The 56562-nt window shown below is 41.5% G+C and overlaps 1 pseudogene; it reads left to right on the top strand.

Moving 5' to 3' along the window:
* The first annotated feature begins 39277 nt into the window (after positions 1-39277).
* LOC129037478 (argininosuccinate synthase-like) lies at positions 39278-40522 on the top strand (annotated as a pseudogene).
* The last annotated feature ends 16040 nt before the right edge of the window (positions 40523-56562 follow it).

The following is a 56562-nucleotide window of genomic DNA, read 5'->3' on the forward strand; positions in this document are numbered from 1 at the left end:
CATGAAACTAATTCTGTAAAGTGCCACTCTTTAAACAACTCCAGGAGAAACCCTCGGTCTTCCTGTTTCACATGTTGAGAGGAATTTCCTAAGACAAAAACATGAGATTCAGCTTAGGAAAGGATATCCTTGAGTTTCATCCTTAATCTCTAAGCTGGTTTATCAATTTTTTCTCACATCACTTCATTATATTTTATATCCCTGGTGTCTTCTCAGGGAATTCCCGCTGGAGTTCCCTGGCTCCTCTCTTCATTCCTGAGGGCAGTGCTGGAGTTAGAGGGTGACAATTAATTACTTCCCTGCTTTTCTGCTCCAAGCCCCAAAGCAGTTGACAGTTATACAAGGGAGGCTGGGACTGTAAGCTGGGGCCAAGAATGTCTGCTCTATTGCTGATAAAGCTAGATGAACAGCCCCAGTCTGCACCTAGGATTTCTCACACAGCCCTATTTAACATTTCCCAACCAAATTGCAGGCTCTCCCTTTGCCAAGACAAAGTCCAGTCCCAGAAAACTTCCAGAGACAGAGAAACCTTGCTTCTTGGAAAGTGAGAATGGAAGGGGTTGAACTAAACGTGTCCATTTCTCCATCCCAAACTCACCAATCAGAGAAGCAGGACGAGCAGAAAGGACGTCATCTTCCCAACACACAAAGAGGTGGCGGCAAAATGTCCCGCTGTAGGGCCAAGATGGGAACTCCAGGAGCGAGACTTACCACCAGGAGGTGGCCATCTTGCTCAATGCTCCTCAGAAAGCAGGTGGCTGAGCAAATCCTGATTGGCCCTCAGAGATCCAGCAAAGAAACAGCCAGCCAATCAGGCTCTCCCCTCAGTGCCACGGCTAAGCCCCTGTGAGGTCGCCCTGAGAGCACCATGAGTCCACTGTCCAGCCTGACAGTGGTTATCAGATGTGATGGACTTGGGGAGGGTTCCTATTTGCAGTAGAAATGTGGAGTGTTTTAAAAGAAATATATTTATCTGGCACTTACACCCAGCCACTGGCATTCTGTGTGGGCCAGTGAGACCTTGAAAAGCTGCTGTAATTGAAAGAAGAAGTGCTAGGTGCCAAGCAGTTTTCCAGTAAAATGACTTAACAAGGCGTGGGTTTGTGGTGGGGGGGAGAAATGCATGGGGAGGGGACAGAGGGCAGAATACAATAATGACCAGAAGAAGGGACAGACTTTTAAGAAGTCACTGGAAAAGATTGTCTAGCCTAATTCCAGGGTAACAATATGAGTCCAAGGCCCTCTCTGCTTTGCTAAATGGAACTGTGGCTGAGGGGAGGAAGGGAGGGAGGGAGACGGGTGCCCACAGAGTGGGGAGGGCTTGAGGTTCAGAGTGGATACATTGCTGACATTAAGCCAAGACCCAGCTAATTGCCTATGATTGTTTTCTCTTTTCACATTTACTCATCTAAGCTGGGGATGTCTCCCAGGCACCACAGATATAATTAGAGTTGGGTTTCTGTCTCTCTCAGACTTGGGCTCCTCTTTAAAAAGTTAGCAGAAATATAGAAATCTTTGGTTTTAAAAATATTCAAATGATTTTCTAGAAGCATCCTCAAAGTCAATAGATGTAAGTTTCATAGCAACTTATTTTCTAAAAATGAAAACAGAAAGTGGAAAGTCAGTACCATGAGGGGTGCAGAAAAATGGAAGCTAAATAACTGTTCTATATAATTAATTGCAGAAGGTATGGCTGTTTTCATTACCAAGTAGCCCTGAAGCCCCTTTAAGCTAATTAATGCAGCTAGAAGCAGTCAGAGATGTAGTAAGGGAAGTGAGATCTGCCTGATCCATTGCTATAAACAGGCCCTGTGTTAGGACTTATGTGTTTGTTTTCTTTTCTTTTATTCCTCTGAACAAAAATACTTAAACTGTAAGTGGGGACTTTTCACAGCACAAAACTTGCATCATATGTTTAAAAGCTGTGGCAAAGTCATCTTTCGGCAGAAGTTGTGTAGCCTTAAACAAATCATGCCCTGGTGTGCGTCCTTCAGTAGAGGGATGGTTCTCAGGTTTACCATATGGTGCATGCAGTCAGTCTCATGACTCATTTTGGACTTGGCACTGGGAAGGGTTCAGAAAGGTGCAGAACATGCAAATGGCTTTGAGGATGAGTGCTCACTCCCCAGTAAGGGGATATCCCCACCTGCATACAAATAGTCCAGGCCACTGTTTTCCAAACATAGCAAACCTACAATGCTGACCCCTCTAGAAACTTCTGGATGCTCAGCAGTTCACCTCCTGGTTTAGTCCAAAACATTATGTCCAAAACATAATCTCTTTTTCAAGGACATTTAAGAAAATGCATTTTAAGCTTCACATTGGTTCTTGATTTGTAATGACTTTCTCAAATATGTTTGAGAGGAGATGAAAGGAATTTTAAACTAGGTAGATTTCACAAAGTGAATTGGCTTCATCTGTGTACTCATGAAACAGAACCATGAGCTTGAAAAGATCCTAAATGTCAACCAAAACACCACTGCAGATATGGAAGATCTACGGCAGATATGGAAACCCACATGGGCATACAACCTATTCTGGAACAGGCCTGAAATAGCTCAACTTCACGGAGTGCTTCAAAGCACTGCTGCAATTTTCTAAAAGTCTTTTGGATAAGTAACAATGCTAAAGAAAAATAGAATTTTCCATGAACAGAAAAATAATGTTCAAGTTTATGTCAGAGCAGGAATCAGCTTTTCTTTTCTGTGAATAACATTTGGGCCTGAAGCAAATAAATGTACCATTTGAGTCCTGGTTTACACACACACACACACACACACACACATGGGGGAGGGTTTCTTACCCTGAGTATGAATCCCACTGGCTTGTCTTCAGAATGCAAACTGTAGGTCTAAGAAGTCATATGGTTTAATTTCAAGAACCTACTCAGGGTTGGGCTGGGATGTAATGTACGTGTTTCCCTAATCCTGTTTGGTTTTGCTAATATATATAATGATATCTTTAAGCTTGTGCCTAAGCTATGCCCACTGCTGGGGGTCCAGTGAACAGCTAGGGCAGCCTAACCAAGCCAACATGCATAAGAACTGTGGACCCTATTGGATGAGTGAAGGGATCAAGGATCAGGAAGAGTTTGCCTCAGTCAGAAAAATCCTAATTGTGGAATGGGAAGGAGGAATGCTGGACCACCCACTGCTTTTATTTTATAACATTCCCCAACTGGACTCAGGTCTCACTTCTGGAGAAAATTGGCTAATGGTTAAACACTGAAAGAGCTCTATGTGGTGGGCATTTGTTGTTTTGTTTGCCTGGAACAGCACCGTCCTCTTTTTGGTAGGATTCTGATGGGGCTGCCAACCATAGTTCCTCATGCTTCGGCCACAGTGAATGGTCCAGTGATGGGCATATGACCCAACCGTAGTCAATAGGCTCTTTCCTAAGATATTCCCTTTAAGAGCCCTCTGAGTTTTGTGGTTCTGAAGCTTTGAGGATGTAGGCCCAGGACTGGTGTTAGTGTTGAAGCTTCCAGCTTCATAGGGGCAAGTCTAAGGGAATAAGTTTAACACAGAGAAACAGAGACAAAAAAAAAAAAAAAAAAAAGAAAGAAAGAAAATGAAGAGAGAAGGAGTGAGTTCTCTAACACTTGAGATTCTGAATCCAGCGGTTGCTGAGATGCTCTACCCACTGCCTTTTCCCTACTTTGGTTATATCAATCAATAAATAGCCTTCCCTTTGGTTAATTTAGGTTTCTAAATTTAAAATTAGGTTTCTCTGCTCCTCTATAAAATGTTGAGAACACAAACTGTGCTGTTTGGGAGCTTCTCTAACAGAGGATTCACAAAAACCTCCTTGCCTCGGACTATTGTAAAACTTATGCTTTTCTGAGAATAAAAGAGGGTGCTATTAACAATTAACAATTATATCAGGACAACGGGCATAAGCTAGAAATATATGGCCACCCTTAGTGAAGGATCAAACTTGGCTTGTTGTTGTGGTTGGTGCCCAGCAGAATAGTGGCAAAGACTGTAATACCTGGTGGGGAACTGAGGTATCTGGTAAGAGATGGTGAACTCAGCTGGAGTGGACCATTCATGAGCTTGGAGGAACACTGAAGAAAACTCTTGGTCTGGCTGGGCACCGTGCCTCATGTCTGTAATCCTAGGACTTTGAGAGGCCAGGGCAGGAGGATTGCTTGAGCCCAAGAGTTCAAGACTAGCACGGGCAATGTGGAAAAAAAAAAACAAAAAAACAAAAGCCAGGCCTGGTGGCATGCGCCTATACTTTTAGCTACTCAGGAGGCTGAGATGGGAAGACCACTTAAGCCCACGAGGCAGAGGTTGCAGTGAGCTAAGATCATGCCACTGCACTCCAACCTGGGGGACAGAGTGAGACCCTGTCTCAAAAAAATAAATGAAAATAAAATAATATAAAACCCATGACAGCATTTGTGTGAAGTTTGAGGTCCCCTATTATTCTGGTGTTATGAGCATGACATGACTGTTTGTGCCCACAGCTGACAAGACCTGGGGACTTTCAAGTTACAAACAGTAAACACAGAAAACTATGGCTCATTTTCTTTTGAAAGCTCAGCATGTGGACCATGCTTCTCTGAAAAAGTATCTCTGATGCCCAGGGTAAGCCCCCAGCACCCACATTTATAGATTGTGACAATTGCCCTTCGTTTATAGTTCATTAGGCCACTGTAGACCCTGATTCAGGTTCCTTCTCCCAAGAACTAGGACTAATTAATAGCTAATTAATCTTCACGTGACTGGGAAGACAATATGTTAATCTAGGAGCCTTGGGGCAATCACATTCTGCAATGTGACCAGAGAACCAGAGAAAGCTGGTCTGCAGAGAGAGAGGAAAGGAAAAGCAGATGTTCTGAGAGCAGCAGAAACGAGAGGCTGACTTCACTCCTGGGTTGCTGACAAGCTGTTCCTGCTCTTGGGCTCCATGAGATACCCCTTATCCTTATACCACCCCCTACATTTTGCTTAAGCTAGCTCAGATTGATTTATATTTCTTCATCCAAAAGTATCTGAACTAATACCAGGAACTATCTTCTTGATGATGTTAGAGCTCATCTATTTCCTCCACAGTTTATGGGCCAATTTCTCCTCTGTATGTAACTTTCAAATCAAATATTGATTTGTTCCTTCTCTAATTAGACCAACACATTAAAGGAAAAATAGCCCCCAAAAAATTTAAAAAAAAGTCAACAGGGCCTCCATACTTTGAAGTCACATGGGATCCGCATGGACTTAAACAAGAGACAAAAAGATAAATTCAGGGATGCCTCCCTTCCATACAGTATTTCATAACATGGTACCAGCCTGTAAAATAAGACATCAAGAATGATTTGGCTAACTTGCTCATTCAATTTTTCCTAAAATAGACAAGTGCTGAAATACAAAGATTCATGAGATTTTAGCTGAAACATATACAAAGCTGATCTTAGGAAAAATTGGGAAATAATGGAATTTGTTAATGTTTCCCCCAACTCCACTTTTTGTGTTTTTCTCCCATTTAAGCCTTCACATTTCCCTACCCACTTGCCCCAGAAGGAAGCCATCTGACAAACTAAATTATAGTGAAGGGTTAGTGGCAATTTGTTACTCCTAGTAGGTGTATTTGCATTTTTTAAAAAAACTAGAAAGGGCAATTCAAAACCAAAGAAATGATTATCTAATGTTGGCTTTTTGCTCCAATGCAAATTGGAAAGGAACTGTTTTGTGGCATGTCTAATTGCTCTGAAAACGTCTCTACTTGCATATAAAGCCAGCAGTGACTTTGATAAATAAGGTGAACACAAAATAGAATGAAAAGAATTGGTAGCTAATCTTAAGGAATTGCACCTTTTATTTCCTTTTTGGAGGCCCAAATTCCAAGCCAGAAGCTGGGAATGGAATGAATGATTGGAAAGCAAACCATAGACTGGGGTGGACAAGAACCTTTGGTGCGTGTGTGTGTGTGTGTGTGTGTGTGTGTGTGTGTGTTGGAGTTGGCTAAAGGGGCATCTGAGTTGGGGCCAGGGGGAGCAGAGGAGACACACATCTCATCAAAGGCATAAGCTCCTAGACCAGAAAACCATGTCACCAAGAGCCAGTTAGGAAAAAGAAACCAGTCCCACAATTGCCCTGCAAGTCTTGACTCTTTCTTCTGTAGCATAAAAGACATGGGTTCTTCTGTAAAAAGATCAGAGCCCTTCAGCCTGGGTGGGCAGCCAGCAAACCGCTGTCCCTCCTCCACTGCCAGGCTGTCTCACAGAAGTGACCAAGAGGCATTTAACGAGCCATCGCCACCACAGGGAAGAGAGCCAGAGATGCCGGCCTGCCTTTAATGTAGGCATGAGGATGGGAGCCCTGACCAGTTCCAGGAAAATGACACTGACTAAAGAGCAGTGGAACCTCACCCCACATGAAGGGAAGTGCTAGAGGCTCCAGAAAGGCCCATGTGGGGATGGAGAGTGTTTGAGCTGAGTGCTTGCATTTGCCTGTTATGGTAAGGACCCAGTGAAGCATCAGATTAGAAGCGAAAAGTCCATGTTTTACTTACACTTGGGACCAGGGTAAGGCCTGCTGTTTGTTCCCTGCTCTGTGGGATTGACCTTGGAGAAAGGTTACATGCTACAACTAATTGCTGTGGGTGGCTGATGTGGAAAGAATGTAGGGATTTCAAAAATGAATCCAAGAGTGGGAGCCTAAGCCCTGAAGTTTATGCCCAGGGCACTTCAAAATCACTCTCAGACAATGTAAAATTGTGCAGTTGCTATGGAAAACAGCATGGAGATTCCTCACAATATTAAAAATAGAATTATCCTATGATCCAGCAATCTCACTTCCAGTGTATATCCAAAAGAATCAAAAGCAGGATCTCAAAGAGAAGTTTACACATCCATGTTCATTACAGCATTATTCACAATAGCCAAGAGGTGAAAACAACCTAAATCTCCATAGACAGATGAATGAATGAACCAAATGTGGTATATACACACAATGAAATAGTTTTTAGCCTTACGAACAAAAGAAATCCTGTCACATGTTACAACATGGACAAAACTTGATGACATTATGCTAAGGGAAATAGGCCAATCACAAGAAGACAAATCCTGTGTGATTACATTTATATGGAATATCTAAAGTAGTTAAACTCGTAGAAACAGAAAGTAGAATGGTAATTGTCAGGGGCTGCAGGGAGAGGGAAATGGGCGGTAGTTCAGAGAATATAGAGTTTCAGTTTTGCAAGATGAAAAAGTTCTAGAGGTCCAATGTGCAACAATGTGATTATAGTTGACACTGAACTATGCTTAAAAATAGTTAAGATGGTAAATTTTATGTATGTATTTTTACCACAATTAAAAACAAAAGCAAAAATCCAAACAGGTGATCTATGAGGAGCAAAGAAAGTTTTCTTTTTCGGTGAGGAGAGCTGGAGTGGGACCACCTGGAAGTATTTTCCCCAGGAGTAGGGAGGGTGGAAAGGGTCAGCAGGTGTCAACCTGATGTGGGAAATGTGGCACATTTAGCAAAACCAGGGCTGACTCTGGGGTGGTTTTTGTTTCAGGAGCAGCCCCAGAAGGCGCCCCATTCTTGGGCCTCCTCCTTCACTCACTGGGAAGTAAACAGAGATGGGAGGCTCCCTGTTCTGGGAAAAAGCTAATCAAATGATCCAACTGCTCCTCGTCTGCAACCCCGAGAGAGGTACCAGGAAATACAGTTTTGGCTGAGAGAAGGGTAGCCATGAATAAGGGAGGCTGTCATGGAAAACTGCTCCCCCACCTCCCAGCTCTATCCAGGCCTTAGCCTCTGCACGCTGCCCCAGAGCAGGTATCAGCCAGGGGCTGGCGCTAAACCAGCTCCTGGAGCAGTCATCCAGCCTCCCGCCTCTGTGCTTTGGAAAAGAAACTGTCTTCTATCCCCATCCCATTATTTAGTGTTTGGGAAGGACCCAAAGTTAGCTAGGAGGCTGTGGCTGTGAATCGCTCACTGCAAAGGTGGGTTGTAGTGTTAAGAGAACAGTTATGAAGCTTGTAAATCCAAACCCCCATGAATAGTTTTCTGGAGTATTCCCCAGTGTCACTCTTGGCTGAGACTAGGGGAGGAACAGGGGCTGCAGAGAGATACGCTTCTCTCTCACTGGGAAGCAGTGTTCCTGTGACCCTGTTTCAATCTTTGGTAATGAACCATTTCAGAACAACTGAAGTCATTGGAGTCACTAATAATTACATAAATTTTATTTTCTTTTTTCACTTAAAATGCTTAAGTCTTCATCCACAAGGGCCCATTTTTAGTAACACACTGAATCCTGCCAACATCCTGGGGCTGATTTGGTCTTTACACTTCTAGGAATGTCCAAGGACGCTGGGGGTTCGGGCTGCCAAGATGGATGTGAACATGCGTGACCAGCAAGGAGCTTCTAAGGTCTGAAGATTGAGAAGGTCAAGGGTCAATCTCTCCTAAGCTCCAAAGAGTGAGTGGTCTCCTCTCGGGTCCTTTCCTCTGAGTTCTTCTCCAACCTTTTGAAAACAAGATCCCCATTTCACCTCAGCCACAAGGTGATCCAGTGCCAGGATTGGTTTTAGACACTTTAACCAGTCCCCAGGGCCACATCAATGCACTGTCCAAGAAGGCAAGCATTTGGAATGCCAAAACACCCCAGAGATGGCAACAGGATTCTGTGATGATGTGGTTTATGGAGTCTTATTTTTTAAAATCCGGCATACTTACAACGAAAGATGCTGTGGAAAAATCACTGGACTTACCCCAACTCCTTTGCTATTTATTGCCTTGGATGGCACCAAGGTTATATCAGAACACAGCTGTAAAGAAGCCGGAAGAGGCTTCGGAACAACTAAAACACATTTTCCCCCAAAGTGAATCTTTAGTTAACCCTTTATACAACATAAGCAATGTACCTCTTGCATAGTATTCTTTAAATATTGAGGCAAGATTAGCAAACAATAGCAATTTCATGCCCTGAATTGAGGCTACACTCATGTTTTGTAGTGCCTGCCATTCTCACAATAGTAGTCTCTGATAGCCAAACTCTACTTTTTGTTGCACTGCAGGTCTTAAGACTCAGACCCTTCTTTCTCTCCCATGGCTAAGGGCCCACCATGCAGAGGTGAGGATAATTTTCCTTTTGGCCTCCATTCTCTGCAGGAAGCCAGCTGAGGGAGTCACGTTGCCCTGAGTCTTGTTTTACTGTGGCTGACTTTACTGTGTGTTTGTATTCCAGGACCTCAATATTTGCAGCTCCTAAACTGTCATCTCAAATCCATTACAGTTATGGGTGAAGCTAATAAAACTGCTCAAGAATCAAGACAGTTGACTGCAGCAGGACAAAACCTGGCATGCATTTCACAGGCAAGATTGTTCAATTAAAACTTTTATTCCAGCTGACCACAGGTCAACACCTGGTTAGACTCTTTCAAGGCTCTCCTGAGAAGTTTGTAGAGCTCCCAAGGCCAGTGGATCATGGCTCAGTCAATGATATCAGATGTAAGACTGCTCTTGCTGCCATGAATCTAGCTGTCATTTAACAAGATGGTCTAAACTAGGCCAATTATTTGCTCAATTTTGCACAGCCATGTTTAAGGATACAAGAAATCTGCTCTCAGATCTCTGGGGAACATTCAATTCAAAGATTGCAGACATCAAAAGTCCTTGAAAAGCCATATGGGAACTTTTGTGTGCTTACAAGCTTGCTCTTGAAGGTCACACACACACTTGCAAAATGACAAGCAGATACCATAGACTTCTGGGAAAATTCATTACCACACTATAGCCTGACAAAAAGTCACAGGCTTTTTAAGGTCATATATCACCTACCAAGGCAATCCCAGCACTTATTCCCCAACCACAGGGCCAATTGCTTTCAGGGGGAATAAAGTCAACATCTCCATAATGATGGTCTAGTGATATGCTAGTTAACAAAGAAGTAAAATAAGCAACAGTAACAAAAATAGCCACCATTTGTTAAGTACTTGGCATATATGATTGAACTTTTAACTTACACTATGCAATTGATCTTCATAATAATTCTATGAGGCAAGTATTAAAATTTTTACCTTATAGATAAAATCAATGCTGACAGAAGTAACTTTTCCCAAGACATAAAGCTTTTAAGAGGCATGGCTCATGACCCCAGGACTGATATAGCATTTGGCACAGTTAACCGATGGGTTGATTGTCAGATGGATTGACAAACAGCTCAGATCTCTGAAAAGAAAAGATGATACTTCATCTTTTCAATAGTGGCAAAAGTATTATATGGAACCATATGAAATTGCAATTTTACAGGTGAAAAAAGTCAACTGTGGGTACTTTTGTATATTTTAATTTAATAAATCTATTATAGAAGTTGTGACTATTCAGAAACGTGGTTGGTTTTCAAACAGATGTATTAAAATTCACACATCTAAATCAATGCTTTAAAAACCTGTCATCACACTTTATTGAGAATATCATTTATTTTTATAGTTCTAAAATATTTAGTTCCTACATATTTATTCAAAATCAGCTGGTCTTTGGAAGTCCTCATGACAAGGCATTTGTCACAAGATGTTTCGTATGCTTGGAAGGGCGGTATCATATAATGGCTAAGAACAACTTTCTAGATATTTATCTTAGGCAAATTACTTAACTTCTCTATTCCTTCCTTATCTGCAAGAGCAGGATCATAATTGTGTCAATCTTATAGGCTGCTCATAGGAATTAAGTGAGGAAATAGTGCTTAGAACAACGTTCAGGACATACTAAGAGTTCTGTTAGCTGTTTTTATTACTACCATAGGATTTAGTCTATATGGAATGCACAGATGTTGGAACAGCAATAGAGTGCATGAGTAGCCAGTAATATAAACTTTATTGGTCTGTTTTCACGCTGCTGATAAAGACATACTCAAGGCCAGGTAATTTATAAAGAAAAAGAGGTTTAGTGGACTCACAGTTCCACACGGCTGGGGAGGCCTCAGAATCATGGCAAAAGGCATGTCTTACGTGGTGGCAGGCAAGAAAGAATGAGGGCCAAGTGAAAGGGGAAACCCCATATAAAACCATCAGATCTCGTGAGACTTATTCACGTGATAATGATGTGTCAATGTATGTTCATCAACTGTAACAAACGTACCAGTCTGGTGGAAGATATTGATAATGAGAGAGGCTATGCATGTGTAGGGATAGGATATGTGATAAATCTATGTACCTTCCTATCAATTTTGCTGTAAGCCTAAAAGTGTTCTAAAATAGAAAGCCTATTAATAAAAGACAATCCCTAAAAAACTGAAAATAAGTGAGAACAAATGACCCCAACTGTCCACAAAACTGGTAGCATAGCATAGCTAAATGTAGAAAAACTATTTCAATATGAAATAATTTTAGCGTATATCCTTAGTGGAATGTATACTGAGGAAAAAAAGAATTACTGTCCGGGTACAGTGGCTCACGCCTGTAATCCTAGCACTTTGGGAGGCTGAGGCGAGTGGATCATAAGGCCAGGAGATAGAGACCATCCTGGTAACACAGTGAAACCCTGTCTGTACTAAAAATACAAAAAAATATTTAGCCAGGCGTGGTGGCAGGTGCCTGTAGTCCCAGCTACTCGGGAGGCTGAGGCAGGAGAATGGCATGAACCTGGGAGGCAGAGCTTGTAGTGAGCCGAGATTGCGCCACTGCACTCCAGCCTGGGCAACAGAGCAAGACTCCATCAAAAAAAAAAAAAAAAGAATTACAAAGATAATTTTTAAAATATTAAACTATTTTTAGTAACCATATTGTTGGTAGTAGCATTGGTTTCGTTATTTTTAGACAGTGCTGTATATGTTATGAAATAAAATAAAAGAGTAATTGTACATAATTTTTTTTAGAGAGAGAGATGGGGTCTTGCTACATTGCCTAGGGTAGCCTTGAATTCCTGGTCTTCAGCAATCCTCCTGCCTCAGCCTCCCGAGTAGTTGAGAGTATAGGCACATATCACTGTGCCCAGCAGAAAAAGAGTAATTATATTGTATCATTGAGAACCAGGACTTGCTAATGCAAGATAAGGTAAATAGGTGATGGTTTGATGGGGTTAAGTCTTAAAGTCTTCAATTTGAATTTGAAGTGTGAGTTATACATTTATAATGTATTTTTTCTGTAAGAAATAAAATCATTCCCAACTTCTGTCCTTTGCAAAGGCCTGGAAGTGATGACTAATCCAGTAACAATGAGCACTCCCAGTGCTCAGATTATGGTCCCTAAATATCATTTCCAACCTAAAAGGGTCAATTCTGGGTCTGCAACAGGAAATATAAAAAATGAGTCTGTAACATTTTGTCTTAACAGAAAGCAAAAAATCTATCAAAGATTACTGGGGTTGCTATGGGTTGAATTGTGTTCCCCCAAAATATGTGTTCAAAATCTAACCCCTTATACATGTGAAGGTGACCTTATTTGAAAATAAAGTCTTTAAAGATGTAATCAAGTTAAAATGAGGTGAGATTGGACTAGGGTGGGCCCAAATCCAGTGACTGGTATCTTAAGAAGAAGAGGGAAATATGGACACAGACACAGAGAGGGAGAGAATGCCATGTGATGATGGAGACAGAGACTGGAGTGATATCCACAAGGCAAGGAACATCAAGGATTGTGGCAATGGCCAGGTGCTAGGAGAGAGGCATGGAACAGATTCTCTCCCAGAGTCTCCCAAAATAACCAATCTTACCAATGTCTTGATTTCAAACTTCCAGCCTCCAGAGCTGTGAGGCAATACATTCTGTGGTAAGCCACCCAGTTTGTGGAATTTGTTACAGCAGCCCTAGGAAACTAACATAGAAATTATGTCAAGAAGACTCAGAAGCCAACTGGAAGGGGCTGTCACTAGCCAAATATGGAACAATTTGAGCATCAAACATGATAATTCCAATAAAGTGAAACAAATAGGCATGTTTAAATCCAGAGAATTATTTTTTGTTGTTGTTGTTTTCTTTTTTTTTGAGACGGAGTCTCACTCTGTTGCCCAGGCTGGAATGCAGTGGCACAATCTCAGCTCACTGCAAGCTCCGCCACCCAGGTTCAAGTGATTCTTCTGCCTCAGCCTCCTGAGTAGCTGGGATTACAGGTGCCCACCACCATGCCCAGCTAATTTTTTGTATTTTTAGTAGAGACAGGATTTCACTGTGTTGGCCAGGTTGGTCTCGAATGCCTGACCTCGTGATCCACCTACCTCGGCCTCCCAAAGTGCTAGGATTATAGGCATGAGGCACCACACCCAGCCTATGTTGTTATTTAAAATTTTGTTTGTTTGTTTGTTTGTTTTTGAGACAGAGTCTCGCTCTGTCACCAATGCTGGAGTGCAATGGTGCATTCTCCACTCACTGCAAACTCTGCCTCCCAGTTTCAAGTGATTCTTCTGCCTCAGCCTCCTGAGTACGTGGGATTACAGGTGTGCCCCACCATGCCTGGCTAATTTTTGTATTTTTTAGTAGAGACAGGGTTTCTCCATGTTGGTCATGCTGGTCTTGAACTCCTGACCTCGTGATCCACCTGCTTCGACCTCCCAAAGTACTGGGATTACAGGTGTGAGCCACCGTGCCCAGCCTATTTAAAAAATTTTAAAACCTAATTGGATAACTGTGGAGTATACTAGAGAACTAACTCAATATTTTGATAAAATATAAGGGAAAGAATCAGCATTTATTCTGACTTATGTAAACTGTATGACTGGGTAACCAAAAAGTAGGTGAGGGGAACTTTATGGAAGTGTTCCAGCTAATATGTGATAGAATGTTGCCATTTTGGCCGGGCATGGTGGCTCAAGCCTGTAATCCCAGCACTTTGGGAGGCCGAGGCGGGCGGATCACGAGGTCAGGAGTCCGAGACCAACCTGGCCAACATGGCAAAACCCTGTCTCTACTAAAAATACAAAAATTAGCCAGGCTTGGTGGCGGGTGCCTGTAATCCCAGCTGCTCAGGCAGCTGAGGCAGAAGAATCGCTTGAACCCAGGAGGCAGAGGTTGCAGTGAGCCAAGATCATGCCATTGCACTCCAGCCTGGGCAATAAGAACAAGACTCTGTCTCAAAAAAAAAAAAAGAAAAAAAGAACGTTGCCATTTTGCAACTCGTAATTAATTAATGGGTCCAGACAACAGTCACTGATGGCTGCTACTGAAAAGCCCTGGGCTATCTGATGGAAGCATCCAACACCACGATGCACTCTTAGGGGGAAAAAAAATCAAACCTAATTTGATCAAGTCTCTAGATTCAACCACCAATTTGTAGAGAACACAAGGGACAAATGACATTATTAAAAATATTATGGGTATGCAAAAACAAAAAAGAAAAGCAAAAAATACTGTGAGTATGCAATCAGCAATATGCAGGACAAAATCTCACAAGAAAAAATGATTTGATTTTTTAGACAAATAAATTGTAAAGAGGAAAAAAAAACCACAAAAGGGAACCCCTAGATTAAAGGAGGCTTGAGAGACATTAACCTATTGTAATGTGTGGAACTTAACTTGAATCCTGATTCTAATAAAGAAACCAAAGAAAAAATATTTATGAGATGTTTAGAGTAATTGACTGGATATAAAGGAATTATTGGTAATTTTTTATGTGTGATAATTCATTTTTTAAAAAAAATCATTTCTTTTTAGTGATCAAAACTTAAAAAAAATATGTGGTCTGGGGTTTCCTTTAAAATAATTCACCAGGATGAGGCAAGGTGGGTGGGGTATAGATAAAATTAGATTGGCCCTGTCTTTGTAATTGCTGAAGATGAATACATAGGAGTTTATTATAACTTTTCTTCTACTGTTGAATATTTTAAATATTTTTTATACTACAAAGTTCAGAGGGGAAAAAACTTCACCAAAAGAACTGGGTCCGGCCAGGCACAGTGGTTCACGCCTGTGATCCCAGCGCTTTGGGAAGCCGAGGCTGGTGGATCACGAGGTCAGGAGTTTGAGACCTGCCTGGCCAGCGTGGGGAAACCCCTTCTCTACTAAAAATACAAAAAGAAAAAAAAATTAGCCAGGCATGGTGGCACGCGCCTGTAATCCCAGCTACTTGGGAGGCTGAGGCAAGATAATTGCTTGAAACCAGCAGGCGGAGCTTGCAGTGAGCTGAGATCACACCACTGCACTCTAGCCTGGGCAACAGAGCGAGACTCCATCTCAAAAAAACAAAAAAGAAAAAAAAAAGAACGGGGTCCTCTGAATGCTAAAAACTCATAATTCAAAATGTTAGTGGAGATCAAAGGCCCGGCAGAGAGGGAGGCCCTGACTACCACCTCCTGGAGGCTGTTTTCTCCCTGTGAGCCGACTGTGAGTCCTGCCCTAACTCATAGGGCTGCAGTGAAGAGTAAGTAAAGGTTGAAAGCATGTCACAAACACAAAATGCTAAGTGTTTAACAATGGCCATTGGAAGGCAGTTCTCTTTATCTTTTTGTTGGGTTTAGGTTCAGGGCCACAACACCCCTTTGGAATTATGTATTTATTGCCATTGCCTTGGGTTTTTGGACACGAAGATAGATCCAGACCCCTGGCTGCCAGGCCCTTAGTCTGATATCTAAACCACCCACCCATTTCCCATGGCAACTTCCGTTTCAGGAAAATATTTATGGGAAGGCACCTGCTCCCAGGATGAAAAAAATCCAGCATTTGAACTGAAATCATTTTCTCCCATCCTCATTTTAACCCACTATGTCATTTGTTAGGGGCATGTCATGTTGAGGTTGCCTCCCATGGGAGAGGAGTCACAAATCCCACAAAACAATGACATTTCGTCATATAAGGCCTTGGTCTGTAACACAGACTTATCATTACCAGAATAGTACTTTGAAAATAATGAATCACTAATGGAATAAATACTTCTGGAGTTAGACATTGTGGCTGCCAAAGCAATAATTATGATTAATATGCTCACAACACATGCAAATCAATGGACCTTTTATTACTGATGTCATCTGCAGGCTTTCTGGCAGCATTTTAAATTAAGAATTAGTATAATTAGCAATAATCACAATGAAATTTGGGATCCTTATGACCCCTCTACAAGATTTCTCAATTGGTCTACACAAGCCTGTAAAGCAGCTTCGTGTCAAGTATGATTACACCCATTTCACAGATAATGAAACAGGTTTGTAGTTTTCTCAATATCTAGTCAGTTAATCAAGAATATCCAGAGAAGAGTTCTTAATCTGTCAGCCCACATGAGTGTTTTTCTCTCCTATAGCATTTGTGATCTGAATAAATTTCAAAATTTATTGAAATGCAAACCTTTAAATAACAAAGCTATGCTAATTCTCACCCACCCCTTCCCAAATGGTAGAAGACATGTTCCTATGTGGGTTCTCCAAAAAATAATTTCAAGCTTTCCTACAGGGCTCTGGTCTTCATTCTAGAAAGTGTGTCTTTTTGTTTCTGCATTAGATGTTTGATGGTTGTATTCTGGGACACATAGGTATACATCAAACAGTATATGTTTCCTTAATCATACGCAAAAATTAGCTAGACATGGATCACAGACCTAAATGTTAGAGCTAACCATATAAGACTTTCCATAAGAAAAATAAAACTTTCCATTAGAAAATACAGGAGAAAAATTCTTGTGACCTTGGGTTAGACAAAGGTTTCTTAGAAAAGTCACAAAAAGTATGGTCCTGAAAAGAAAATCTTGATAAACTGGACTTCATCAAGATATAACATTTCTGCTCTTTAAAAGACACTGTTAAGAAAATGAAAAGATAAGTCACAGATTGGGAAAAAATATTTGCAAAACACAGTTGATAAAGGACATCTGGAATATGTATATTTGTATATCTTTTGATTCACTAATAGGAAAAACCTAATGTTTAAAAAAATGGGTAAAAGATTATAACAGACACTTCACCAAAGAGGACATACCCATGGCAAATCAGCACACTGAGAGATACTTTACATAACTCGCCAGAGAGAAATGCACATCTAAACCCTAGTGGGATAACACCACACATATAAAATAGCCAAAATGAAATTTAAAAGACTGATCATATGAAGATTTGGTGAGAATGCAGAGCAACTTGAAATTTTGTAGTTTGTTGGTTGGAATGTAAAAATGGTAGAGCTACTTTGGAAAAACAATTAAGCTGCTTCTTATAAAGTTACACATACATTTACCATATGACCCAGCAATCCTAAACCAAGATATTTACCCAAGAGAAATGAAGACATGTCCATACAAAGATGTAAATGTGAATATTTATAGTAAAGACCTGTTCATGAATTATATATGTCTTATTTATAATAGCCCCAAACTGAAAATGCCCAAATACACACCAATTGGTTAATGGATAAACAAACTGTGGTACATTCACACAAGGGAAACAAATCACTGGTACATACAAATAGATGGAATCTCACAAGCATTATGCTAAGTGAAAAAAGCCAGAAACAAGGAGCTACATATTGTTTGATTCCACTTATATGAAATTCTAGAAAAGGCAAAGCTATAGGGACAGAAATCAGACCAGTGATTGCCAAAAACTAGGAGTAGGAAGCAGAGATTGACTGTAAAGAGGCACAAGAAATCTTCTGAGGTGAAGGCAATGTTCTAGATCTTGATTGTGGCCGAGATACGCAGCTGTATGCATTTGGCAAACTCATTGAACTGAACACTTAAAAAGGGAGATTATTAATTTCTGTAAATTACACCTCAATAAACTTAATGCTATGCAAGGTGCTTTAGAAAAGCTGATAGAAACAATTCTGTGTTCTGAGGGATTTCTAATTTAGATGGAAGAAAAAAAGTAATATTTAAAAGACAATGAATATATTCAGTTCTGCATTCAAGGAGCTTGAAAGCAGCCAGGCACGGTGGCTTATACCTGTAATCCCAGTGAGAGGTGACAGCGTGCTGGCAGCCCTTGCAGCCTTCACTCGCTCTGGGCACCTCCTCGGCCTTGGTGCCCACTCTGGCCATGCCTTGAGGAGCCCGTCAGCCTGCTGCTGCACTGTGGGAGCCCCTTTCTGGGCTGGCCAAGGCTGGAGCCGGCTCCCTCGGCTTGCAGGGAGGTGTGGAGGGAGAGGCACAGGTGGGAACCAGTGCTGCGCCAGGGTGCTTGTGGGCCAGCGCAAGTTCCCGGTGGGCATGGGCTTGGCAGGCCCCGCACCTGGAGCGGCTGGCTGGCCCGCAAGCCCCAGGCAGTGAGGGGCTTAGCACCTGGGCCAGCAGCTGCTGTGCTCTATTTCTTGCCTGGCCTTAGCTGCCTCCCTGCAGGGCAGGGCTCGGGACCTGCAGCCCGCCATGCCTGAGCGTCCCCCCACCCGCCATGGGCTCCTGTGCAGCCTAAGCCTCCCCAAGGAGTGCTGCCCCCTGCTCCACAGCACCAGGTCCCATCAACCACCCAAGGGCTGAGGAGTGTGGGTGCACTACGGGAAACTGGCAGGCAGCTCCAGCTGCGCCCCCTTGCGGGATCCACTGGGTGAAGCCAGCTGGGCTCCTGAGTCTGGTGGGGACTTGGAGAATCTTTATGTCTAGCTAAGGGATTGTAAATACGCCAATCAGCACCCTGTGTCTAGCTCAGGGTTTGTGAATGCACCAATTGGCACTCTGTATCTAGTTAATCTCTGGTGGGGACTTGGGGAATCTTTATGTCTAGCTAGGGGATTGTAAATGCACCAATCAGCACTCTGTATCTAGCTCAAGGTTTGTAAACACACCAATCAGCACCCTGTGTCTAGCTCAGGGTTTGTAAATACACCAATCGACACTCTGTATCTAGCTAATCTAGTGGGGACCTGGAGAACTTTTGTGTCTAGCTGAGGGATTGTAAATGCACCAATCAGCACCCTGTCAAAACGGACCAATCAGCTCTCTGTAAAACAGACCAATTGGTTCGCTGTAAAATGGACCAGTCAGCAGGATGTGGGTGGGGCCAGATAAGAGAATAAAAGCAGGCTGCCCAAGGCAGCAGTGGCAACCCGCTCGGGTCCCCTTCCGCACTGTGGAAGTTTTGTTCTTTCGCTCTTTGCAATAAATCTTGCTGCTGCTCACTCTTTGGGTCCACACTGCTTTTATGAGCTGTAACACTCACCGCGAAGGTCTGCTTCTTCACTCCTGAAGCCAGTGAGACCACGAACCCACCCGGAGAAACGAACAACTCCAGACACACCACCTCAAGAGCTGTAACACTCACCGCAAAGGTCTGCAACTTCACTCCTGAGCCAGGGAGACCACGAACTCACCAGAAGGAAGAAACTCCAAACACATCTGAACATCAGAAGGAACAAACTCCAGACATGCTGCCTTTAAGAACCGTAACACTCACCGTGAGGGTCTGTGGCTTCATTCTTGAAGTCAGTGAGACCAAGAACCCACCAATTCTGGACACACCAGTACTTTGGGAGGCTGAGGCAGGATTGCTTGAGGCCAGGAGTTCAAGACCAGCCTGGTCAACATAGTGAGACCTCCATCTCTATTAAAAAAAAAAAAAAAAGTAGCCACTTGATTCTAACAACAAGTAAAAAGCTGGCTAGACTAAAAGAATAAAGAACTCAGACTTTGTTTCACAGGGGTCATTGGGGAGGACTGCCAGAGGAACTGGGAAAAGACCACAGGGAAAAGGAAACCTTCAGCTGAACTTTGTAACAATTCCAACTGAAAATGCAGATTCTTGGACAGAACCCCAGGCAGGGGGTAAATCCGAAGTGCAGACTTTGGAAGGCAGTGAGGCATGAAATTTGAAAGCCTTGTGTGCTTTCTCAGCTGAGAGGCTGGTAGCCTGGGGCAAGTTCTTAGCCCTGCTAATCCACTGCCTGGAAACAAACTTGGTGCTGTTGGGAGTTGGGGGCACGATGGGAGTGAGACTGGCCTTTTGGGTTACATGGGACCTGGTGAGGCCTGTAACTGCTGGCATTCCCCCACTTCCCTGGAGACCTGTGTGACAGAGTAGAGGCAGCTATAATCCTGGGAACATAACTCCATTGACCTGGGGACCCACCCAGCGCAGCAGCTGCAGCAAGCCCTGCCCAGGGAGAATCTGAGCTCAGACATGCTTAACCCTGCCCCAACCTGATGGTCATTCTCTACCCACCCTAGTAGCTGAAGACAAAGGTCATATTTTCGTGGGAGTTCTAGGTGATCCTCCCCATACCACAGCTGATGCTCTCTTGAAAGTGCCACCTTCCGGCAAGAGGCCAACCAGCACAAAACTAGTCCAATAAACAAAAATAATACAACTAAGGACCCTCACAGAGTCCATTTCACAATCCTGCCACCTCCACCAGAGCAGGTGCTGCTATCCATAGCTGAGAGACCAGAAGATGTTTTACATCACAGGACTCTGTGCAGACAGCCCCTGGTACCAGCTTAGAACCCAGTAGCCCCACTGGGTGGCTAGGTCCAGAAGAGAAATAACAATCACTACAGTTTAGCTCTTGGGAAGCCATACCCCTAGGAAAAGGGGAAGAGTACTATATCAAGGGAGCACCCCACAGGACAAAAGAATCTGAACAGCAGCCTTGAGCCCCAGATCTTCCCTCCAACATAGCCTACCCAAATAAGAAGGAACCAGAAAAACAATTCTGGTAATATGAAAAAGCAAGGTTCTTTAACACCCTCAAAAAATCACACTAGCTCACCAGCAAAGGATCCAAACCAAGAAGAAATCCCTGATTTTCCAGAAAAAGAATTCAGAAGGTCAATTATTAAGCTAATCAAGGAGGTACCAGAGAAAGGTGAAGTCCAATTTAAGAAAATTTTAAAAAATGATACAAGATATGAGGGGAGAAACCTTCAGTGAAATAGATAGCATAAATAAAAAATAATCACAACTTGTGGAAATCAAGGACACATTTATAGAAATGCAAAATGCACTGGAAAGTCTCAGCAATAGGATCGATCAAGTAGAAGACAGAACTTCAGAGCTCAAAGACAAGGTTTTTGAAATAATCCAATCCAACCAAGACAGAAAAAATTATTTTTAAAAAATGAACAAAGCTTCCAAGAAGTTTGGGATTATGTTAATTGAACAAACCTAAGAATAATTGACATTCCTGAGGAAGAAGAGAAATCTAAAATTTGGAAAACATATTTGGAGGAATAATCAAGGAAAACTTCTCCAGCCTTGCCAGAGATCTAGACTTCCAAATACAAAAAGCTCAAAGAACACCTGGGAGATTCATTGCTAAAAGATCATTGTATAGGCACTAGCCATCAAGTTATCTAAAGTCAAGGCAAAGGAAAGAATATTAAGACTTTCAAGGCAAGGCTGGGCGCAGTGGCTCAAGCCTGTAATCCCAGCACTTTGGGAAGCCAAGGCAGGCAAATCATGAGATAGGAGTTTGAGGCCAACCTGACCAACATAGTGAAACCCCATCTCTACTAAAAATGCAAAAATTAGCTGGGCATGGTGGTGTATGCCTGTAATCCCAGCTACTCAGGAGGCTGAGGCAGGAGAATCACTTGAACCTGGGAGGCAGAGGTTGCAGTGAGCCGAGATCACGCCACCGCACTCCAGCCTGGGCGACAGAGCAAGACTCCACCTCAAAAAAAAAAAAAAAAAAAAAAAAAAAAAGAGTTGTGAGGCAAAAGCACAAGGTAACCTATAAAGGTAAACCTATCAGATTAACAGCAGATTTATCAGCTGAAACTGCACAAGCTAGAAGGAATTGGGCCCAATCTTCAGCTTCCTTAAACAAGTATCATCCAAGAATTTTGTATCCAGTGAAACCAAGATAGAAACTAAGTTTCATAAATGAAGGAAAGATAGAGTCTTTTCAGGCAAACAAATGCTGAGATAATACGCCACTACCAAGCCAGCATTATGAGAACTGCTAAAAGGAGCTCTAAATCTTGAAACAAATCCTCAAAACACGTCAAAACAGAAACTCCTTAAAGCATAAATCTCCCAGGACCTATAAAACAACAACACAATAAATAACTTTTTAAACAACCAAGGTATTCAGGCAACAAATAGCATGGTGAATAGAATAGTACCTCACATATGGATACTAATGTTGAATGTAAATGGCCCAAATGCTCCACTTAAAAGATATAGAATGGCAGAATGGATAAGAATTCACCAACCAAGTACTTGCTGCCTTCCAGATTACATAAGTACCCACATAACTTAAGGTAAAGGGTGGAAAAAGACATTCCATGCAAATGGAAACCGGAAGCAAGCAGGAGTAGCTATTCTTATATCAGACAAAACAAACTTTAAAGCAACAGCAGTTAAAAATGACAAAAAGGGACATTATATAATGATAAAAGGCCTTGTCCAACAGGAAAGTATCAGAATCTTAAATATTTATGCACCTAACACTGGAGCTCCCAAATTTATAAAACAATACTACTAGACCTAAGAAATTAGATAGACAGCAACATCATAATAGTGGGGGACTTCAATACTCCACTAACAGCACCAGACAGGTCATCAAGACAAAAAGTCAACAAAGAAATAATGGATTTAATCTATACCTAGACCAAATGGACTTAACAGATATTTGTAGAACATTCTACCCAACAACCACAGAATATACATTATATTAATCAGGTCATGAAACATTCTTGAAGATAGACCACGTGATAGGCCACAAAACAAGCCTCAATATATTTAAGAAAATTGAAATTATATCCAGTACTTTCTCCAACCACAGTGGAATAAAATTAGAAATCAACTCCAAAAAGAACCTGCAAAACCATGGAAATACATGGAAATTAAATAACCTGTTCCAGAATGATCATTGGGTCAAACAATGAAATCAAGATGGAAATTAAAAATTTTTTGAGCTGAATGATAATAGTGACACATCCTATCAAAACCTCTGGGACACAGCAAATACAGTGCTAAAAGGGAAGTTCATAGCCTTAAATGTCTACATCAGAAAGTCTGAAAGAGCACAAATAGAAAACCTAAGGTCATACTTCAAAGAATTAGAGAAACAAGAACAAACCAAACCCAAACCTAGCAGAAGGAAAGAAATAGCCAAGATCAGAGCAGAACAAAATGAAATTGAAACAAAAAAAATTATAAAAGATAAATGAAACAAAAAGCTGGTTCTTTGAAAAGATAAATTGATAGAACATTAGTGAGGTTAACCAAGAAAATAACAGAGAAGACCCAAATAAGCTCAGTTAGAAATGAAATGGGAGATATTACAGCTGACAGTACACAAATATAAAAGCTTATTCAAGGCTACTATGAACACCTTTATATGCATAAATTAGAAAACCTAGAGGTGATGGATAAATTCCTGGAAATATGCAACCTTGCTAGATTAAACCAGGAAGATATAGAAACTTTGAACAGACCAATAATAGGCAGTAAGATTGAAGTGGCAATTTAGAAATTGCCACACACACAAAAAAAAGTCCAGAACCAGATGGATTCACTGAATTCTATCAGACACTCAAAGAAGAATTGGTACCAATCCAATAACACTATTCCTCAGGATAGAGAAAGAGGGAATCCTCCCTAAATCACTCTATGAAGCCAGTATCACCATAATACCAAAACCAGGAAAAGACATAAGAAAAAAGAAAACTACAGACCAATATCTCTGATGAACATAGATGCAAAACTCCACAACAAAATGCTAGTTAACTGAATCAAACAGCATATCAAAAAGATAATCCACCATGATCCAGTGGGTTTCATACCAGGTATACAGAGGTGGTTTAACATATGGAAGTCAATAAAGGTAATACACCACATAAACAGAATTAAAAACAAAAATCACATGATCATCTTAATAGATGCAGAAAAAACATTTGACAAAATCCAGCATTCCTTTAAAAGCTTTTGCTGATTAAAACCCTCAGCAATATTGGCATAGAAGGGACATTCCTTTATGATTAAAACCCTCAGCAAAATTGGCATAGAAGGGACATACCTTAATGTAATAAAAGCTATCTATGACAAACCCACAGCCAACATAATACTGAGTGGGGAAAAGTCAAAAACATTCCCTCTGAGAACTGGAACAAGACAACGATGCTCACTCTCACCATTTCTATTCAACATAGTACTGGAAGTCCTTGCCAGAGCAATCAGACAAGAGAAATAAATAAAGGGCATCCAAATCAGTAAAGAGGAAGTCAAACTGTCACTGTTTGCTGATGATATAATTATATAATTGTATATCCAGAAAGCCCTAAAGACTCCTCCAAAAAGCTCCTAGAACTCATAAATTCAGCAAAGTTGCAGGATACAAAATTAATGTACACAAATTAGAAGCTCTGGTGTACACCAAAAATCACCAAGCTGAGAATCAAATCAATAACTCAACCACTTTTTCAACAGCTGCAAAAAAAAATAATAAAATACTTAGGAATATACCTGACCAAGCAGGTGAAAGACCTCTACAAGGAAAACTACAAAACACTGCTGAAAGAAATCATAGGTGACACAAACAGATGGAAACACATCCCATGCTCATGGGTGGGTAGAATCAATACTTTGAAAATGGCCATACTGCCAAAAGCAATCTACAAATTTAGTGCAATTCCCATCAAAATACCACCATCATTCTTCACAGAACTAGAAAAGACAATCCTAAAATGCATATGGAACCAAAAAAGGGCCCGCATAGAGAAAGCAAGATTAAGCAAAAAGAACAAATCTGGAGGCATCACATTACCTGACTTCAAACTCTACTGTAAGGCCATAGTCACCTAAACAGCATGGTACTGGTATAAAAATAAGCATATAGACCAATGGAGCAGACTAGAGATCCCAGAAATAAACCCAAATACTTACAGCCAACTCATCTTCAACAAAGCAAACAAAAACATAAAGTGGGGAAAGGACACCCTTTTCAACAAATGGTGCTTGGATAATTGGCAAGCCATATGTAGAAGAATGAGACTGGATCCTTATCTTTCACCTCATACAAAAATCAACTCAAGATGGATCAAGAACTTAAATTTAAAGACCTGAAACCATAAACATTCTAGAAGATAACATTGGAAAATCCCTTCTAGACATTGCTTAGGCAAAGACTTCATGATCAAGAACTCAAAAGCAAATGCGACAAAAATAATGATAAATAGGTGGGACTTAATTCAACTAAAAAGTTTCTGCGCAGCAAAAGAAACAATAAGCAGAGTAAACAGACAACCCACAGAGTGGGAGAAAATCTTCACAATCTATACATCCGACAAAAGACCAATATACAGAGTCTACAAGGAACTCAAACAAATTAGCAAGAAAAAAAACAAACAATCCCATCAAAACATGGGCTAAGGACATGAATAGACAATTATCAAAAGAAGATACACAAATGGCCAACAAACATATGAAAAAAATGCTCAACCTCACTAATGATCAGGGAAATGCAAATCAAAATCACAGTATGATACCATCTTACTCCTGCAACAGGGAACTGCTGGTGGGATTGTAAACTAGTACAACCACTATGGAAAACAGTGTGGAGATTTCTTAAAGAACTAAAAGTAAAACTACCATTTAATCCAGCAATCCCACCAGTGGGCATCTACCCAGAGGAAAAAAGTCATTACACGAAAAAGATATTTGCACATGTGTGCTAAACTGTGAACTTTCTCATTATTTTCCTCCCCGCTTAGTTGTGACAGGGTGACTAGAGTGGGCTGGAGTTAGGCATTTCCCTTCCCTCAGGCCAGTTAGTCTCTCATAACACACCAGCAGACTAGGTCCTGATTAAATATATAAAAGCTCAGATCCACGAAGCCCAGAGAACACCAAGCAGGATAAATGTTTAAAATTTAAAAAAAAAGACACCCAAGCATATTATTTTTAACTACAGAAAGTTCGAGATAAATAAAATATCCTGAAATATGTCAGGTGAAAAAAACACCTTACCTATAGTAGAACAAAGAAAAGAATTATATCCAATTTCTCCTTAGAAACCATGCAAGCAAGAAAAGAGTGAAATGAAATAATTAAAGTATTGAGGAAAACACACACACACACACACACACACCCCAACATAGAATTCTCTACCCTGTGAAACTATCCTTCAAAAATGAAGGAAGAATAAGGACTTTTTTCAGACAAACAAAAATTGAGGGAATTAGTTGCCAGTAGACCTGCCTTACAGGAAATGTTAAAAGAAGATTTTTACAAAGAAGGAAAATTATATAGGTCAGAAACATAGATTTATATAAGGAAAGAACATTGGAAAATGAATAAATTTATTTTAATTCATAAAATAAAAAAATGAGCTAACAAAATAATAGCATGATGTATTCAATTATGCATGCTTATGTATATATATTATTTATGCTTATGTATGCTTATATATCAGTGAAATAAATAACAAGAATGACAGAAGGAGAAGAAGAAATTATGATTATTTTGTTATTACAAGGTATTCACATTACCTGTGAAGTGGTATAGTATTATTTCAAAATGGACTTCGATTAGTTATAAATGTCAATTACAAATTCTAGGGCAAACACTAAAAAAAAGTTATAAGAAGGATAACTGACATGCTAACAAATGAGAAAAAGATGGATTCATATAAAATGCTCAGTTAAAATCACAAAAGGCAGATAAAGAGGAGAAAAGAGTGAAAGACAGAAAAAGGAAAAAAGAACAAGGGTGGCAGATAGAAAACAGTAACAAAAGGTGGTAGATACTGATTCAACTACGTCAATAATTACTTTGAATGTCGATGATCGAAATGCACCTAATTAAAAGATAGAGATTGTCACAGCAAACCAAAAAACAAGACCCAACTATATGTTGTCTACAAAAAAAACCCACCTTAAAAATAAAGATAGATAAAAGTAAGAAAATAGAGAAAAATATACCATGCTAACATACTCAAAAGAAAGCAGAAGTGACTATATAAATCTCAGACAAAGCAAGAAAAGTTATCAGAGATAAAGAATGACATTATATAATGATAAAATGACAAATTCTGTAAAAAGACGTAACAATTCTTAACACGTATGTGCCTAACAACAGAATGACAAACTACCTGAGACTGAAACTAATAGAACTTGCAAGCAGAAATTAATAAATACACTATTATAGTTGGGGACTTCAACACCCCTCTGTCAGAAATGGACAGATTCAGCAGGCAGAAAATCAATAAGGACATACTTTAACTCAACAACATCATTGATTAACTGGATATAATTGACATCTATAAATTACTTCATCCAACAACAGCAGAATCCACATTCTTCTGAAGCTCACATGGAACATTCACCAAGATAGACCACATTCTGGGCTATAAAATACACCTTAACAAATTAAAAAAATAAAAATTGTTCAATGTCTGCTCTCAGACCACATGTAATTAAACTAGAAATAAATAACAGAAAGATAACTGAAATATCCCAAAGCATGTGGCAATTAAACACATTTCTAAATAACTAATGGCTCAAAGAAGAAATCTCAAAAGAAATACTAAAGTATTTTAAAAAATAACAATAGAAACACAATTTATCAAAATATGTGGTATGCAGTAAAATCAGTGCTAAGAGGGAAATGGATAGCATTGAATGCATATATTAGAAAAAAGGAAAGATTTAAAATCAATAATATGCTTCCATCTGATGAAACTAGAAAAAGAAGAGCAAATTAAATCCAAACTAAGAAGAAAAGAAACAAGAATTAGAGCAGAAATCAATGAAATTAAAACCAGAAAATCAACATAGAATATCAATGAAACCAAAACTGGTTTATTGAAAAGATCAATAAAATTGATAAGCCTCTATCCAGGCTAATTAAAAAAAAGGAGAGAGAGAGAAGATGAATTACTAATATCAGAAACGAAAGAGAGGAAATCACTACAGATCCTATGGACATTAAAAGAATAATAATAATAATAGAAAAAAATAAAAAAATAAAATAAAATAAAATAAAATAAAATATGGTAATTTAAAAAAAAAAAAAGAATAATAAAGGAATACTAAGAATAACAATAGGCCTACAATTCTGAAAACCTAGATGAAATGGACCAATTCCTTGAAAGATCTGATTTGCCAAAATTCGCACAAGAAGAAATATATAATCAAAATAAGCTTATATCTATTAAAGAAATTAAATCAATAATTTAATAATCTTCAAAAACAAAGCATCAGGCCCAGATGGCTTCACTGGTGAATTTACCACACTTTAGGGAAGAGACTGTACTAATTCTCTAGTCTTTTTCAGAGGATTAAAGAGAGGGAATATTTTCTAATTTATTCTATGAGGCCAGCATTATCCTCATACTTTATTTTTATTTTTATTTTTATTTATTTTTGCTGGTAACTATCCTTTAATATGTTTCTTCAGACATACGTATGAATACTTACATATACAATTTTGAATAAATGAGATATTTTACATGTATTTCATTGAGAATACTTTTTAACCATTTTGTTAAATTGTTTATCCCTCTCTTCTCCCTCTCTTACACATCCCTCCTTACCACAACTATAAAAAATTAGAAAACTGTTTTGGTCACCTGAACACCTAGCGTAAAACCCCCTCCAAATCAACTAATAAAGATATAACACATTCCCTTTAGTGGATGCATAAAATTAGCTGAATCATAGTTTGCTTATCTATATACTGAGTGAGGAGCATTTTTTTTATATGTACTTTAAGTTCTATGGTACATGTGCACCACATGCAGGTTTGTTACATAGGTATACATGTGCCAAGTGGGTGTGCTGCACCCATTAACTCGTCATTTACATTAGGTATTACTATTAATGCTATCCCTACCTAACACATTATCCCCACCCCACGACAGGTGACAATGTGTGATGTTCCCCATCCTGTGTCCAAGTGTTCTCATTATTCAATTCCCACCTATGAGTGAGAACATGCAGTGTTTGGTTTTCTGTCCTTGTGATAGTTTGCTGAGAATGATGGTTTCCAGCTTCATCCATGTCCAGACAAAGGACATGAACTCATCCTTTTTTTATGGCTGCATAGTATTCCATGGTGTATATGTGCCACATTTTCTTAATCCAGTCTATCATTGATGGACATTTGGGTTGGTTCCAAGTCTTTGCTATTGTGAATAGTGCCACAATAAACATACCTGTGCATGAGTCTTTATAGTAGCATGATTTATAATCCTTTGGGTATATACCCAGTAATGGGATGGCTGGGTCAAATGGTATTTCTAGTTATAGATCCTTGAGGAATTGCCACACTGTCTTCCACAGTGGTTGAACTAGTTTACAGTCCCACCAACAGTTTAAAAGTGTTCCTTTTTCTCCACATCCTCTCCAGCACCTGTTGTTTGCTGACTTTTTAATGATTGCCATTCTAACTGGTGTGAGATGGTATCTCATTGTGGTTTTGATTTGCATTTCTCTGATGACCAGCCATGATGAGCATTTTTTCTTGTATCTCTTGGCTATATAAATGTCTTCTTTTGAGAAGTGTCTATTCATAACCTTTGCCCACTTTTTGATGGAGTTGTTTTTTTCTTGTAAATTTAAGTTCTTTGTAGATTCTGGATATTAGCTCTTTGTCAGATGGGTAGATTGCAAAAATTTTCTCCCATTCTAAAGGTTGCCTGTTCACTCTGATGGTAGTTTATTTTGCTGTGCAGAAGCTCTTTAGTTTAATTAGATCCCATTTGTCTATTTTGGCTTTTGTTGCCTTTGCTTTTGGTGTTTCAGTCATAAAGTCCTTGCCCGTGCCTATGTCCTGAATGGCATTGCCTAGGTTTTCTTTTAGGGTTTTTATGGTTTTAGGTCAAACATTTAAGTCTTTAATCCACCTTGAATTAATTTTTGTATAAGGTGTAAGGAATGGATACAGTTTCAGCTTTCTACATATAGCTAGCCAGTTTTCCCAGCACCATTTGTTAAATAGGGAATCCTTTCCCCATTTCTTGTTTTTGTCAGATTTGTCAAAGATGAGATGGTTGTAGATGTGTGGTGTTATTTCTGAGGCCTCTATTCTGTTCCATTGGTCTATATCTCTGTTTTGGTACCATGCTGTGTTGGTTACTGTAGCCTTGTAGTATAGTTTGAAGTCAGGTAGCATGATGCTTCCAGCTTTGTTCCTTTTGTTTAGGATTGTCTTGGCAATGAGGGCTCTTTTATGGTTCCATATGAACTTTAAAGTAGTTTTTTCCAACTCCGTGAAGAAAGTCATTGTTAGTTTGATGGGGATGGCATTGCATCTATAAGCTACCTTGGGCAGTATGGCCATTTTCATGATATTGATTCTTCCTATCCATGAGCATGGAATGTTCTTCCATTTGTTTATGTCCTCTTTTATTTCACTGAGCAGTGGTTTGTAGTTCTCTTTGAAGAAGTCCTTCACATCCCTTGTAAGTTGGATTCGTAGGTATTTTATTCTCTTTGAAGCAATTGTGAATGGAACTTGACTCATCATTTGGCTCTCTGTCTGTTATTGGTGTATAATAATGCTTGTGATTTTTGCACATTGATTTTGTATCCTGAGACTTTGCTGAAGTTGCTTATCAGCGTAAGGAGATTTTGGGCTGAAATGATGGGGTTTTCTAAATATACAATCATGTTATCTGCAAACTGGGACAATTTGACTTCCTTTTTTCCTAATTGAATACCCTTTATTTCTTTCTTTTGCCTGATTGCCTTGGCTAGAACCCCCAACACTACATTGAATAGGAATGGTGAGAGAGGGCATCTCTGTCTTGTGCCAGTTTTCAAAGGGAATGCTTCCAGTTATGGCCCATTCAATATGATATTGGTTGTGGGTTTGTCATAAATAGCTCTTATTATTTTGAAATACGTCCCATCAATACCTAGTTTATTTAGAATTTTTAGCATGAAGGACTGTTGAATTTTGTCACAGGCATTTTTTGCATCTATTGAGATAATCATGTGGTTTTGTCTTTGGTTCTGTTTATGTGATGGATTACGTTTATTTATTTGTGTATGTTGAACCAGCTTTGCATCCCAGGGATGAAGCCAACTTGGTTGTGGTGGATAAGCTTTTTGATGTGCTGCTGGATTCGGTTTGCCAGTATTTTATTGAGGATTTTTGCATCGATGTTTGTCAGGGATACTGGTCTGAAATTCTCTTTCTTTGTTGTGTCTCTGCCAGGCTTTGGTATCAGGATGTTGCTGGCCTCATAAAATGAGTTAGGGAGGATTCCCTCTTTTTCTATTGATTGGAATACTTTCAGAAGGAATGGTACCAGCTCCTCTTTGTACCTCTAGTAGAATTTGGCTGTGAGGCCTTCTGGTCCTGGACTTGTTTTGGTTGCTAGGCTATTCATTATTGCCTCAGTTTCAGAGCCTGTTATTGGTCTATTCAGGGATTCAGCTTCTTCCTGGTTTAGTCTTGGGAGGATGTATGTGTCCAGGAATTTATCCATTTCTTAGATTTTCTAGTTTATTTGTGTAGAGGTTTTTACAGTATTCTCTGAAGGTAGTTTGTATGTCTGTGGGATCAATGGTGATATCCCCTTTATCATTTTTTATTGCATCTATTTGATTCTTCTCTCTTTTCTTCTTTATTAGCCTTGCTAGCAGTCTATCTATTTTCTTGATCTTTTGAAGAAACCAGCTCCTGGATTTGCTGATTTTTTTGAAGGGTTTTTGTGTCTTTATCTCCTTCATTTCTGCTCTGATCTTAGTTATTTCTTGCCTTCTGCTAGCTTTTCAATTTGTTTGCTCCTGCTTCTCTGGTTCTTTTAATTTTGATGTGAGGATGTCGATTTTAGATCTTTCCTGCCTTCTCTTGTGGGCATTTAGTGCTATAAATTTCCCTCTACACACTGCTTTAAATGTGTCCCAGAGGTACTGATATGTTGTGTCTTTGTTCTCACTGGTTTCAAAGAATATCTTTATTTCTGCCTTTATTTTACTATTTACCCAGTAGTCATTCAGGAGCAGGTTGTTCAGTTTCCATGTAATTGTGTGGTTTTGAGTGAGTTTCTTTTTTTTTTTTTTTTTTTTGAGACAGAGTCTCACTCTTTCGCCCAGGCTGGAGTGCAGTGGTGCTATCTCAGCTCACTGCAAGCTCCACCTCCCCAGTTCAGGCCATTCTCCTGCCTCAGCCTCCCGAGTAGCTGGGACTACAGGTGCCCACCACCACGCCCAGCTAATTTTTTGTATTTTTAGTAGAGATGGGGTTTCACCGTGTTAGCCAGGATGGTCTTGATCTCCTGACCTCATGATCTGCCCGCCTCAGCCTCCCAAAGTGCTGGGATTACAGGCATGAGCCACCATGCCCGGCCTTGAGTGAGTTTCTTAATCCTGAGTTCTCATTTGATGGCACTGTGGTCTGAGAGACAGTTTGTTTTGATTTCTGTTCTTTTATGTTTGCTGAGGAGTGCTTTACTTCTAACTATGTGGTCAATTTTGGAATAAGTGTGATGTGGTGCTGAGAAGAATGGATATTCTGTTGATTTGCAGTGGAGAGTTCTGTAGATGTCTATTAGGTCCACTTGATGTAGAGCTGAGTTCAGTTCCTGGATATCCTTGTTAACTTTCTGTCTCATTGATCTGTCTAATGTTGACAGTGGGGTGTTAAAGTCTCCCATTATTATTGTGTGGGAGTCTAAGTCTCTTTGTAGGTCTCTAAGGACTTGCTTTATGAATCTGGGTGCTCCTGTATTGGGTGCATGTACATTTAGGATAGTTAGTTCTTCTTGTTGAATTGATCCCTTTACCATTATGTAATGGCCTTCTTTGTCTCTTTTGATCTTTGTTGGTTTAAAGTCTGTTTTATCCGAGACTAGGATTGCAACCCCTGCCTTTTTTTGTTTTCCATTTGCTTGGTAGATCTTCCTCCATCCTTTTATTTTGAGCCTATGTGTGTCTCTGCACATGAGATGGGTTTCCTGAATACAGCACACTGATGGGTCTTGACTCTTTATCCAATTTGCCCATCTGTGTCTTTTAATTGGGGCATTAGCCCATTTACATTTAAGATTAATATTGTTATGTGTGAATTTGATCCTGCCATTATGATGTTGGCTGGTTATTTTGCTTGTTAGTTGATGCAGTTTCTTCCTAGCATAAATGGTCTTTATGATTTGGCATGTTTTTGCCGTGGCTGGTACCAGTTGTTCCTTTCCATGTTTAGTGCTTCCTTTGGGATCTCTTGTAAGGCAGGCCTGGTGGTGACAAAATCTCTCAGCATTTGCTTGTCTGTAAAGGATTTTATTTCTCCTTCACTTATGAAGCTTAGTTTGGCTGGATATGAAATTCTGGGTTGAAAATTCTTTTCTTTAAGAATGTTGAATATTGGCCCCCACTCACTTCTGGCTTGTAGAGTTTCTGCCAAGAGAGCCGCTGTTAGTCTCATGGGCTTCCCTTTGTGGGTAACCCAACCTTTGTCTCTGGCTGCCCTTAACACTTTTTCCTTCATTTCAACTTTGGTTAATCTGACAGTTATGTGTCTTGGGGTTGCACTTCTCAAGGAGTATATTTGTGGTGTTCTCTGTATTTCCTGAATTTGAATGTTGGCCTGCCTTGCTAGGTTGGGGAAGTTCTCCTGAATAATATCCTGCAGAGTGTTTTCCAACTTGGTTCCATTCTCTCCATCACTTTTAGGTACACCAATCAAACATAGATTTGGTCTTTTCACATGGTCCCATATTTCTTGGAGGCTTTGTTCATTTCCTTTTCCTATTTTTTCCCTAAACTTCTTGCTTCATTTCATTCATTTGATCTTCAATCACTGATACCGTTTCTTTCACTTGATCAAATCAGGTACTGAAGCTTGTGCATCCATCACACAGTTCTCATGCCATGGTTTTCAGCTCCATCCCGTCATTTAAGGTCTTCTCTACGCTGTTTATTCTAGTTAGTCATTCATCTAATCTTTTTTCAAGGTTTTTCGCTTCCTTGCAATGGGTTCGAACATCCTCCTTCTCTTGGATAAGTTTGTTATTACCGACCTTCAGAAGCCTATTTCTGTCAAGTTGTCAAAGTCATTCACCATCCAGCTTTGTTCCATTGCTGGTGAGGGGCTGCAATCCTTTGGAGGAGAAGAGGCACTCTGGTTTTTAGAATTTTCAGCTTTTCTGCTCTGGTTTCTCCCCATCTTTGTGGTTTAATCTACTTTGGTCTTTGAGGGTGGTGACCTACAGATGGGGTTTTGGTGTGGATGTCATTTTTGTTGATGTTGATGCTATTCTTTCTGTTTGTTAGTTTTCCTTCTAACAGTCAGGTCCCTCAGCTGCAGTTCTGTTGGAGTTTGCTGGAGGTCCATTCCAGCATTCCAGACCCTGTTTTCCTGGGTATCACCAGCGGATGCTGCAGAACAGCAAATATTGCTGCCTGATCCTTCCTCTGGAAGCTTCATCTCCGAGGGGCACCCAGCTGTATGAGGTGTCAGTTGGCCCCTACTGGCAGGCATCTCCCAGTTAGGCTACATGGAGGTCAGGGACCCACTTGAGGAGGCAGTCTGTCCATTCTTAGAGCTCAAACTCCATGCTGGGAGAACCACTGCTCTCTTCAGAGCTTTCAGACAGGGACGTTTAAGTCTATGGAAGTTTCTGCTGCCTTTTGTTCAGCTATGCCCTGTCCCCAGAGGTGGAGTCTGCAGAGGAAGGCGGGCCCCATTGCGCTGTGGTGGGATCCACCAAGTTCGAGCTTTCTGGCCACTTTGTTTACCTTTTCAAGCCTCAGCAATGGTGGACACCCCTCCCCAAGCCCAGGCTGCCACCTCGCAGTTTGATCTTGGACTGCTGTGCTAGCAGTGAGCAAGGCTCTGTGGGCATGGGATCTGCTGAGCCAGGCATGGGATATAATCTCCTGGTGTGCCATTTACTAAGACTGTTGGAAAAGTGCAGTATTAGGGCGGGAATGTCCCGATTTTCCAGGTACCATCTGTCACGGCTTCCCTTGGCTAGGAAAGGGAAATCCCCTGACCCCTTGTGCTTCCCAGGTGAGGTGATGCCCCGCCCTGCTTCAGCTCACCCTCCATGGTCTGCACCCACTGTCCAACCAGTCCCAGTTAGATGAACCAGGTACCTCAGTTGGAAATGCAGAAATCACCCATCTTCTGCATCTATCATGCTGGGAGTTGCAGACCAGAGCTGTTCCTGTTCAGCCATCTTGGAATGATCCTCTATCCTGATACTTTAATAAGATAAAGACATCACGGGAAAATAAAGCTACAGATCAATATCTCTCATGAAGATAGATGCACAAATCCTCAGTAAAATACTAGCAAACCAGATCTAACTGCACATGAAAAATATTATTCACCATGACCAAGTGGGATTTATCACAGGTATGTGAAGTTTGTTCATCATTTGAAGATCAATTAATTCAATCCATCACATCTACAGGCTAAAAAAAGAAAATTTACATGATCATATCAATAGTTGCAGAAAAAGCATTTGACTTCCAAGTTCAAAACCAATTAATGACAAAACCTCTCAGTAAACTAGGAATAGAAGGGAACTTATTCAAATTGATAAAGGATAGTTACCAAAAACCTATAGTTAACATCATAGTTAATAGCAAGAAACTAGAGGCTTTCCCACTAAGACCAGGAACAAGATAAAGATGTCCCCTGTTACCATTCCTTTTCAACATTACACTGGAAATACTAGCTAATGCAACAAGAAAAAGAAATAAAAGGTACACAGATTGCAAAGGAAGAAATGAAACTGTCTCTGTTCACAAATTACATGATCGTCTATGCAGAAAATCCAAAAGAGTTGATTTAAAAAAAAAACCCTAGAACTAATCAGTGATTATAGCAAGGTTGCAGGATACAAGGTTATTATACAAAACTTAACTCCTTTCCTATATACCAGCTATGAACAGTGGAATTTGAAACTTAATACAATTTACATGTGCACAACAAACAATTAAATAGGTAAAAATCTAGCAGAATATGTACAAGATCTATATGAGAAAGCTACAAAACTCTGAGAAATGAAACCATGTTCATGTATAGGAAGACTCAATATTGTCAAAATATCAATTCTTTGAACTTGACCTATAGATATAACGCAATCCAGTCAAAACCCCAGTAAATTTTATGGATGTCCACAAACTGATTCTAAAGTTTATATAAAGAGGTAAAATACTCAGAATAGCCAACACAATATTGAAGAAGAACAAAGTTGGAGGACTGACACTACCCAACTTCAAGACTTACTATAAAGCTACAGTAATCAAGACAATGTGATATTGGTAAAAGAATAGACAAACAGATCAATAGAACAGAATAAAGCAGACCCCCCCAAAAAAAAATCAAAGACAATACAATGGAGGAAAGATAGTATTTTCACTCACTATTGGATATGTTATAGTATTTTCACTAACTACTGGATATCCAAGCCCACCTGGATAACCCAGGGAAATCTCTCCATGTCAATATCCTTAGCCTAATCACAACTGCAAAGACACTTTTTTCTTATAAGGTGACATTTATAGGTTCTTGGGAATAGGGTTTGATGTCTTTCAGTGGCTATTACTCAGACCACTACAAGTAAAATATGCGACTACTGTGGGCTGGGGTGGTTAAGGAATGTTTCATTGAAGAGTAAAATCTGGCTTTGAGGAATGAACTGGATTTTGCTGTGTTATATTGACAATGGGTTGGTGCATTAGTCAGGGTTCTCTAGAGGGACAGAACTAACAGGATTTATGTATATATGAAAGTGAGTTTATTAAGGAGAATTGACTCACACGATCACAGGGTGAAGTCTCACAATAGGCCATCTGCAAGCTGAGGAACAAGAAAGCCAGTAGTAGCTCAGTCCAGGTCCCAAAACCTCAAAAGTAGGGAAACTGACAGTGCAGCCTTCAGTCTGTGGTGGAAAGCGCTCAAGGCCCTGGCAAACCACTGGTATAAGTCCAAGAGTCCAAAAGCCAAAGAAGCAAAAGTCAGATGTTCAAGGGCAGGAAGCATCCGGCACAGGAGAGAAAGGTGAAGGCCAGAAGACTCAGCAAGTCAACTTATTCCACCTTCTTCCACCTGCTTTTTCTAGCCATGCTAGCAGCTGATTGGACGGTACCTACCCACACTGAGGGTGTGTCTGCCTCTCCCTGTCCACTGACTGAAATGTTAATCTCCTCTGGCAACACCCTTCCAGACACACTCAGGAACAATACTTTGCATCTTTTAATTCAATCAAGTAGATCCTTAATATTAACCATCACAATTGGTGTTAGCAATTGTAGGGGAGAAAAGGTAATACTTTTTCCTCATCCATCACAAGGGATGTGGCTGGCATCCCAGTTAATAAAATACAGATTAACAAATCATAACACATGTATTCAACCAAGACTTATGTGACACAGGAGCCTTCAGAAATGAAGATCCAAAGACCCAGGGAACACTGTCTTTTTATGCTTACATTCGATGAAGAAGGGAGACATGTAGAAATGTGATTGGACAAAAAGGGGGTGTGATCTGATGATAATAAACTAAAGGGGAAGCTGGGCGTGGTGGCTCACACCTGTAATCCCAGCACTTTGGGAGGCTGAGGCAGGTGAATCACAAGGTCAGGAGGTCGAGACCAGCCTGGCCAACATGGTGAAACCCCGTCTCTACTAAAAATACAGAAAATTAGCTGGGCATAGTGGTGGGTGCCTGTAATCTCAACTACTCAGGAGGCTGAGGCAGGAGAATAGCTTGAACCTGGGATGGGGAGGTTGCAGTGAGCCAAGATCACTCCACTGCACTCCAGCCTGAGCAACAGAGCGAGACTCTGTCTCAAAAAAATAAAATAAAATAAAGGGAACTCAGCAAGGCCTGCTTGTTCAGATTCTTAATGGCCTCTCTGTGTAGTATTCCTTTCCTCTGGGTATAGGGTAGGACAGTTGACACATGAGGGTCTTATGACCTAATTCAGGGAAGGTAGGTTGGAGAATTCCTTTGTGGCCAGTTCTCACACAGAAAGATGGGGGAAAGTCAGAGAGCAACCTTTCTGTGTCTGCTATTTTCTCAGTTTTCAGGTGCCATACTTTGGGGTAGTGTGTCCCAAACTCTGACATAACCTATTGGGGAATACCTTTGTTCTGCTTGATTGGATGTATCTGGATAGAGGTCAAGTGTGCAGAGGGAAAGAAGGATTTTAAAAAATTGGCTTAAGGCCAGAATATGGAAGGCCCTGAATTTTGTGATTAAGAGTTTGAGCCTGATAGACAGTGGGATACCACTGAAGGACTGAAGCAGCGAAGTCATGTGTGCAAGTATTGCTTTAGGAAAATCAAACTGGCAATAATTTATAGCAGCAATGCCCCAAATTTTTGGCACCAGGGACTGGTTTTGTAGGAGACAATTTTTCCACAGACTGGGGAGAATGGTGTCAGAGGCATTAGATTCTCTTAAGGAGCATGCAACTTAGATCCCTCATATGCACAGTTCATAATAGGGTTCGTGCTCCTATGAGAATCTAATGCCATGGCTGATCTGACAGGAGGAAGGCCTTAGGCCACAATGCTCCCTCACCCACTGCTCACCCCCTGCTGTGTGGCCTAGTTCCTAACAGGACATGGACTGGTACTGGTCTGTGGCCCTGGGTCACAGACCAGTTGTAAATCAGGGACCCCTGATTTACAGGATACTTTAGAAGAGAAGGAAGTGAGAGTCAGGGAACCAATTTAGGAATCTATTGATCCTTGAGTTGTAAGATAAGGAAAGTTGGAATTAGAATGGTGGATGTGGGAAAGGAAAGCAAGAGATGGAGTCAGAAACAGGGCCGACTTCAATAGGCTTGTGAACTCCGAAGCCTCCTGCACTTCATTTAATTCCCCGCTATCATTGTGCTGAAATTCTTAATAAATTTGTATTTTGTAAGTGAAGTTCAATGAGACAATGGACCATATGCATGAGCAGACAATACAGGCACAATCTTGTTCTGTCATTCCTTGCCATCCCTTGCCTCCCCGTGTGCATAGAACATTCAAGATGCCCCATGAGCACAGAATCCCAGTGGACCCATAATGCATTGGAGCTCAGTGTGATACAAATTGAGTACAAGGCAAGCATGTTACCTCCATGAGTGAGTAAGCAGAGGCTCTGATAAACCTGACGAGCCATGCTTTCTGTTCAGTCTTGGTCAGAACACAGAAAGAAGGCAAAGGCATTCTAAGAAACATGAACTAACAAGGAACTCTATCACATCCTTTCTCACCTTCGTTACTTTCCTGTATCAGTCAACCATGTAGGCTGAAAATGATGACAAATTAGAAAAGAGAGAGGGTAGGGCAACCCATAGTTTTGTTTTCTTCTTTATTCTTGAGTATGCTTCTTTAAAAGCCTTCTAAAGTCCTTTTTGACTCATCAGTGAGCCAAAGGTAGAAAGTGTTAGAAGGGGTGCATACAAAAACAGGTGAGCTCTGCCTGCTCTGTTGCCTGCCACCGCTGCCCGAACCCGAGTGGTTCACTGCACGGTGAAGACAGATTCCGGATGCCAGGAAGTCATGCCTCCAATCTCAGACGCTATGTCCACCAAAGACTCCGTGATTCTGGCCTGCAGTGGCAGCCTGGACACCTCCTGCATCCTCCTGTGGCTGAAGGAACAAGGCTATGACATCATTGCCTACCTGGCCAACATTGGCCAGAAGGAAGACTTCGAGGAAGCCAGGAAGAAGGCACTGAAGTTTGGGGCTAAAAAGGTGTTCATTGAGGATGTCAGCTCAGCAGGGAGTTTGTGGAGGAGTTCATCCGGCCGGCCATCCAGTCCAGTGCACTGTATGAGGACTGCTACCTTCTGGGCACCTCTCTCGCCAGGCCCTGCATCGCCTGCAAACAAATGGAAATCACCCAGTGGAAGGGGGCCAAGTATGTGTCCCACAGCACCACGGGAAATGGGAACAATCAGGTCCAGTTTGGGCTAATTTGCTATTCGCTGGCCCCCCCAGATAAAGGCCATTGTTCCCTGGAGGATGCTCAAATTCTACAACCAGCTCAAGGGCCACAATGACCTGATGGAATATGCAAAGCAACACAGGATTCCCATCCCGGTTACTCCCAAGAACTTGTGGAGCATGGACGAGAACCTCATGCCCATCAGCTACGAGGCTGGAATCCCGGAGAACCCTAAGAACCAAGCACCTGCAGGTCTCTACACAAAGACCCAGGACCCGGCCAAAGCCCCCAACACCCCTGACATTCTCGAGATCGAGTTCAAAAAAGGAGTCCCCGTGAAGGTGACCAATGTCAAGGATGGCACCACCCACCAGACCTCCTTGGAGCTCTTCATGTACCTGAACGAAGCTGTGGGCAAGCAGGGTGTGGGCCGTATTGACATTATGGAGAACCGCTTCATTGGAATGAAGTCCCGAGGTATCTACCAGGCCCCAGCAAGAACCATCCTTTACCTCGCTCATTTAGACACCAAGGCCTTCACCATGGACCAAAAAGCGCGCAAAATCAAACAAGGCCTGGGCTTGAAATTTGCTGAGCTGGTGGATACCGGTTTCTGGTACAGCCCTGAGTGTGAATTTGTCTGCCACTGCATCGCCAAGTCCCAGGAGCAAGTGGAAGGGAAAGTGCAGGTGTCCGTCCTGGAGGGCCAGGTGTACATCCTTGGCCAGGAGTCCCCACTGTCTCTCTACAAGGAGGAGCCGGTGAGCATGAACGTGCAGGGTGATTATGAGCCAATTGATGCCACTGGGTTCATCGACATCAATTCTCTCAGGCTGAAGGAATATCATCGTCTCCAGAGCAAGGTCACCGCCAAATAGCCCCCTGTACAATGAGGAGCTGGGGCCTCCTTAATTTGCTGATCCCCCAAGTACAGGAGCTAATTGTTGTGATAATTTGTAATTGTGACTTGTTCTCCTCGGCTGGCTGCATAGTGGTGCTGCCAGGCCCCAGCTTTGTTCTCTGGTCCCCCTGAAGCCTGCAAACGTTGTCATCAAAGGGAAGGGTGGGGGGCAACTGTGGTGGGGAGCTATAAAATGACAATTAAAAGATTAAAAAAAAAAACCTGTGAGTTCCTTTTATACAGTGTTTTCACCATTCTGGTAAGAACCTGAAACTCAAGTGCGTTTGTGAGCTACAAAATATAAACTATGTTATTTTGGCAATTTGATATAAAAGGTAGCTTTTATATTTGCATTTAAAAATGGCCTTGTACATTATAAAAATGAATGGTAAAATTTCAAGTTTAAATTTTTCTTTACTTAGAAAGATAGTAAATTGCAAATAAAAAACACCATGGCGAGTTGAAAACAAACTTTTTACATAGAATAAAGGAAAAAACTTTAAATTTTAGTACTTTTAGGAGTATTGCTTTTTGAATAAAGGACTCTGAATTTTCATTTTGCTCTGGACTCCATGAATGATGTAGTCAGCCCTAGTCAGAAGATGTTTTGCTGGGAGAATCAACAAGACTTTGTGATTCACTGTAAGAAACAATGTAGCAGTCAGGTAGTATGTTTTATGCTTCCAACACCACAGCGATAGCACATCTTGCAACAGCTTAACTGAAGCCTCTGTTTAGAGTAAATAGCACAATTTTACTATATGTTCTTTTTTAAAAATTGAGGTAAATACACATAATATAAAATTTACCCTCTTAACAATCTTTAAGTGTACAGTTCAGTAATGTTAAGTATATTCACATTGTTGTGCAACCAATCTCTAAAACGTTTTCATCTTGCAAAACTGAAACTCTCTACCCATTGAACAAAAACTGCCCATTTTACCACCCTTCCCATCCCCTGGCAACCACCATTCTACTTTCTATTTCTATGAGTTTGACTATTCTGGATAGCTCATATAAGTGGAATTATATAGCATGTGTCTTTTTGTGGCTTATTTCACTTAGCATAATGTTACCAAGGTTCATCCATCTTGTAGCATGGTCCTTTTTTAAGGCTAAATGATATTCCACCATGTATATATACTACATTCTGTTTCTTCATTCATATGTCAATGCTCCCAGCTTAATAAACTCAATAAACTCACTTGTAATTATAGTCGAAACTTGCCTCAATTGCTTCTGATTTTCTACAAGAAATTTAAGGTGATTTACAGAAACTCCAATAAAATGTAGTAAGTGAAGGATTCAGGACAAACGGAAAATGTGTATAACAAAACAGTAAAGCCAGGATCCAGCGAAAATTTGGCTGCAAATGTTTTCTAAAAATCATGTATCCACAAAGTGGCTAGATTGACCTAGAACTACTAATTCTCACCGAGGGTGTCCCTAAACTTTTTTTTTTTCTTTTAGACTGAGTCTCTCTCTGTTGCCCAGGCTGGAGTACAGTGGTGCAATCTCAGCTCACTGCAACCTCCACCTCCTGAGGCAGGAGGATCAAGGGATCCTCCTGCCTCAGCCTCCCAAGTAGCTGGGACTACAGACGTGTGCCACCAAGGCCAGCTAATTTTTGTATTTTTAGTAGAGACGGGGTTTCACCATGTTGGCCAGGCTGGTCTCGAACTCTTGACCTCAGGTGATCCGCCTGCCTCAGCCTCCCAAAGTGCTGGGATTACAGCTGTGAGCCACTGCACCCGGCCCAGTGTCCCTAATTTTTTAATGTAATTTTCCATCACATCCAGAAAATGATGATAATTGCATGGCATATAGGAGTAATGAGGCTGCTCTCCACCTATGGGAGCTGGCCCCAGACTGCATCCCCACAGTCTGAGGACTGAAGGAACTGGCATCTCAGGAGTATGACCTGATCCTAGCATGCCAGTGGCTGTCAGGGTGTGGGAAGCTATTCCAGCTTATCCCCTTGAAGGGGCCTTGCTGTCACACCATTGTATATATTTCAATTGTCCATAAATGGCCCAAAATGCCATTTCTATCTCCAGCAAAGAAACTGTGGAGCAGTGGAAAGCACCCAGGCTTTGGAGTTCAAAAGAGTGTAGGTGTTTCTGTTTCTGTCACTTACTAGCTCTGTGACAAAGTACCAAACTAGATATATATCGAAGCAGCTCAATAGGAACTTTAGTTCCTATTTCATTCATCATTGATTCATTCATACAACATATTTATTGAGTACTTATTTTGTGCCAAGCACTACCAGGTTTGGGAGACATACCTGCTAAGTTGAAGTCTATTAGAGAACTTCTGATCAGGATATTTGTGTTCTAACTCAGGTGGTGTAATGGTACCTATGTGACTTTGAGTGAATCATTTCAACCTCCTGGGCCATTGTATTAGTCAGTTTTCACTAAGTTAAGTTATAAAACAAGTAACCCAGGCCGGGCGCGGTGGCTCACGCCTGTAATCCCGGCACTTTGGGAGGCAGAGGCAGACAGATCACGAGGTCAGGAGATCGAGACCATCCTGGCTAACACGGTGAAACCCCGTCTCTACTAAAAATACAAAAAATTAGCCGGGCATGGTGGCGGGCACCTGTAGTCCCAGTTACTCGGGAGGCTGAGGCAGGAGAATGGCGTGAACCTGGGAGGCAGAGCTTGCAGTGAGCCAAGATTGCGCCATTGCACTCCAGCCTGGGCGGCAGATCGAGACTCCATCTCGGAAAAAAATAAATAAATAAAAATTAAAAATAAATAAATAAAACAACCCTAATGTCTCAAGAAGTTAGAAAAGCATTTATTTCTTGCTCATATTACATAAAGGATGAGGACTGGCTGTAGTTTCGCTTTATACCAAAATCCACACAGGATATGCTCTGTGTGAGCACACAGGATATGCTCTTCTCCTGGTGGAGGGCTGAAATAAGAGGACCCAGCCAAGCCACACAATTGCGCCTAAAGTTTCTGCTCTGAAGCAAATGCCCTATCCACCCATGTTCCGTTGGCCAAGCTTATAGGCAATGGGGCAGGGAAGCATGGTGAGGGTGAGAAGAAACGAATAATAATGAAGAAAGAACACAATCTACCACTGTCTTTGTTTTCCTATTTATAAAGTGAGGATGTTGGGCTAGATTTCTCTATTGCCTTTCAACTCTCTATTTGGTAATTCTGTGATTTAATAGAGAAGAGAGAAGTATCATTGTTAATTATTGTTACCCACTGAAGGAGCTGAGTCTCACTCCTATACTCCACATTAAACACAAAACATTTTGGACAAGGACTTTATATTATCTGATAAGCCCAATTACTCTTTTTGTTTTGGTTTGGTTTTGAGATAGAGTCTTGCTCTTTTCCCCGAAGCTGGAGTGCAATGGCATGATCTTGGCTCACTGCAACCTCTGCATCCCAGGTTCAAGCAATTCTCCTGCCTCAGCCTCCTGAGTAACTGGGATTACAGGCGCCCACCACCATGCCTGGCTAATTTTTGTATTTTTAGTAGAGACGGGGTTTCACCATGTTGGCCAGGCTGGTCTTGAACTCCAGACCTCAGGTGATCTGCCTGCCTCAGCCTCCCAAAGTGCTGGGATTACAGGCATGAGCCACCACGCCTAGCCAAGCCCAATTACTCTTTTGCAGGGATACACAAGTATAAAAGTAATTTTACTAAACATTACTCTGAAACTGTTTCTCCACATCGATTCCTTAGGTCTTTTTGAATTTTACTATACCCAAACATAGCTTTCAAAGATTACAGGTGTGTCCTAAGAACTGCAAGGGCCCTGAGTTTATCTAAATAAAATATTAGAATTACAATGCAATTTTAATTTTCAGTTTAAAAGAACCAACTCCGGAGTGAATTGTTAATAAGGTATAACAATGTGTTTTTTAACAACCTTCCCAAATCAATTGCTTACAAATACAGTGTTTTTTTGTTGTTGTTGCTTTTTTTTTTTTCTTGAGAGGGAGTCTCACTCTACTCTGTCGCCCAGGCTGGAATGCAGTGGCGCGATCTCGGCTCACTGCAACCTCTGCCCTCCGTGTTCAAGTGATTCTCCTGCCTCAGCCTCCTGAGTAGCTGGGATTATGGGTACCTGCTGCTGTGCTCGGCTAATTTTTGTATTTTTAGTAGAGATGGGGTTTCACCATGTTGGCCAGGCTGGTCTTGAACTCCTGACCTTGTGATCCACCCTCCTTGGCCTCCCAAAGTGCTGGGATTACAGGCATGAGCCACTGCTCCCAGCCTACAAATATAGTTTTTTTTTTGAGACAGAGTTTCGCTCTATCACCCAGGCTGGAGTGCAGTGGCGCGATCTCGGCTCACTGCAAGCTCTGTCTCCCGGGTTCACACCATTCTTCTGCCTCAGCCTCCCTAGTAGCTGGGACTACAGGCGCCTGCCACCACACCCAGCTAATTGTTTGTATTTCTAGCAGAGAAGGGGTTTCACCATATTAGCCAGGATGGTCTCAATCTCCTGACCTCATGATCCACCCTCCTCGGCCTCCCAAAGTGCTGGGATTACAGGTGTGAGCCACCACGCCTGGCACAAATATAGTTTTTAATTTACTGTCAATCTGAGAAAAAGGTTGGGACAAGATAATCGTCCTCAAATAAAATAGCCACTGGCCTCATCAAATTCTGTGTTGTGGGCCTTGCATGAGTCTTCAAATGTAACTTCTTTTTCTTTTCTTTTTTTTTTTTTTTTAAGATGGAGTTTTGCTCTTGTTGCCCAGGCTGGAGTGCAACGGCACTATCTTGGCTCACCACAACCTCCGCCTCCCAGATTCAAGCGATTCTCCTGCCTCAGCCTCCTCAGCAGCTGGGATTACAGGCGTGTGCCACCACGGCTGGCTAATTTTGTATTTTTAGTAGAGATGGGATTTCTCCATGTTGGTCAGGCTGGTCTTGAACTGCTGACCTCAGGTGATCCACCCGCCTTGGCCTCCCAAAGTGCTGGGATTACAGGCATGAGCCACCGCGCCCAGCCCAAATGTAACTTCTAAACATCCAAGCTTCTATAGGCCCATTAATGACCAGTCTTATGAACCTTGTACTGAACTAGAAGCAAAAAAAGGATTTCCATTACACTGTTACAAATGGCTGTAAATATGGAGGACCCATTATGTGGCAAGTATTATGCTGCGGCTCTACATGTGTGGTCTTTGCTCTCCCCATATTCCTACAGAGTGAGTATTACTCCAGTTTTCCAGACGAGGAAACCAAAGTGTCTGGAGGTTCAATAATTTGCTTACATGCCAAATAATGGAGCATATTTTAAACCAAGGCTGTAATGTATATGTTATCCTTCTTGTTAAAGAAGGTCCCCATCCTGCTGAAGAAGAAAACCTGAAACTTCTTTTACTACCTTTATCTGCCAGGAAGATGGAAGGCTAAAGAGCACTTTCTCTTCCTTAGATTTTGATCATCACTGATTTCCTCCCTGGAATAGGAGAGTCGTTATACTCTGAAATTTGTATATGCACGATATGGATATAGGGAGTATAAAATATATCTACTGTGTAAAGGACATGGGTGCCTTGTTTTGTGTGCTTAGGATGACATTTGATTAAACAGGTGAAATGCAACCATTTTCATATATGAAACAGCATCCCCCTTTAAGAAAACAGCCTTCTCTGAAGCTTCTCTTACAGTTCTCCTTGGATTAGTTTTATTCTGACTTGACAGGAGCTACTGGCTACACACTCAGTGGGTAGGGATGAGAGCCCCATACCCCAGTCCTGAGTACTAGAGTATGCTGAGGATTATATGGTCTCCTTGAGGTGGGAGTGAACTGAGAACTCTACAGAAGAAAATAGCTTTTCCTTCTGGCTAATAGATGAAAAGAGTCACCCCATCACATCAAAGGTACCCATGTTCATCTGCCTACAGTGAGGCTGTGGCCATCCATCTGCAATGTCACCAACTTGGCAGCCCAGCCAGCCGCATCTGGAAAAGTTAAGTGAGCTGCAGAATTAACACATGTTGGGGAATGTCCTCAGCACAGTGTATTGATAACAGGTTAACACAGTTTCTCCCTCTACTTGCATCAAACCTAATAAGTTACTTAAAAGTTAAAGATTCAAGGGTTAGATAAGTTATCGAAGAGACTCTGTATGTACTATAGCCAACAGCAATTCTTTGAAAAGTAAGACATGACAGGCCCAGAAGGATTAATGAAATCCACAAAAAGGGTGACCAGTTCATGGGAAGCCAGGAAGGGATCTATGAGAAACAAGTGTGTGCACCCTAAGAGGAAAGAGGCTTTAGGTACCCCTCTTGGTCAGCACCTAACACACCACACAACTCTCCATCTATCTTATCGTAGTCTGAAATCCTTCTAGAGAACTGAGCATGTGCACTGTCTGAATGACAGCCCATGTACCCTAAAAAGTTATCACAGCTCCTCTCATCACCCTGCATGGTTTCAGTTTTCTATGTCTAAATTCCCAGCAAACCCCTCAAATCAGGATCCATGCTTTAAGGCTTTATATATGTATTTGTTTTTGTAGATTTGACAGTCTTGAGCATGGTGCCTCATGGAAGACACCATGTAGCAAACTCCTCTTGTTCTAATTTGGCATCAGATGTGACAGCCCGGCACAAGGACAATGGAAGTAGAAAGTTAATCCTGCAGTAGTTCTAATCTTGCTCTTCTGTAAGCTCCTCATCTAAGGGAAGGATTCTCTTTTATTCTAAAGCCTTCTCAAATGTTGTTCTTTCTGTTCATCCATCCATAGGCACTTTCTATTGATTTAAAAAGATAAGTTTTCTCCATGGAGCCCAAAAGTTCATAGCACCCACTTCCTGATATGTCCTCTTGGGGAATTTTGGAAAAGAAAAGGAAGTTTATCGCTGGGGAAGGGGTGTGCAAAAGAAATTCCTTTGCCTCTCTAAAAAGTCTTCTGACTGCAGGGGCACCTCCACAGTGCATTTAGCTCTCAGGTTCCTCTTCGATCCTTGCTCAATCTCTGATTTCCCCGTGCTCTTTCCCACTGCTCTGTGTTTCTTTTCAGGAAAGAGTCATTTGGAGAACGTTTGCCATGGTCTACTTCACCCTCCACAGGGAATTGGTAAGGCAAGGAACTTTGTCAGAGGTGAGAGTTCAATTTAGGGATTGGCTGTTTACTCCAATTCAAGAGAGAGAGGCATGGTAAAAAAACAAAACAAAACAAAACAAAACAAAAACCAGTAAGACAAGACTTTCCCTTTTTCACACATGGACTGAGAGAAGATTCTTTTTAGGAAAGCTCAATTTGATCAACTTTCTTTTTCTAAGGAATTGTGGTTGAATTTAGCTACCTAATGGGAGGAATGACTGAACAAAGGCTAAGTGAGGCCCATGTGAGTGGTTAAATGGCAGAAGTAGAATTCAACTGTAGATCTCCTAATCCAGTTCCCCAGTAGTTTTGCATTGTTTGGCGTGGCCAATGGGCTGTGCGTGGTTCCCTAGGGCCATACTGTGGGAGCTGAAATAGATGCGCTCGGCCAGAAGGGGTGGCTCATGCCTGTAATCCTAGCACTTTGGGAGGCCGAGGCGGGCGGATCACCTGACGTCAGGAGTTCAAGACCAGCCTGGCCAACATGGCAAAACCCCATCTCTACTAAAAATACAAAAAATTAGTCAGGCATGGTGGTGTGCACCTGTAATCCCAGCTGCTCAGGAGGCTGAGACAGGAGAATCACTTGAACCCAGGAGGCGGAGGTTGCAGTGAGCCGAGATCGTGCCACTGCACTCCAGCCTGGGTGACAGAGCAAGCGAGATTCCGTCTCAAAAAAAAAAAAAAAAAAAAAAAAAAGCTGAGCTCATGGAGGTCTGAGTAGCTCCCCTCTGTATACCTACATTTAATCTAAGGATGTGATTTTATTTGAAGAAAGAGTTTCATAGTGAAAGAAAGATTGCCTTGTCTATGTCATGTGACCTCCAATTTTAGGAAGATTCTACTAAGATAAACTCTGGAAGCCATTCTCAGGTAGGTCTGTGTGCACTCGTATCTTTACTAGAGACCTGGTCTGGTCCTTTTTGTCCAAAAAGCCATATTGGAATAAAAAGCATTTACCTTTGGGCCACTGATTCACACACATGTGAATCAATGTCCCCCTGAATGACTAAAGATGTTCTAATTTGTCATTTTGCCATCTGACAATCACTGCTGAGATTTTAATATTTATTCTCTGTAAGAATGACAGTATGGTTCTGAGTGTGGGCTTTGGTCAGAAACCCTGGGTTTGCAGCTGGCTCTACCACTTTGTATGTTACCTTAGGCAACTTAAAAAACAAATCAAAACAACAAAACAGAATAATATTTTTTAAAAAACTCTTTCTGTCATATAGGGCTGGAGATGAAGTGAGCTAATATATTTAAAGCACAGAGTAAGTGTTCCATATGTATTTGCTGTTATTACTATTGTTGTTGTCATTATTATTTGAAGGACCCATGCAGAGGCCCTGCATAATGTCTGGCATCAAGTTCTGAAATGGGCTCAGCCTCATCATCCAAAAGCTCTAAATTCTTTGCTTAGCCCAGTAAGTTGTTGCTGTCATAGGTAATGATGTTTAGAACAGAGCTGTAACCACAATAGCGTAAGCCTGGTGGACTGTACCCACAATAGCGTAAGCCTGGTGGACTCAGTGTATGAGTAATTCACCTCTGGAAAGGAGTAAGCTGGCAACCAGCTCCCACTTCCCTAAAGTGGTGGTGGAGCTAACAATGGCAGCCAGCAGCACTGTTCTCTCACCAGCAGGCAAGTGCAGTCTTTCGATCTGCTGTAGTTGGCTCAGCTAAAACTCACACTTCCAATTTTCACACTATCTGTAAACGTTTAATTCGAAAGGCTTTCCTATTTAATATCAAACAAGTGAAAAAAATCTCATCAGCTCATCAGTGCTGTGCCAGACTTTCATTGGGATATGGCGGCAACTGGAACTCAGCTGTGCAGAGACCTCACTAGGATTTCTCAAATGGCTGAGTGGAGAGCAATCCATCAGCTTACTGAAATCTCACATGCCATTTGGTTTAAATATTAAGGTTCCTTTGAGGTTAAGTATTAGAACCAGAAGGAAGGCAGGATTACAAGCTGTTAGGCTGGGCTCCACATGCTGCAATTGTAACAAATATTCCTCTTTTCAGCAAGAGGGGTCACTGCCAGCCCCAAATCACCCCAACTTCATTTACCAATCAGGCCTGGACTTCCACATCCCCATCAACCTGTCCCTGAGGCTGCTCAACCCACAGTCCAGACTGACAGACAGTCCAATAGAAAAATAATGTGAGCCACCAATGGGAGGCACATGTCATTCTAAATTTTCTAGTAGCCACAGTGCAAAAAAGTAAAGAGAAACAGGTGAAATAAATTTTGATAATATATTTTATTTAATTCAACATATCCAAAATAGCTCCATTTTATATTATCAATATAAAAATTAAAAATGAGATATTTCACTTTTTTTGTGGTAACTCTTTGCAATCTGGTGTGTGTTTTATGTACACACACACCTCTGTTGGGGCTAGCCACCTTTCCAGTGTTTAATAGCTACTGTATTGGACAGAGCAGTGCTAGGCTATAGACTAGATTAATTCCACACATTGCACTACATCTTGAAGCAGCAGACCAGTGGTGAAAACACCCAGCTGAGTCTCAGGAAGGGTCTTGAGAGGCTGAGAAGAATTGAGAGGACCCTGTGAAACAGAATCTGTCACCACAGCTCCTTTTGAAGTGCATTTGTTTGCAATAACTTTTATAAACATCATTGCCCCCTCCCCTTTGTTTCACAGTTTGGGGACCCTATTTATCTCTGACGGAGAAGAGTATTATTTTCTCAGCTGCAAATCATGTTAATTGGCCAGTAGATAGATAGGAATGTGGAGTAAACACCCCTAATACCTTTAATGCTTCTGATGACTTTTCCAGCCCCATACTGTAGATACTGTATTGAAGTGGGAGAACAGCCCCCTATTCCTGCTTAGGATGACAAGGCCCTGTCTACTGCAAGGAGGTGGTGGGGTCATGAATGCATTCTAATGTGAATGCATTTCAAAATTTGGAGAATCCCTTGTTCTTTGCTTTTATTTGACACTCAGATAACTTGGATGATTTGGCCAGAGTAACTGCGAAAATGCAAGTTATCAGGAGTCTTCGAGACAAGATAAGGATGGAAGGTTGTTGTAGTGCATAGTGGCATTTGGTTAAAGCATTAATTTCTTTTCAGGAGAGTCACTCTGCCAGTTGCTTTTCCTTCCATAACACCGCCAGTCTTTCAGCTCTCAGGTCACTGGGGGCCTGATCAGTTCCAAGGCATGATCAAAGGTCTTTCTTTTCCAAAGTAGGAGAAGACGGGTTGTGAAGAAGAAGGGAAGGCGAAGGGGAAAAACGCCAACCCAATCTCTGGCAGACCAATTGTAGGAACAAATACCTATGTGAGTTGAAGATATAGATATTGGTTTCCATAAAACTATCCTGCCTTGTGCCCACTGGAACATCTTCCTACAACACAAGGGTAGGTATAACATAGTTTCATATCTGTTGGCTTAGAGCATACCATAATCTTCTCCATTGAGTCATAAACTGTTTTTCTTCAGAGTCCTCAGTATGACCCTGTTCCTCTTCCTCAGATCCAAATCCTCATTCCAGTTCCAGAAGGGCTTTTCCAAAGGGCAACACAGAAGTGTGGCACACAGAGCCCCAAAACTACAGAAGACCTGCATACTCCAACTCCCGGGCAATGCTCAACCACAACTTCAGGAAGAACACAGCTGTCTCGGGTTGAGTTTATTAGCACCTAGAAAAAACAAATTTCCCTATTTCGAATTCTCCTTCATCATTGTCCACCCTCTTCTGCCCTCTGCTGCCCACAAACAATTAAAAATAGTGATGGTCAGAATTGCCTGGGGAGTTTGTTAAAATACAGACTCCTAGGCCTCCCATTCACAGAGATTCTGATTCAGTAGATCTAGGATCATGGCCCAGGAATCTGCACTGTAAGAGTATTCCAGGCTCTTTTTTTGTTTTGTTTTGCCAGTCGTCTACAGACCATGCCCTTGGAAACCTTGCTGGACATCTGCTGGAGTAATGCTATTTCAACGTCAAGAGTATAATGTCAATATCAATGTGTAGTATTTTTTCTGAGCATGTAAAAGGTAGTGTTATGATTTCAGGGTTGTGTTGTATTTAAGGAAATGTACTTACGCATCTTCCTGATCCTCAGTAGACATCAAAATCACTAAAAGGACCTATTTTTTTAATTCCCAAAAGTTTCAAAAACCATCTTAGAGGGCAGCCAGACTTCGTCCTGGGTTACCAGAGCAAGGTGTCTGCTCATTACTTTGCCCCTTGCTGGGAAGCATCAAAGGGATTGCCATGCCCCTGTGGCCTCCTTCAAGGAGTTTCTTGTGCTTTGTACCATGTGACCCTGCTCTCCTGGCCATAGTCGATGGGACTAAGGATGGGCGCCCTATCTGGAACCTGCCTCTGTAATACGGCAGCGACTTATGAGTGATCAGTCCAACAAGAGTGCTCTGCATTAGAGAATGACTGGTATATCTTCCCTCTGAGTTTGCATGCATCACAGAAAGGGGAAGTCAGCTAAGGGGAGGTCAGCAGGCAGAGTACACACAGCAATGCTGCATCAGCATCGTCATAAGGTGGGGCACCAGGTTGAGCAACTACAGTAACTAACAATTTAGTGTGTAAGAGCTACCATACTATAGCCATTGTAAGAGCTAGTATTTATTAAGCATCTGCTACTGGGCAGACAAGGTGCTAAGTGTTTTTTTTTTTCTTGTAGTATTTCATTTAACCTATATAAAGACCTTATGGTTCTGTGGTATGAATTGTTAACACTCCAGCTGGGCATGGTGGCTCACGCCTGTAATCCCAGCACTTTGGGAGGCTGAGGCAGGTGGATTGCCTGAGCTGAGGAGTTCAAAACCACTCTGGGCAACATGGTGAAACCGTCTCTACTAAAATACAAAGAAAAAATTAGCCAAGCATGGTAGTGCACACCTGTAATTCCCAGCTACTCGGGAGGCTGAGGTGGGAGAATTTCTTGAGCCTGGGAGGTGGAGGTTGCAGTGACCCAAGATCATGCCACTGCACTCCAGTTTGGGTGACAGAGTGAGACTCCGTTAAAAAAAAATTGCTAATATTCTCATTTTACAGATGAGGAAACTGAGCCGTGACAAGGTTAACGATTTGCTCAAGGTCAGCAAGTAATTTCAATGCTGAAATTCAAACCCAGTTAATTTGTTTCAGGCTCATATGTGTATTGAAGACAGGGCTGGCTACATAATCTGCAGAGACCAGTGCAAAATGGAAATGTGGGACTCCTTGTTCAAAAAACTGGGAAGAAGTGACATTAATATAAAGCTTTTTCTTTTCTTCCAAGGCTTTGATCTTGCCTAGTCACGGTAATTTCTATTTGCTAGTCAACGTCATTCTAAATCAGGAAAAATGACACATTAAAATTATTAGCATAAATGTTACCATTCATCTTTTCACTGCGTAATGTCAGTTTTAAATGCCAGTTGTAGTTGTAACTCATATGCAGAATCATTGAAATTGCACAATTGAGATTTTATAGCTCATACATATATTTGTATTTTGCACAAAACTAACTTATCTGGTTTTTGTTTTTTGGGTTTTTTTTGAGACAGTCTCGCTCTGTCGCCCAGGCTGGAGTGCAGAGGCACAATCTTGGCTCACTACAACCTTGCCTCCGAGGTTCAAGCAATTCTCGTGCCTCAGCTTCCCGAGTAGCTGGGATTACAGGTGCCTGCCACCATGCCTGGCTAATCTTGGTATTTTCAGTAGGGACTAGGTTTCACCATGTTGGCCAGGCTGGTCTTGAACTCCTGACCTCAAGTGATCCACCCACCTCGGCCTCTCAAAGTGCTGAGGTTACACACGTGGGCCACTGTGCCCAGCCTTATCTGTTTTTTATTTGACTTCTTGATACATGCATATTACACTAACACTCTACTTTTGGCTACTGACAAGTAATGAAGGACTGAAAAGAACAGGAACTAGGGTTTGTCCTGTCTTCCTCTTCCTTCCATGGCATTATTTTCAGTGTAAGAGGTTGGTTAACACAGGGAAGTTAAACGGATTAGAAGGGGTATGATAGGCTTCCTTGCTTGTTGGTGTTTCTTAGAATGCCATTGCCTTCTTTCTGCATTTGAAACAAGTTCGGGTTCAGTTGGAAAGCATGGCCTCTGAGGTATGCCAGTGTCCTCTCCTTCTGGTCATAGACTCAACACAACTACTTTGTACTGTTTTGAGCCTTGCTGAACTCTTGTCCATCACGGGCCCATCCACCGAAATTCTGTGCCCAGGGGACATTGGAAATGCTGTAGATGAACAGGCAGACAAGAACATGTATATTGCAATATCTCCTCTATTTGCATGAAGGCTTCATTGTCCCATGGACTTTACATATAATACAACACAAGTGCTATAATAAAGTTATTAAGAATTCCAAGATGGTGACAGCAGAGCATTAAGCCAAGCACATGACCCTTCTGAACACAGGACATTGTGTGAATGCATTAGATCAGCGGGCCCCAACCTTATTAACATCAGGGACTTGTTTCGTGGAAGACAATTTTTCCATGGACAGTGGGAGAGAGGGGTCAGGGGTGATGGTTTCAGGGTGAAACTCTTCCACCTCAGATCATCAGGCACTAGATTCTCATAAAGAGCATGCAACCTAGATCCTAGCATGCACAGTTCACAATAGGGTTCACGCTCCTATGATAATCTAATGCCACTGCTGATCTGACAGTAAGTGGAGCTCACGGCTAATGGTCTCCTGCTGCCCACGTCCTGCTGTGAGGCCTGGTTCCTTACAGGCGAGTCTGTGGCCCTGGGGTTGGGGACCCCTACACTAGGTTGTACACCTGTGAAGCTGCACCTGAATGGGATAATGACTAGTAGAGAAGTTTTTGTCATCTAGCTGTTGTTGGATGATATAAAGTCCTGCTGCCTCTTGAAATATGCAGTTCCTGTTAGCCCAGCAGCCCAGTTATGCAGCCTCAGAAATGGATACCTGCTTGTTGGTGGGTTTATTTGTTGGCTTATAATTAAATCCCATTATCTGAGGCAACTAGAGTGTGTTCAACAAAGCACTTTCTGGGCAGTTTGTGGGGTTCCTCAGACCTCTGGAACTCTTCCATGAGTGGGTGGGAATAGCACCCTGCAGAACCTTTGCTCATCTGCCAATATCATGCGGTTCACCCAGTCACCTCCGGAGGCATCCAAGCCTGTGTTTGTTGTTCAGGACCAAGGGGCTGTGAAGCAATGGGTTGGTAACAAGGGCAAGGAGGCTTGTTTTCATGTTCTTTCTTCATTACCTCAGCTCCTCAGTTTGGCCTTAGTAGTTTTGTTGTTCCTTTTGACAAAAGTTTTCCTGCTACACCTCTCATATTAACACATTTCCTTGCCTCCCCGTTACCTGTGACCACCCTAGAGCTTCTCCTTTCAACCCACCCCCTGCCCAGGCTACTTTCCCTAAGTAAATGTTTTGATTATGCTGCTCTTCTTTAAAGCATTCAGCGGGTCCCCACGGCCCACTACATTTCATCCCACTTCCTCATCCTGGCATTCAAGGCTTTCCACAATTTGACTTCAGCCTACCTTCCCCTTTGTGTTTTCATTCTCCCCTTTTGGGCAAGGGACTACTATGTATGATCTTTGCCTCTTTTGTGCCTCTACTCTTTTTCCTTTCTTCCCCTCCTTTCACACTTATTTTCTACATTGGATTAATCACAAGTACATGGTGTTTATTTGTGTCTTTCGACTCTACAAAAACATATATAACATATATTGCATATCTATCCTGTGGTCAATATCATGTAAAGGTGGGAGGCAAGTGTTTGAGTTAAACAATTTAGTGCACAGAATTAAATATTGTTGGCTGTGTGTGGTGGCTCATACCTGTAATCCCAGCATTTTGGGAGGCCGAGGCACACGGATCACGAGGTCAGGAGTTTGAGACCAGTCTGGCCAATGTAGTGAAACCCTATCTCTACTAAAAATACAAAAAAAATTAGCCAGGCTTGGTGGCGGGTGCCTGTAATCCCAGCTACTTAGGAGGCTGAGGCAAGGAGAATCACTTGAACCTGGGAGGCGGAGGTTGCACTGAGCCAAGATCGTGCCGCTGCACTCCAGCCCCAGGCGACAGTGCGAGCCTCCGTCTCAAAAAAAAAAAAAAGAATTAAATACTGTTCAGTTCTCCCACTTCCCCAGAAAATGATGACCAAAGCGGTTTTGTTTGTGTAAAGTCTAGCTAGAATGTAGGTTATCAGAAAAGCAAACTAAAACAAGATTTCACTTTCACCTATTAAATCGGGATAGATTAAAATAATTCCATAGCCCAAAGTCACAGGTAATAGAGAAATAGGAACCTCCAATCACTGGTAGGAATTATGAATTGTTACAGCTAAGGAGGGCAATCTGAGAATTATGTTTTAAAAGCTTTCAAAGTGTTTACAATTTTTGACCCTGGAATTCCACTTGTAAGTATCCATTCTACAAAAAGCATCAAGGAATGTGCACAAATATTCTTATACAAAGACATTTAAAACAGAAATCCAAATATCCAACAATATGGAACCACTGCAATAATGGTATTGCTAAGTGCTAGGCAGCCATTAAAAATCATGTTTTAGGAAAAAATTCAACAGCATGGAAAATGCTTCTAATATGTTAGTAAATAAAAAGCATGTTCCACGGCCGGGCGCAGTGGCTCACGCCTGTAATTCCAGCACTTTTGGAGGCCAAGGTGGGTGGATCATGAGGTCAGGAGATCGAGACCATCCTGGTTAACGCGGTGAAACCCTGTCTCTACTAAAAAATAGAAAAAATTGGCCGGGCATGGTGGCAGGCGCCTGTAGTCCCAGCTACTCGGGAGGCTGAGGCAGGAGAATGGCGTGAACCTGGGAGGCAGAGCTTGCAGTGAGCCAAGATGGTGCCACTGCCCTCCAGCCTGGGCGACAGAGCGAGACTCCATCTCAAAAA

This window comes from Pongo pygmaeus, chromosome 4, assembly GCF_028885625.2.
Source record: "Pongo pygmaeus isolate AG05252 chromosome 4, NHGRI_mPonPyg2-v2.0_pri, whole genome shotgun sequence".
Classification (NCBI taxonomy): domain Eukaryota; kingdom Metazoa; phylum Chordata; class Mammalia; order Primates; family Hominidae; genus Pongo; species Pongo pygmaeus.